Source organism: Vanellus vanellus, assembly GCF_965231255.1.
Source record: "Vanellus vanellus genome assembly, chromosome: 2".
Classification (NCBI taxonomy): Eukaryota; Metazoa; Chordata; class Aves; order Charadriiformes; family Charadriidae; genus Vanellus; species Vanellus vanellus.
In genome coordinates, this window is record NC_138906.1 from 163,189,530 (window position 1) to 163,261,618 (window position 72,089).

Sequence of the window (72,089 nt, forward strand, 5' to 3'; positions counted from 1 at the left end):
GTCCCATACTACAAGTTGATGTTACATTTCACCCCAAACTACACCAGAAGAATAAAATGAAAGTGCAAGTTGTCTCCAGACCACATCTTTTCTTCACAGCCTAAGGGACGACAAAAATTGAAAGAAAAAATATCTCTGCTGCTCAGGAAATGCAGATGATGCCTCTAATTTTCAATTGGTGGATAGGTGGAGTGGGTCAGTAGAAAAGCACCCAAGTGCTGCAGTCATAAAATAACCTTTATTTATGTCATTGTATAACTATGTTATACAGACAATATTCCCATCTTCAACTGGTACGACTTGGGAGTTCAATAGTGGTGTCAAGAAGGTTTGCATTGTGCCTTGTGCATCCTTTTGTTTTTCCTTGTTCTTTTCATTTGCTAAATGAAATTCAATTCCCTTTGTTATTCTTCTGGCCTGCTAGTTGTAAGGAGAAAATAAACCATGCGGCTGTATAGTCACAATTTGGTGAATAATGCAAGGAACAAGCAGCCAGTGATCAGTTTGAGAAGGTGTGTCTGAATCTGTCAGTCAGAAGGAAGAGCTAAACCTCACATGGAAAATGTGTCCCTATGTCAGCAGTTAACAGGAGGTTATACTGAATCATGCATTTTTGTTATGGACACTTCTTTCAGAAATCAAATTGATAGGTTTTTGCTGTATATGAGAAAGTGATTGCATACCGTCATGTTGTGATAGCTTTGAAGATCTGGGTTGCACTAATTCCTAAGCCTTTTTGGTAGACTGAGGAAAATCAAAGGGCAGGAACTGCACCTCCCTTCTTATGATGTATGATTGGCAATCTGTGATAACCTCATTATTCCAGGAGTGCATTGAATGAGTTATTGAACTACTACATAAAACCAGCACAGATAACGCATGTCCAGGCAGATTCCTTATTTAAGTTGACCTCATCTCCTTCACTTCCCTTGCTTCTCCCCAGCTGCTCCTTTCCCACTTCACCCCAGCTTCTGCTCCTGATCTCTGACTGCAACGGTGTCCCCATCAGATCACGGCAAAGCTCAGCAGATCTATGCCAAACCGGAGATTTGGGTTTACATGCTGGTTTCTGAAAGGGGAATCGCACAGTAGCACCATTCATTTCCAATAGCATCAGTGCTCCTTGGGCAGAAGACCAGCCTTGGAGGGCTCAAGATGAATGCTACTGCATGCAGCAGGGAGATGATGACAGTCTTTGGTAGTAGTCGCAGATGCACAGCAACAGGTTGCAGAGGCCCCTTGGGGAAGTGGAGGTGCATTCCCAAGTGAATGTCTCAGTTTTTCATTCCTCTCCAGTGTACATCACTCACTCCACAATTTCTGATTTCCTTGTTAATGATTTAGAGCCGCATCCATACGATGTGGTGGAAAAGCCATGAAATAAGACATCTCTGCTGAATAATTTGGTACAGGTTTTGAGTAAAAATGACATGAAGGGAGGAAACATCTTCCATTAGATGTGTTGGTAGTTTCCTCTGAAAGCACTAGCAGCTGTGTGTGCATTTGTGTGTTGTCCTGCAGGCAGGAGAGGCAAATTTAACTAATTCCATCAGCAATTTCTTAAAGTTCATTAAAAGGCAGAGCCCAGAACCTACAAGTCTCTTAAAGCACCAATGTCCTTCTGCAGAGTAAAATGCAATGATACATGCAAACAAAGCTGACCCTGCTGAGATTGAAGCTGTTGCATGTACAGTGTTAGATTTCTTTGCCTCTTTTTACTGCTTATGCAGTAACTTCTGTCTAAGGGATATTTAAAGGGAATGTAAAACTTTGATTCCCACCAGAGGGAAGAAAAGATATTCAAAGAAAAATTAGGAGTGTAGAGCGTTGTTAGGGAAATCATGGCAAATTTTAAACAGAAATTATTTCTTACAGACGGATTGAGACATGCAGTAATTTTATTTCAATGGCATGTTATGAGCACATGAAAACATCTTGCATACACATAACCGTTTCAGTGCTTGTGGGTAGATTAGGATGTTCTGGTCTTTTCAAAAAAACCTGCCTGTAAGTGTTATGACAAATATTATCATAACTCAGATTATGAAGAAGTCTTTCCCTATTCTGTTGTATTTCACCAGATTAAAGATTTTATTCCCAAAGAACGATAAATGTAGAACAATTTCTGTTTTAAATCAATAAATTCTCTATTGCTCAACAGAATGCCAGGTAGGCATTTTTTTTTACTTCAGAGGATAAACAGTCAAGGATAAATGTAATTAATTTCAACCTTTTTTTCCACTCGTTCTTGGTTCCTTTCCACCTGTCCATTCCTTCTCATGCTTTGCACTAGAGCAGAAAAAAACCCATCTGAATGTTAAGGCAGAATATAATTATGTGACAACAGTCGACAAAACAACTCTTTTTAAAATAATATATTTATCTTTATATCTCCAGAAATGACAGAAGAGCTTGTGATAGACTCCAGAACTCTTCCCTTTCCTAGTTTTCAGAAGATCATACTGGACAACTGGCTCTAGGTGATCCTCCTTGAGCAAGGAGGTTGGACCAGGTGACATCCTGAGGTGCCTTCCAACCTCAACCATTCTGTGATTCTATGAATAGATCTCCGTTAAGTGTTTTATTATCTGGGAAAAAGCATTTCAGTGAAAAAAATAAAAAAACCCAACAGAGTAATGTGTCCTAACTAGCCCAACTTTAGAGTGAGGCCCTAACATCAAAGATATTTTAATGCAAACTTGCCTTGTAAGTCTCATATGGATTTATTCCAGCTCCAGCAAAACCCTTTTGCAGCAATTCAGGATTTCTCAGTATTTTTAGAAGAAATTAATAATCTATGAAGCATTCATTTTTGGAATTACCTTGTCATTCCACCCCCGTCTTTTTCCCTCCTTCACCCCCAATTGTTTCTTCCCTGCAGAGAGCAACTATAATTAGTTCGAGTAATAATTTCTTGTAGGCATCAATGAAAATCAGGATAACATGAATTTTGCCTTGCATACTTGCACAGTAGTTGATATAACTGACAATTACATTGCAGAAAATGGCACTCCAGGGATTAAAACATCACCATTAAAGCATCACCTGTAAGTTCTGTTTGTTTGGTTTTGCTTGGGATTTTTGATTTGAGCGTTTTGTTTGGCCATTTAGAGAAAAATAAATGGTCCCTTTTAGCAACAGTCAACTACTTTCTTTCTTCCCTTCTAGAATTAGCAAATCAGGGAGAAAAATTCTCCATGGTCTTCCATTTCTGCTGACCTCCTATCTGACTGCAGAACTAGTTTTAGGGAAATTCTAAAAAGAAATACTCAAATATTCTGTCGTAATAAAGGCTGAATTAATTCTTCTATGTTGAGCTGACAGAGCGTTTATCAAAAGTATTTTAGGGGGTTTTGACAAAAGGACTTTTCTTCCTGTTACTGGTAAAATTATGAAGAAAAAAAAAATAGGATTTTAGTTCAGCGTGTTTCAGGGAGTGAGGGAGTCGTTTGTTTCATTTTGATTTCTTTTTCTGGTTAGGGTAAGATCAGATACAAAGATTCAGAAAAGTAAAATTCTGTCATTAGTCACTTACCGGGAGGTTTAAGAAGCATTTGAATAGTTAAACCTATTTTAAAATGCCCCAAACAATTGTTGAACAAATCCATTTTGGAGTGACCAGTTCCCAAAGTATCTGTGCTGTGGCTACTCAATGAAAATAATAGTTCCAGTAAATGTGTTTTAAGAAAACAAGATTGGAAAAAAATAGAAACCAATCATTTTTCTTAAAAGTTCTGGATGAATTCAAGACAATGCTTGTTGAAAATGCCGTTTAGTGGTTTTGTTCTTTTCAGAAACAACTTTCTAAGATGCACTTTCACTTCAGTTGTAGCTGTCAGCTCAATTGTGCACCTGAAAAAGAAATTGTGATCCTGCTTTGCCCTGCACCCAGATGACAGTCGAATGCAAGAATCAAAAAAAAATATAAGCATGTAATTTAATTTAGTTTGCTACCACCACGTATTTCACCTCTTCAGAAATCTGTGTCTCTCTTGGTAATTATCAAGTCATAGGCCTCAACACATCAATTGAATTGAGTTAGATAACAAATATTGCAAAACATGTTAAAGAAAGAGATATTGGAATCCAGGCCTTCACATTTGTAAAGAACTAGCTCCTTAACAAAGCCATAGCTAGACAAAGGCAAACCGAACAATTTGCTATAATTAAATTATAATAATTACTGTCTCCCAAAAGTAATGAGATTACCTCTAAAGTCTTCAATAAATGGGGAGAGGGAAAGCATAAATTTAGTCCTGATTCCTATCTATGATGTTGTTAGCTTTAATGGGCATTTAAGGTATTATAATCCTTAGGAAAAAAGTTATTTTAACAAAATACAAGAAAGAATTTAAAAAACAAGAAGAGTATTCCAATAAATTGTAATTGACTGTGGATTTAATATGACTTTTTTCTGGTGCTTCCACAATTTTCAAGCAATAGTTGGAAAATAATGTTATTAAAAGATATAGGATTTGAAGTTTATTTTAAAAAGCTAGAAGGAAGAAGCTTTCTCCCCTCCCTTATAAATAATTTGGTCCTGATTCTCTTTTACCTCACAAAATCTCTTTTTCATATTCCTACTTTGCATCCTTGCAAAACAAGTGATGCTGGTGTACAAGTAGTATTACTGACACTAATGTCTTTCATCTATCGATAATGTTTGACAAAGTCAAATACCAAATCGATTTTTTGTCAGAAATTCAGACCTGCACCACATAGCTAAACAAAAAATATTTTCATTTCTAAATATCACTATGGGACAGGGTGATAGGTGTATCATCAGCTTAGTCATCTACCGTGATGTGGCAGTCTTCTGCCTTCCACAGAATTTGTGCCCTTTTTCAGTTTCAGTCCATGATGTATGAAAAGAAATGGGATGGAAAGAAATAGGGTGAATTGGAAACAGAAAATTATTGAAGAACATCCATGAAAAGCTTTTTTGAGAGAAATATTTTGGTCTAGAATAGTTGATCAAAATCAATCTAATATACAATAAAATTATAAAATATAATTTCAGTAAGAAGAAAAAGACTTTTATAAAAATTCTTCGTGAAGTAGATTCAACGTAAAGTTTTCATCAAAGTTGATATGCTGTTCTGACAAGCACTGGTATATGATGATTACTGGGTTCAGTGCGTCCTTCTTGCTCTGGAGTGCTTCTCTCCAACACTTCCATGGGCTCACGGTTGTTCTAGTGTCTACTGGGCCACATCTGTGTTAAGCTCACTTGCTCATCAGTTCACGGCTTCATCTCACCAGCCTTAGGAGCTGCAGCTAGTAGAGTCAACATCAATGACTCCTGTTCACCATTGGCTTCTGCTAGTTGTATTCAAATTGCACGTTCCTAGGGCTGAAATTCAACCCAGCTGCTATCCTACACATCTCTATATTCATCTGTGACTGGCATTTGCAAGCCTCACACCTGACCTGAATCATCTGAAACACCAACTTCATGGCCTTTCAAAGTGCTGTATCCAAATCTGTCATGCCTTGGATCAACAGCATTCACAATCTGTAAGTGGCATGTCCATATACTTTTGCTGAGATGATAGGGGTCAGGATTGTGGCCCAGGCCCATTCCATCCCCCTCCAGGAGGCACAGCAGTCCTGGAGGAATCAGCCGTGTGTTATCTGGACTGAAACATCTGTTCAGTGCTGAAAAATAATACGAAACGCACAACTTGTGGAGTAGCAGTTTAGCAAAATATGCCAGACACTGGCTTTAACAATAATGTCAACACAATATTTGGAGTACCAAATGCCCCAGACAGCAGCTATTATTCTTCTGAATGTGTCTGCCTGACTCTCTTGCCAGTTAATGAAGAATTGGTGCAGAGACAACTCTATGTCAAGCAGCATCAAAATGGGGGTAAATGGTACCATCAGGCAGAGACTGTATCCATCATGATAACAATCAACAACATCACTAGGTAAATCTTTCCCAACCATCCAATGACTGAAACGGCATTTGTGTAATTATATATTGCCTGTGCAAAGGGATTTACAAGTATTTGAATTTTAAATTTTGCCACTCAATCACAGCCCTTGATGGACTATAATGGATATTATTGTAAGTTACGTTGAGTGTGTGGATGCTGGACAAGTCACTAGACATCCCTATCTGCCTTGAGCAATGTTGACACCCCCTTCCCTCTCTCAGACAGGAACATTCACAGTGTCAGGGACCAAAAGTTCATGGCTTTATCAGAAACCCCTTCTTGCTTTGAGTCACGTGTCCTACCTGGAAAACACTGGCTCATACTCTCCAGCTGGGCTCTTCATGAAAAAAAATTAAAATAATCACTCGCACAGCAGTGTCCCAAATGTCATATGCATTGTCACAGCCTGCTTTTTGTTACAGAACATTTGCTAGCCCAGCAGGACCCATGCCATCAAAACTGGTGAACAGGGCACTTTCGGCCAACTTTGTCCAATCCAATTCTGTTCCAGCTCCCATGAGGGAAGTGCAGGCTGTGATACGCTTATTCCTGCCTCATAAGGAGCCAATCTAAACTGTGAACATAAGTCAGAAGGACTGGGGTTACACAGTGTTTTCTCTCATGGTGCACCCTAAACCAAACCTCTTACCTTCTTCCCCACCTTCGCAGTTCCTGGGCTAATTAGAAACTCAGTGCGTGACCACAGAATTTTTTATATCAGGCTTACTCAGCAAGTTTTCCCTACAAAGCTCAAACACATTCTTCTGAAGAACAAGGATTCTCTAGTGATGATCCCCCCTTCCCTGGACCTCCTACCCACCAGGATGTCTCTTTACTCTTTATGTTACTCCCTTTACTCTTGCTTCTATTTACTGGTATAAGTACCTTGTTGTTGACCTCTGTTTATCTTCAAGGCAGCATTCCAGAAGAAATTTGCAAGCTTTCATTTGGTGCAATTTATCTTATTTGTGTTTGGAGATATTGGAGACATTCTATCTAGCTCTTGTTCTGTGCCAGTCTCCTCCAATCCTCTCTTCTGCAGCAAGGTTAGCCCTCATATCAGCACTAGAAGATGACTTCTGTAAGTGCCAGCAGAACTCCTGGCACCACCCAAGGTCTTGTGCCTACATATCCCCACCAGAGCTGTCTCTCATGGTCTTTTTCCTGTTCTGTCTGATCCAGAGCTGCTGGTAGCCCCTGGTGTTTTTCTACTTCTTGAGTCATCTCATATTTCTGGTAGGCAAGGGCTTTCCTTCTACTTAAAAAGTCTTTTGTGGCTTTTCATTGATCTCAGAAACACAGTCCACAAACCATCCAAACCAGAGAAGCAGGAATCTGGGTCTATCTGGGGGGACATATTGGTGCTTAACGGCTCACCCTCAGTATCATGCAGGGAGAGGGAAAAGAGTCAACACTGTGTCTGGACACAGTGCATGGCAGGATGCTGTGCTGTGCTGACTGCATTTGCCCAACCACTAGCTGTGCATCTCAAGCTACTGTCAATACCCAGTCTATGTCCCTGATTCATGGTCAAGAGGACAGAGTTGACTTGATCCCAACTCAGCATAGGATATGAGCAAACATCAGCAGTGTGGGTCACCACAGGGAGCCTGGGCTGGAGTGCAGGCTCGGCCTTGAGCATCATGATGGTGAGGACAGCCTTTGGGATATAATTTAGACCTGTCATAAACCAGATGACCCTTTAATGAGAATAGTGCCTGGGCCACCTGTGATGGATTAGCCACCTTCCTGGCTAGCTCTTACAGGCCAAGTCTCTGCTGATGGATCAGAGCTAGCAGGGATGGTCTCAGTGTGACAATGTTTATGATGGAGATTGGCTCAGATGAGTGGTGAGAAGGACAAGGAAAGACAAAAATCTGGACTGTGAGAGTGTGCTTCGGTTTGAACAAACAAAATGTCACATTGGAGGAGGGTCTGAGGACTGGTGGCTGTAGCACAGAGCTGTTGGTGAGCTGGAGAAATAGGACAGCACACCTCCAGCTGTGGTGGGTGTTTGGGGGACAAGTGCTGGCCTGAAAACATGCAGCTGCCAGGCGCAGCTGTATTCCTCCTGGTGCTGCGTTTCCTTCGGTCTGATGGTTTGGGCTGCAGGGCTTCCATTTATGGAATACTTTTATTCTTTCTCCTAGCCACGGGGGAGCTTATCAGATAAAAGAACTTGGTGGAGTGACAAAGACTTTTTAACAGTGAGGTGGAATGGGATTTTTGTTTCTGTCTCCGTAAACACCTGAGTGACAGTTAGCTGTGTGTGACTGTGGTCTTATCAATAACAGTTTATGTGAGATGGGCTTGAACTAAAACATTTTGTATTTAAACATCCAAATCTTTGGAGACTTGAATCATAGCAATATTAGGTAAAGGAACCAACTACTGTACTATTTCAACATCAGGGAACTGCTGAAATAAACAGACAATGTTGCAGAGAGGCATGACAAAAGCTGTGCAACAAGATTTGGGGATATTCCAAGGGATAATTCCCCAGAAATTAAGATCAATGTGTGAGATTTTGACTGAGATATTTAAGAAAATGGTAGAAGGCATATTTCAGATCTGATTGCTCTTTTTCTCATGCATCACTTTGTAATGGAGGATTAAAAGGTTTGTGATGAAATTACATCTGCTTTTAAAACTTGAAAAAGAAAATGCCTCTCTGGGGTTTTGGGGAGATCTCTGCCTTTTGCAACCAAGGCTCAATTTGTAAATGCAACAGATTATCTATATTATTGTCATAGAATAACAAGCTGAGCCATCATTGGGATACAAATCCTCGTTTTCAAAGGCTTAGGTAACAAGCAGGCTGCAGGTTTTGCAATTTGGGCTAAGTAAGACCTCTAGAAGGCAACAGTATCCTCTACCTTTTATTACTGTGGGCCATAGGTAGGGATGAAGGGAGCCACAAGAGACCATCTAGATGAGCGCCTGGTGTTTAATGGATTTTCTGGAGACCTTTGTAAGACTTTCAGCCACCACAACAAGGATGAAATTTGTTCGTGGAATTTCTCCTTCCACTTCTGCCAGCAGAGCCCCTTGTTCATGATGGTCCACGTTGCTCACAGACCTAGTTGAGAAGGAAGGGCCTATTTACAGTGAAATTGCCATCTCAGATCAGGCTGAAGGAACATTTCAAAAGTCTGCAACAGCAGGTAGGAATTGGTCCACATCTCCTCTGTGCTGAATAACAAGGGAAGGACAAAATATATGTGCATGTGCCCACGTGGGTACTTGCACCAGAAGGAAACATCCCCTCTCCGGGCAGTTTCCCATTTTGAAAACAAAAGCTTACCTTGACCCCCTTTTTAATGCTATAAGTAAATAAATAAATAAATGACAGCAGTTTTTCCTCTGAGCTCTGTGTTAAGGGCCCGTCCACTCTGAACTTTCGCTATGCAGTCTTCTGAATAAGAAACCCAATGTTTCTTATTTGTCTTTCTTTTTTAAATCATGCCTTCCAGAGATAACCTGTGGTTGCCATATAGAAGAAAAACAAAATCATTCAATATTTTTCCCCTTTCACATTTCTCAATTATTTTCCAATGGACAGTCAACCAAGTCCTTCAGCCGGTTTCATTTCTGACCACAAGGTTGCTCAGCGGGCCCTGACAGATATGACACTGCAATCCCCTTGTGTCAGTTTAGGATGCTGCAGCATCACAGCTGAGATGGCTCTTAACAGAAGCTGTGCTAGTGCTATCAGAACTTGGAATAAGCACCAATGTTACAGGCTAGAAGTGCTTAACGGTGTAAAAGACAGGCAAGATCTGGCGTGAATCTTCAGAAGGGTGTGAGAACTATAATGGAGAGGACGGACTAGTATGTGACGAAAACAAAAATTGGGTAGAAAAAGGGAGACAAAAGAAAAGTAAGGAGGAATTCTGGATCACAGTATAGGGAGACTGAAATATACGGGTGGAGAAAGACGAAGACATTATAGCAAGATTTTCTAGGCAGGCTATTAACATTGTCACAAACAGATCATCATTCAATAGTTTAGTTGATACAGCAACAGGGAAATGCGTGACCTGATCTAATTGAAGAAAAACGATTTTGGTATTACATAGATACTACTTTCTCTCTTGCAATGTTAATGTCTGTTCAGCACACAAGCACTTATTCTACAGATCTTTGCTTTACTGATTTAACCTCTTACTAATTTTCTTGATTTTCTTTGATTCTTACAATGGCTTTGTATTTAGTGAAAAGTGAAATAGTTTCATTTTGTGCTGGCATGGGTGACCATAGCAGTGGAGACAGTGGAGAATCTGGCTCTACTTCATCATCTAAGACATCAATAAAATAGGTATGTGTGGTTTGTTTACAGAATTGTGGAATCATAGAATACTTTGGGTTGGAAGGGACCTTTAAAGGCCATCTAGTCTAACCCCCCTGCAATGTGCAGGGACATCTTCAAATAGATCAGGTTGCTCAGAGCCTCATCCAACCTGACCTTGAATGTTTCCAGGGATGGGGCATGTACCACCTCCCTAGGGAACCTGTGCCAGTGTTTCATCACTCTCATTGTAAAAACATTCTTCCTTATATCCAGTCTAAATGTAGATATAAGTTTTAGTTTAAAACTGTTACTCCTTGTCCTACCACTACAGGCCCTATTAAATAGTTTTTCCCCATCTTTCTTATAAGCCCTCTCTAAGTACTGAAAGGCCACAATGAGGTCTCCCCGGAGCCTTGTCTTCTCCAGGCTGAAAAATCCCAACTTTCTCAGCCTGTCCTCATAATAGAGGTGCTCCAGCCCACTGATCATCTTTGTGGGCCTCCTTTGGACCCACTCCGACAGGTCCATGTCCTTTGTGCGCTGAGGGCTCCAGAGCTGGACGCAGTACTCCAGATGGGGTATTGTGAGAATGGAGTAGAGGGCAGAATCACCACCCTTGACCTGCTGGCCATGCTTCTTTTGATGTAGCCCAGGATGTGGTTGGCCTTCTGGGCTGTGAGCATACATTGCTGGCTCATGCCCAGCTTGTCATCCACCAGTAGCCCCAAGTACTTTTTGGTAGGGTTGCTCTCAATCCCTTCATCCCCCAGCCTATATTCATTCTGGGGTTTGCGCTGACCGAGGTGCAGGACCCTGTACTTGGCCTTGTTGAACTTCATGATGTTCAGATGGGCCCACTTCTCAAGCTTGTCCAGCTCCTTCTGGATGGCATCCCATCCCTCAGGCTTGTCAGCTGCACCACTCAGCTCGGTGTCATCTGGTAACTTGCTGAGGGTGCACTCAATCCTACTGTCCATGTCACTGATGAAGACATTAAACAGTACTGGTCCCAACAATATATATAAATATATATATTTCACCAGTTTTTAATGAAACAATTCTCAATTCTTGGCTCTGCTGTACTGTGACCTTGGGACAGTTCACGTTTTTTTTTCTTCACAAATTGGGAACAGTGCTTACTTCGTCATACTGGCTCTCTAGTATGTATGTTTACACATGATATTAATGATATTAAAACCTTTTACATTTGTTTCTATAGCACTGAGCCCTACGGAGTTCCCACTCTTAGCTGGGACCTGTTGGTGTCATCATAAAACAAATATTGCTAGTGTTGCACTACAACAAGACTGCAGAGCCTTTAGGAATGAAATTCAATTGGGGATCTAGGCTCTATCTTTCCTACATACCTATTCTTGTAAAAAAAGTGTAATAACCTATTTTCAGGTTCCAATTTGTATTTTTTTTTAAATACTAGCTGTTCTTTGGGCACTTTTCAAGAACTGCTTCAGTTCTTCAGCTGTCCAAGTGAAGTAATGAACGTCATGTAATTTCAGCAGCTTTGTTGTATTTCGTTTTTAATACAGATACAAAGAGAATATTATTTATCTATTTATTTATTTTTACTTCAGATGATGTGGACTCAAATACATTTTAGTGGGGCAACTTTGGGGTCACTTCAAGAAATATGAGGTTACTAATCTGAAGTTTGTATGTATTTGGCCAGACTAACTCACAATAATTGATAGATATTTTATTACCCCTCTTGGTGACTGAAATTTAGCTGTAGGCTAATAGATTTAAAAATCTTTGACATAAGAATTGCAAAAAATACATTATTTTTAGTTGTGCTGCATGCATTTAAATAACTTTTACTTATTTGTAGACCCTTGGCAACCTCAGTGAGTTTGAAATAGACTTTTCCAATGGATTTGATGGAAATGCTTAAACGTGTGAATAAAACTGTGAATGAACCATCGTCTCATAACTAAAAATGATTACTTGGAAATTAGTTGAGACACACTCAGGAGAAGGATTCTTGTATATATATTCATTCCATGAAATTTCTTTATGGAAACAAATTACAAGGAGCACTTCCATTCAAGTTTTAATATATAGTAGTTTCTACATATCTTGGCCACAAAAGCAAACTTAAATATTGCACTAGCAAAGATAACAGAAAAAAAAATGCTAGGAAGAATTGAATCAGCGCAGAAAAAGAATAGTTTATTAGTGTTTACTGAATACACGTCGAGACAGAAGAGTTCAAATTACCCAGCCAGTGAGAGAGATTAACACCGCACCGGAAAAAGGAAAATAAATCCTTCTGTGAGCTAACTGTGCAAAGGGTAGTGATTTCAATGAAAATAAGTAACATCTGGCCTTTAAGACAGTGTACAAATACAAATGCTAAAGCTTGCTGAAATCAATGGACTTTCCTAGGCAAAGGAAAGTAATGCAAATTTTTAACTCTCCTAACAGAAAGTAAATAAAGCTTGTTCTGTTTACACTGGCATGCTGGAGAAAAGCCTAAGGTGCGTTGGGGTTATTAATTAGTTTTTGCCCTTAGTAAACCTATTGTTATAGATGGAAAAATTAAGACAATTTTCTTAGATGCCTTAATTTTAAGCTCAAAGTCCCACAGGAAAATCAGAGATATTCAGAAATCTGTTCCTTGTTCTCATTGGCTTCCAGTCCTGTGTTTGTAACCATAAAACCATCTATAATAGTTATAATTCTGTATGTGGACTTTCTGCAATCAAAATTTTATCCAGTTGAACAGTACATCAGCGAGCATCTTGGGAAAAAAATATAAAATTCAAGGAAGGGCTGAAATCTTTCCCTTTGTGGTTCTAATAACACTTGGATGTTTTAAAATCACAAATTCCTTGTTGTTCTGCACAGGTAGAAATGGAAGATTTCATATTTGTGTTTGTTATTCTGAGTGTCCAAAGAACTTGCCTGGACAAAAAGAGTTATGCTACCTGTGAGCAATTTACGGGGAAAAAAAAAAAAGATAATGCAGGAAGATCTATATCCACATACCATATTAAGTGCAAGAGTCCTGCTGCATACCATTTAGTGGAAGCACTGCAGTTATACTAAATAACCAAAGCGTGCATATTCCTTATGCACTGATAAGAGGTGAAATGATTCACAGTAACTCATGAATCCACTATGAGTCTTTTCATTTTTAATGGACTTGGTGTGCTTGTTTCCTGTGGCATAGTAAAGCTGCAGTAATGGGAGCATCCTGCTGGCCTTTGCACACCTGATCATAAAGACTGAACTTTGTTTGTTTTATGACTTTAGCTTCAAATGTACCTTAGAGATTGTGACAGGAACTGATTGCAACCTCACATGAATAGGAGTATAATAGAGCAGTTGAAACCTGAAGAGTTCTGTTTTGTGACTCTCAAGTTCTTCTATTAACTGCAATTTTTGGATGTTCTGACTTTGGTTTTCTGGTTATACATACTATTATGTGGTGGACTTGTATGAAGAAATGTTACTTACTAAAATATTAATTTTACAATTCTTTATTCTGTAAAGACTGGCATATCTCCCTCATGTAATCCTGGGTACATCTGTATCTGTTAGACAGTCAACTGTAAAGTGTTTTGAGACAAACTCTGTGGAGAAAATGGATATGAAGTGATGAGTTTTCCCTGAGCCTAATCTTGACCCAAGGGCATTTTACCACTGTTAATAGTGAGGTAGAAGATGCATATAAATACAAAATATTTCAGCTTAGGATGGCCCAAACGCTAGGGTTGTGCTGTAATAATTTTTTTCTAGAAGGAATACTACTGACTTCTCAGATTCCAGTAAATATAAACAGTGAAGTTCCTGTTTAATCTTATGTGATGGATTCCAGCAGGCATACATGGAGCCTGGTAAAGCAATGAAACTACATATCAATACGAGTCGATTCAGAATGTTTGTTAGTACCACTTACTTTCATGTTTATGTTATTGATTTATTGGTAAAAGAGCAGACTCAGAACAAAGGTACTATTTATATAAAACTCAGGTAGAAAATAGTTGTGTTTAGTTTACTATATCTTTTTCAAAACACCTGTTTAAAAAAAAAAAAAAAAAAGTAATGTTATTTTGAATACTGAGAGCCAGAACTAGGCGGACACTTGCAGTAAATTTCTTGGACGTCAGGGTAGATTAGGGGACTTTTAAGCAGTTCAAGATGAATGGAATCACAAAAAGTGATGGAAAATAAAAAAAAAGTTATTTTCTGATGGAAAATTTTTCTTTGGAATGCAATTTGTTAATTTTAAAAAGTGACATGATTGTGTTTTTAAAAATAAAGTCTTGAATTCAGAGCGTGCTTAAAATGAAAGAAAGGTTAGTGCAATAAGGTAAACAAAAATACTTCTCCTTTATAAAGAAAAATATTTTTGAACAGGAGAGGTCAACTTGAACTTTCTTATTATTATACAAAAACACATTGAAAACTCCCCTGTTTGTGGGGCTCTGGCAATTACCTATCAAAGGAACAGAGAAAAAGGGTTGGGATTTAAGCACTTCATAAGAACCTAATTTTCTGGCCATCATGCTGAAGGTGGATGCCTGATGTTGAATTCTTTGGCTTTAAGTTAAGTGAACTGAATTATTTACTCTAAAAGAGCCCCTCCTCCATTCTTACTATTTTTTTTTTCTGCCATTATTTTCCATTAAATTTGCTTACCCAAGACTATACAGAAAGACAAGATTCAGATATTGTAGGTAAGGCTAGAGGAATTATTCCCGTCATTTAGCTAATCCGATTGATGGCGAAATTATCCATCAAATAAGATATTTGATGGATAAGTGTCTTCCCATTCACAACTGAAATCCAGCTGTGTGCCAAAGACCTCACAGAAGCTTTATGTGTCACTTCTATCTCAGTTAAAATACATTTTGAGGACTCATGTGGGACTAGCATGATGAATAGACCACGTTCTGGCCTGCTGCGCAGGGGTGAGTTTTATTCTTTCTGACTGGCTAAAAGGATACGAACCTTAAATAAAGCACATATTGACATTGTAAGACACTATTAAGGTCCACAGCGTACCATGGTGATGAACCATGACCAAAGTGCTCCCAGGGTTGTAATAACTCATTACTGAAATAGCTTCCTTCTAATGACTAAGGCTGACTGTGTCAAAGAGCTTGGACTCCTAACCCCAAGGTTGGTTATAGAGCATTAAATAAATCTCACTTTCTGTTCATTTACCTGCTGTATCAAAGATCATGAATCATAGCCGACATCCAGATTTGGATAGATAAGGATCTCCCTCTGATTATTGGATGAATTTACTGTGAGGCAAGCCTGGGCTTGCACTCCCAAGACGTGATAGTTACACATAAATAGTACTAAGAAATACCTTCCCATTTGAGTGAGCTGTTGAGCCAGTTGTCCTGTAACTGTTTTCTTCAAATTTCTACTTTTTATTTTTATTTTGGAGATAGATGAAGCCTGTTGTTCTTTCAGGTGTACATCCCAGCTACCAGGGAACACACTCATGCTTCCTCAGTGTATTTAAGGTCCATTGATCTTGAAGTTTTTCAAACTCTGCCAGGAAGCAGCATGATAAGAAATGTAGGGTCCATCCTCCCTCAGGCACCACCACTAGGTATTCCTGGGAGCTGAGGGAGGTGGGAACTAGTCCCATTTAACGAAGGAGAAAGTGGAAGGTCGATGTCTCCTACGCTGGGTCAGTGCTCTAACCACTGCATTACAAGAGAAAAGCACTTCATAGATCCCTCAAACTGCTCTTCTAAATGGAAAGTGACAGCTAGCACCTTATGAATATCTCAGTTTTTTCAGTATATATGTGAAACGCTCTGAAAATATGGTATTTTAGAAGCACTCCGAGTTTTCCCAGGACATCTGTCTTGAAAGAATCAGAACCATCCTCACCCGCTTCGGTCCCGGTCCCTTAACGGCTCTTTCCAGTCTGCAAATAACCCTTCTGACCTCATTACAGTCATTGGCAGAAGTGAACTGTGTGTAAACCATTATGTATGCAGCAAATGAACACCTGTCTGACTAAAGTACCACCATTTGCCTTCAAAACAAACAAGCAAATGACTAATCAAAGTTCTTAAACATTTACTTGAATTTCTCAGTATGGCATAATCTTCATGTGGGGAATCAGATGGCCCATGGAAATCCATGCATGAAAATACATAACTCTTTCTCCATCAGTATATAGCAATCATAAGGCCCAGTAACCACTAACTTTTGCGCATTTTCTTGAAACAGACCTTAAATTACACTTGAGTTGAGCAAAGGTATTCAGTCTTTTATACACTTCATTTCATGTGGCATAAGATTACTTCTTCTTAATTAATAAGTAATGAGAAATAATTAATATAGATTTACGGAATACTTTTTAGGAGTTTTGTTACATGATGTTTTAAAACAGATAAGAAGGTGTGACACCATGGTAAAGCAAAGAACTGGATAAAAGAGTGGGAAAAATAGAATTAAGTAGTAATTTTTCAAAATGGCAAGGAGTTAACAATGAACTTCCCTGGGTTTTGTACAGCTTAAGCTGTTTAGTAATTATCATCACAGGTGACGAGTGATGATGTAGAAAAGGGTGAAGGTTGTAGGAAGGTAGGAGAAGAAAAAGAAAAGTACAGGGGAATACTTGACAAGAACAGTTATTTTGCCAAAACTCTTTCTGATTTGTTTCAGATTTGCTGTGTCAAACATAGACTAGATCAGTCTGTAAAAAGTGTCTGAAGAACTAAACTGTCAAACAGTTGGCAACTTGTTCTTTCCAATAAACCAGTAGTTAGACCATGCCATAAGGAGATGAATTATTCTATTTACCTTACAGAAAGTGCAATAATGTGAATACTGTAACCATCAGATTTAAAGTGTATATCTTATCAAATAAGTGAATTGTGGGAAGCTGAAGGGTAACACCTCCATTGACACCCCCCATCTTGTGTCAGGAAGCACACTCTGATGTCTGCATTTCAGCTACCAGACTGCAACAGATTTAAATTCTTATCCTAGGAGCCTAAAAAGACAAGTAGAACAGCAGCCACAGGAGAATTAAAATCTGTGCACAAGGTTGTCTTGGCCTGCCTTGTACCCAAACGGATAGAGCCATTTCAGTCTGTAGGCTCAAAGGCCACTTCTCCACATCATAGTAGGGCAGGCAGTCTACTGGGCTATTGGAGAGCGATGAGGCTGTTACCTCTCCCAGCAGTCTTTAGAAGCTAACATTTTTATTGCTTTGACTCCTCAGACTATGTGAGCACCAGAGCATTACATTTGAGGTCCAGTGAGTGTCTTGTCAAGTACAGTAGCCTGCTCATCCTCGATTTTCATTTTGGGAAGAAACAATGAAACATTTATATACTTGTTTAAATGCTAATCAGCTTTTGTTTGGCAGCCAGACCAAAATATTAATTATTCTTACAGCCTTAGTCAAGGACAAAAAGCTTGCTGATGAGCTTCCGAGGGGCTTCATCTTACTTAAATTGGTTATTAATGGCAAATGAAATTCTGTGCCAAAAAAGATCAAATAATAAAGCACAAGGAACTCTTAAATAACTTGTCAAACCTTGCAGCATTCAAGACTTACAGCAGTAGATTAGGAAAGGGACAAAAGCATCTCTGAAGACCTCTGCTTAACGTTCAGCTGCCGTAAAAACGCAAGCATAATATTAGAATGCACAAAGAATGAGATTGAGATATTTCAGATCATATTATAGTGCCTGTCTGCATTCTGCATAGTGCCTAATCCTGTATGATCTCGTGTAATGTACTATGTGTCATTGGTGTAATATTTCTCCAGAAGGACAATTCAAAACAAGAAGGAATTTAAAAAATCATCAGGATTAAAAAAGGACATAGAAAGACCCCCCCAGTGAAAAACAAGAAAAACCTTATGAGAGTGTCAAGGAAAGAAATAGGAGTCAATACATTAAAATGACCAAGTATACTGAATTTGGATTAGGAACATTTGTTTTCCCTGATCCTTGTTACAAAGAATAAAAAACATTGTATGAGCCTACAAGGCACCTTTACACATTTTGTCAGAACTAGCAAAAAGAAACACATTTTTTCACCTAACAGTCAATCAAATTTGGGATTTTTTTTCCACAGAAAATTTATTTAAGATACACAATTTAACAATATTCTCAAAGGTATGTGGAATTTCAATGGCTGCTCAGACTATCCTGATACCATCTGCAATAGCTTATTTTTTGGAAAAGAAAGAGCGATAAATCTACTTGAAAGGACATATTTTTTCATAATTACCTACTGCAAGTTTTCAAGATTTTCTTATGTGCAAGTCCTAAAACTAGAAGTAAGACTGCAAAAAAGCACTCCTAGATCTCATTTTCCTGGTCTTGTTCAGACAGATTTTTCTCTCATAATCTATTTTCTGAACTGTGGCAGCTTCTACTTCTCTGAGAATATAATCTAATTACAGCTCTTGCAGAATATCTCAGTGATGTTTTGTGAAAGTAATTAACTACATTCTCAACTTTTCCATATTCATCCTTTAAGAAAACCAGTGATGGCTTATTATATTCCGTTTCCTCCCTTATCTTCTCTGGAAATCTGAGGGAACTATTATTTTCACTGATACACATTTAACTGTTGGTCACATTGCAAATGAGCAGTAGATAGCCACCGTCTATTAAATGAATAGTTAATTTTCACAAAGATCTTAGTATACATAATATTCATTAGAGCATTCATAAATTGCACATTTAACTACCCAGAAGAGATGAACTTCTTTAATAACAAAACAATGAACAGACCTGAAATATAAATAATGGCATAGAATGTGAACATCTGGAAGCATTTAATAGCCACTGAGCTATCTTTTCCTTCTATCATCAGAGATATAAGAATATTATAGCATCACCTTGCTCAACTTCTACCATAAAATTAATTACCTATGGATAGACACAATTTAACTGCTCATAAAATTGATCTGACTTTCCAGCTTTTATAGCAACCTGTATGTCATCAACAAAGGCGCTTAAAGTAAATAAGATTTTTTTTTCCATCTCTGTGATATAATCACAAAATTAAAACTAAATGGATGTTCCAATGCATCTTAGCACAAGCAGTAGGTATCTCCAGAATATACCAGAATAGTGTACATGCACAGGCTCTTTAACATTTTTCTGGTAGAAAGGACATATGAAGAGATAGTTGTTTAATATTCTGACACCGTTGAGTCTTGAAGATACCACTCCATAAAGGCCAGTGTTCTGAAATAAAGATATTGAGGAACTTGGTAAAATTTTATGGATTAACTGTTGTTACATAGAAATGGACATTCTTGGGAATTTTACAGAATCATTCATAGCAAAGGATGGAAGAAGAGAAGAGAAGAGAAAAGGGAAGGGAAGGGAAGGGAAGGGAAGGGAAGGGAAGGGAAGGGAAGGGAAGGGAAGGGAAGGGAAGGGAAGGGAAGGGAAGGGAAGGGAAGGGAAGGGAAGGGAAGGGAAGGGAAGGGAAGGGAAGGGAAGGGAAGGGAAGGGAAGGGAAGGGAAGGGAAGGGAAGGGAAGGGAAGGGAAGGGAAGGGAAGGGAAGGGAAGGGAAGGGAAGGGAAGGGAAGGGAAGGGAAGGGAAGGGAAGGGAAGGGAAGGGAAGGGAAGGGAAGGGAAGGGAAGGGAAAAACTCACAAGCGATGGAAGAAGCCATGACATTTTGGTGTAAATTCCTTATGCTGACCCCACAGGGGAACACCCGGAATGAGGTATTCCCTGGTATTAGATATACAGAATGACACCAAAGGAGTCAGACGGAAAGGGCCAAAGCTAGAAAAATCCATGAAGTATGACTGAAGTATAAATGATCATTCAACTCTAGTCACCGTAAATAAACCTTTCCGCAAGTTAGGGGAAGTCTAATAACCAGTATTTCATTCTTCTTATGCCTTTTCAGATGTTACAGCCTTTGAATTTTGTTCTGCATAGCAGTGAAGGAGATATTATATTTTCATGTTAAAGAAGTAAAAATGGTTGCCCTGAGTCTTATGACTCCATGGGAAAGAAGAAAAATTGTTCAAATAATAAAAGATGATTATCACCAACATTTCAGTCTTACTCTGCAGCCTTTGTTATGTATAGGAACAGAGTGAATGAACACATGCTCAGAGTAGTAATTGTCTACCTTGCTTCTCAGACTGTGGCTTCTCCATCTACTTTGGTGTGTCGGGAAAAGAGACAGCCAACCTGCCATCCCAAACCCATACTATATCATTTGCTATCAAGGTTGCAGATAGCCCCATTTAATGAAATACCTCTCCTTAACCCAATAAAAAAGTGTATTAGGTTTCACCAAAGGATTCTGTTTGCTTTTAATATAACTTATTTTAAGTCCTAAGGAAAAGCCATTTGTTTTTATATAAGGGCTTAAAGAAAAGTTTTATATGAAGGCTATAAGAAAAAAAAAAACACCCACACAGTAAGATTCCTCCAAAGATTGATAACATTTGCTTTTTCTAATCCCCATTATTTTAAAACACTCTTGTTGACCTCAAATTTGAACAAAGCATTTTCACTTCGGCAGCAGACTAAAGATAAATAATCTTTAAAGTATTTAAATAAAACTAACAAAAAAAATCCAGACTTTTCATATAATGGAAACTTCCAGTACTGTATCAGGGATTAACAACAGTACATGGTCGTGTGAGCTAGTCCAGGACTGTGATCAACTAGAGAAAAAGCAGCATGCAGAACTGGAACAAGTATTCCCCTGAAGCTTTGCGGTAACATGTACACAAAAATATCAGTGTCAACCCAAAACAAAACGTCCGGTATAAATTTTGCAGCTGGAAACTTTTAGTAGCGTCCATCTTCTTAGGTATTTTACATAGATAGAAGTGGATGGGAAAAAAAAAAAAATATTGTGTTTTGGCTAAGCTTGTAAGGAAACGGGAACGTTAGCTGCTCTCTGCTTTGAACAAACCCCAAGCTACCTGGTCGGAATCTGTTCCTGAGTGCACAGAGGTCACCCACAAAGTTGCACAGGAGCTGAGAAAGGCTCTGGCAGTGAATGTAAAACTACAGCTTTTCTTTTGCTCTCTTGCATGAGAATTCCCTGTGACCACAAGAAATCTAATTTGATAAGGATAAAATATTACTGTCATCATAGCATCGCCTGCCCGGCCACGGTCAGCTCCCAGATCACCTTCCCTGAGGAGCAGCCCGTTCCTGCTGCTCCCAGGCAGGGAGGCAAACCTGAACTGTGGGTCAGAGGGAGGTTTATTTACATTTAACAGTAGCATGTAAAGGTATTTAGGGGCTCTGGAGAGATGGCCTACTTGAGTAGTGCTGCCTCAACGCTCCATGTGTTGACAAATAATCAAGTTAAGACCAAAGGGCTTAGCAACCCAGAGGTGGATTTTCCCCATGGAATAGGGAGTATGTTTACATACAAGGGTGAACATTGTAGGACATGACATATAGTTTATTTAAAAAATAAGTAAATAAAATAAAATAAGATATCACGTCATTGAGAAATGGGTAACTGAAAAAACTGACAGCTACAAATATGGTGATCCAGAGGTCAGACCTATGAGTTGCTTGTTGGTAGATCTCATGAAACATCTACAAACTTCTGCCGAATGTTGTAGAGAAGGGATTCATTTTTTTTTTATCTTATGCATATGTGAGAAGGACTAAAGGGAAGAAAATCAGAAAAGCATGTTAAAGGAATAGGTTAAGGCCTGGAAGCAACTTGCCCTTAAAAGCCATTTATGAGCATATGTGTGTTAACATGAAGATTGATTTTTATTATTTTTTTATTTTTTATTTTTTAATAATTGGAAAGCTCTAAAACAAAGATGAATGTATGCTGGAAAAAGGAAAAAAAAAAAAAAAAAGTAAAAATGCAGGAGGAACCTTGATTTCCATAACTTCTGTGGTGGAACTATTCCCACTGTGGGCTAGTTATTTTCCAGCTCAGTAAGGATGTACAAACTCCTCAGGGCCATAAGACAGCCTTTAAAGAAACCACGAAAACATTTTTTCTGTTGATTGTCTTCACTAAATAAGGGTTTGAACTTGTGCTGAAAATCAAAGAATATAGAAAATTACTTCTCTAGTTATCTGCAGCTGTATCTTTAACATTCTTACTAACCACTATAAGAACCCAAATACTGATCTTATCCATTTAGGTAATTTTTATGCATCTCTTCAGCTCTGAATGGTGCAAAGCACAGACTGTCAGCGAAAGGAAAGGCATTCCCACAAGTCAGTGTTGAGAGCCATTCAAAACACTAAACCACCCTTTATTTGCACCATTTCATTGTGTCCTCCTGTCTTCTCCCCAGCTTCCTCTATGCAGAAATAAGAACCTAAGGAGAAGGTTTGCCCTCCTGCTAAAGTCCATGAAAACAGTAATAATATAAAAAAGATAATAAGAAAGAAAGATAGTAATATTTTGGTTCATGTCTGCAGATCAAAAAATAATGTCACCTCAAGACATATACAGAACAAAAATGTGAATTATACTCCGATTTCAAAGGAGACTTAACTTAAGAGCTATACTCAGGGAACTGCATGTATGTGTATAAAGCAGTGCTGCTGCCAGTCCTCCCTTTTTTCTACTGCTTAAAAACTGTTACTTGGAGGAAAGAAAGTTTGTTTGTCCTCTCTTTACTCTGAAGATTCAGTACAAAATAAGCCCAACAGTTATTGTATCTGTAATGACTGTTCCACAATTTGACTACATTGTTTCAGTAAAATAAAATAAAAAATCCTTTAATAAAAACTAAAAGCAGTCCTTCCTTTCCAAGAATATATGTTTATTGCATTGTATTTCTAGTCAGGCTAAGCTTTTACTTCAGTTACTGAGAGGGACATTCAAGAGTAAGAAAAAAGCCTCAATAATCCAGGCAGTACTAGGAAATAGTATTCAATTGTTTCATGGTCATTCAATTTACAAACCATAACTAGTGAGTACATGCCCTTTCCTTTAATAAAACATGCCCTTTCCTTTAATAAAAGGTGCCCAGTTTTCTGATTAACGTTTCTTCTTTTTGTTGCAGCTTTGCTTTTTAAAAATGTTTGAATTTCAAGGGGCATTTAAGGAAAGTAATTAAAACTGGAATTGCTTTTAAGTCACCACACCTTATCCCATTTCACTCCTTCTCCATACACTGAAATGAAGCCCATGATTTTAAATTAGAATTTGTCTACACTTGAAATATCTGTGTTTATCAGTTAAAAAGAAAGGGGGGGGAAGAAAAAAAGAAAAAAAAATAATTTCTGCATCTAGCTTCACAGGAATACAAAGCTGAAAAAAATCCTTCAATTTGCCACAGAAGTTATGGGTGTCATTGTTTTCCAGACTACCAATTGGCATAACTGTTCATCCAAACTTTTTTGTATTTTTAGGCACACCTTAGAAAGGTGGAACACAGAAAGGAGAATATTGGAGTGATTTGAATCAGCTCATCACAGTGCAAAAACTCTAATGGTGTAATAGGACCTTAACCTGGGACCTTCAGGACACGTAATCCAGGGAGGTAGATATAGGGAGTTCTGCTTGACTGCGAGGAAACAGAGATGTGCAAAATGAAATAATTTCCTGATACAAGAGGATATCATAACCAAGGGATTTATTCAGAGCATTAAGAGTGAGGTTTAGGAGTATGATTTCAATACTGGCTAGCAGGAATGCAAGGAAGACATTACTTATGCTTCTTTTTGCCCTAACGTGAATCTGTTTACTTAGTTGGATTTAGTCTATTTTCTAGTAAAAAAAAAAAAAAAAATAATTCTTTATCATGTTGCGAGGAGAGGCAAGGATTAGAGGAGAAGGTTATTTATATCACCTATTGAAAGAAGATAGGTTTATTCTCCACAGAATAGTACTAATTAAGGTTGTGTTGTGCTTGTTTTAAAATAAACTGGCATAAAAATTGGGGAAAAAAACTATTAGAATCATAGAATTGCCTAGGCTGGAAGGGACCTTTAAGACTAAGTTGTTCAGCCACATAGGATATCTCCCATTTTCTGCGAGGGCTGATGTTAAAAATTTATTCTTTTTATACCAACAGATACTTTGGGTAAGTAAAACTTCAGGCTATTTAGATGGAAGGAAGAACTAAAAAAAGAGTGACTTTAATCTGATATCAATTTACAGCTTAAGCAAAAAAGGATTTGTCCAGAAGAAAACAGGCAAAGCCATTTCCCCCCATATTTATAAATACAGCCAAAAAATTCCTTCCAGGAAGGGCAGGATGACATTTAGATTCTGGAGTGAATCCAGAGAAGGACAACGAAGCTGATGAGGGGTCTGGAGAACAAGTCTTATTGAGGAGTGGCTGAGGGAACTGAAGTTGTTTACCCTGGAGAAAAGGAGGCTGAGGGGAGACCTTATCGCTCTCTACAACTAAGGGGGTTGTTACCAGGTGGAGGTTATTTCTTCTCCCAAGTAACAAATGATAGGACAAGAGGAAATGGCCTCAAGTTACACCAGAGGAAGTTTAGGTTAGACATTAGGAAAAACTACACTGAAAGTGTTGTCAAGCATTGGAACAGGATGCCCAGGGAAGTGGTTGAATCACCATCCCTGGAGGCATTTAAAAGACATGTAGATGTGGCGCTTAGAGACATGGTTTACCTCTGGTTTCTGGCAGTGTTAGGTTGATGGTTGGACTCAATGATCTTAAAGGTCCCTTCCAACCTAGATGATTCTATTTTTCCAATGATATCAGTGTGTTGCTCTAAAACAAGAGAATCAGCAGCAGCCAGTTATGGTCAAAGAACTACTAGTAACCTGGAAGAGGCATACAGATCTTAAGGAAATAGGGAGATAACAAGTTATGATGGCAGAAACAAATTTCTGGCTGCTATTAAAAGAAAAAAGAAAGTTGGGTTATTATTTAATTTCTCATGATAAATAAATAAAAAATATAATGTAAAAACTGGTATATGCAAAGGTCACTATATACAGAAGTTCTCCCTATTAAAAATGTGCATCTTGTCTTGGAGCATGCTTTCCACAAGATGTCTAAGATAGTATTTCTCAGAGTAAAACACACTTCACAGTTTTCATACACATGGTGATCATCACAAATTACACTTACATGGGTCCAAAAAAACAAACCCCAAACGCACAAAACAACCAAATAAAAAAACCCTTTTGATATGTATAAATGTTACTCTTACAGTCTGCAAAGGCAATCACAGACTAATGGACTTAAGGCAAAGGTTCCTCTATGGTTGAGTTACTTCATCTTTGTTGACATTTCTTGTGCTTTCTGTACACAGATATTGGTACACAGAGGCTAGATATGACCTTAATGGACCTTGTCCAGGCTGCTTCAGCACAGAAAATCTCATGTTTACATGATCATTTGTCTTCTTCATATATACAGTGACATGACTGGTGAAAGACCTAATGTGCAATCCTGACTAAGGAGTGTTCATTTGATGAGGGGTGGAGGGGGAAGCAGAATGTAACATACATCTTATTATAGGAGAATAGATGTAAAGACAACATGAACACTAAGAGCAATCAAGATCTATCATCACTGACTTGAACGATCCCCAAATTCCTGAGGTTGAGACCATCTTCCTGAAAGATGATGCTGATCTGGCTTTGGATAAGTGATTGACTGCTTTTCCACTTCAGTTATTCTAAGTATAAACTACCCAGAGCACATATATTCTTCTTCTAGCAACAATCCAGCCACATGGTGAGATTGGATCTACTCTGGCTCCCTGTGTTTCCTCTCTTTTTTTTTTCCTCACCCACCCACTGCACCAGTTCACTGCACCAGTGTTGATTCTTCTACCTTTTTTCTGTCCACCACTGTTTCTTCCCATTTGTCATCTGCTGCCTAACTTCACCTTAAGGACTGCTAAGTAAGTGTTTTCCCCTTTTTCTAAGAAAAATCTGAAAAGGAGAATAAGAAAAAACTAGAGAGGGCACCAAGGTTATTGATCCTAGTCTCCTACACTGCAAGCAACAACTTGAGTCCCTTCCTAGGGCAGCAGAGACAAGCAGACTTTTCCTAGTTACTCGTAGCTGAAAGCCATCACTATAAACCCCACATTGCCTCAGCTTGGGCCACCTAACACAGGTATAATCTACAGGATGAACATGTGTTTCAGTAAATCCAGTGCTAAATCAGTATCAAACATGAGTTAATAAATCAAGCGGTTTCCCATCTTTCATAGGAGGAAGGTTGTGAACTAGCACTAGCTTTTCTTCCAACAGATTTAATCATTCAGGAAAAGTAATTTTGATAACAGTTTCAAGATTTCTTGGAATGACACCAGCCCAGTTTATAATTTCATGTTAAAGCTAGCTAGCTAGCTGGCTTCCCTACATTCAGGGTGTTTTCACTTAGCATCCCAGCTCTCAAAAGCATCTTACCTTTGTTCTTTTACCTTAATCGACCAGTGATTTCTAATCCACCTTCACCTAAGCAACAATGAAGCTTGTCTTTATTTAGGCTCTCTGTTTTCCTGTTATTTCTTTGAGTCCTCCAATTAAGGTATTTTTTACTTTTATTCTGGCTGCAGTGCACAGCTGAACACCCCCAGGTGTTTCCATTTCACTGACTGGCAAAGCAATCTCTGGCTGCATAGAGATCCTTAACGCAGAAGCTTTTGCTCTTTAGCTCTAAGGGCAGTAGCTGAAATAGGCGGAGATTATTTTAAAGTTCTTCTACAGAGCACTCCCAGAAATACCTGTACTTGCTCCATGACACTAAGTAGAGAAGGCTTAAAAGACCCACTGTCAACAACTTCTACAGAAGGCAGAGGCTGCATCTGTCCATTTAGAAATCTTCGTGTTCTCATAAGTGTAGCTGCAATTCAGGCTGCCGGAGAATGTGGAAGCCACTGACATTTGAGCTGCAATTGCACAAAAAATTCCTTACTACCCCTTCTTTGAAATTAGGGGTCACGTAGATGTTTTCAAGAGAGCTATCAGACGGTGTGTAAATTCTGGTTTGATTTACAGATCTTGCTGGCACAGTTCTGTCAGGGACATTACCTTCAGTTATTCCTGCACAATACTTAAGTGTAATAAAGCCTAAGCCAAAGGAAAAAAAAAAAAAAAAAAAAAAAAAAAAAGCCTTCCAGGGCTACAAAGCCTTTTCACTGCCACGATAAAATGCAATATCCAGCTTTTACTGACTCTAGATCATTACAACAAGTAACACAGGAAAAAAGCAAGAAAGACAAATACTTGGAGAGGAATAATGCCTTATTACAGAAGTGGAAAGAATTTCACTGCCTGTTCCTTTTTCCTTTCTAGAAATATATCTCCCAGTCCTGACATATGTTTATATTGAGAGTCACCTGAACACTGAGGTCATGGTTATAACGTATAGATACAGAGACGGGTAGTATGGGAAAGCTTGAAGTATTACCAGTGAACTCCCATGGAGTACTGTAGTAGCCCAAGACCTACTTTAATTCTTAGACCTCCTGCATAGGTTGTTGAGGTAGTTGAGGCCCCATCCCTGGAGGTGTTCAAGGCCAGGCTGGACGTGGCCTTGGGCAACCTGGTCTAGTGGGAGGTGTCCCTGCCCATGTCAGGAGGGTTGGAACTCGAAAATCTTCAAGGTACTTTCCAACCTAAACCATTCTATGATTCTATGATAGGTCTTTGGTTGGTTGTTTTTGTTTACTGTATTTCTATGAAAATTACACAATAATGTTTCTTTTCAACATCTTCAGTTGAACAGAGGATGTATAAATTATGCAAGTTGTTAAGCAATAGATGTTCATGCCTGATCCTTTCTCCGAGCCCCAGATCTAAAATATTTAACAAGAAACCCCCAAACATAAAGCCATAGTAGGAACGACTGGGAGAAGAAAACATAGCCCCTGGGAAAAACAGCCTGAAGTTAAGGAAATAGTAGGCCAGAATTTTATCTGTTGTGTTGCAAAATCTCTTCATTAATGGAAATGAATTATGTCTATTTCTTTCACCAAGTAGCCAACATCCAATGTGAGTCTCAAGAGCAGATGTTTTTCCCTCTATCTCAGTAGAGAAAATGAAGTCCTTTTCCTGTTCATGGGTAGATAATGTAAAGTTCTGCAATGGAAAAAAGTTTAATGGGTGAGAAAATTTAGACAAATGATGTGATAAAAACAAGCTGCTTCATTCTTCTTTTGGTGATAGCACCACTCTCTGAGAGCCATCCCATAGCTGCTGAGTGAGTGCTAGATCAGGAGTATCAAAATTTACCCTAAAGTTTTCTGTACAAGCCTGGGTGTAATTAAGCATAAATTCTTTCTTTTGTCAAAGTTAACACATGGTGGAAACTGAAAACATTCCAGCTTTTACAAATCTGGAGGTAAGCTGCATAGGGTCAAGGGTAGAAGATTGCTTTGACAAAGAGGAATGTTGGTGTTAGATAGAAGATCTAGTCCTAATTCTCTTTCCACAGACAATTCCAGCCAAGGTCATGTTCACAGTGACCATTTGCTAAGTGAATGGACTGAACAAAACCGATTTTTGGGCAGGTTAGCTTATCCCTTCACCAGCTTTTGATTCCTTCCACTGAAATTAATGCCATAATAAAATCAGAATCATCTCCCCTCATCTCTAATAACAGCGCATGAGTCCCAGGTGGTTTCATATGCTTTTGAGTTTCTTTTACATATCTTCCTGAAAGAAAACCACTTAATATCTGATTTTTATTTATTTATTTACTTACTTGTGCCTCAGGAGAGCGTACCTCATTTGCAATTCCTTTCTGGTCCACTCAGGCATGCTGGCAAATGGGTAGTCCGAATGCATAGAGCAAAGGTCAATGAAACATCTGCTTTCCTGGTCTTATTATTACCAGTATGCTCTTTTCCAGCCTCTGTTGTTCTGGAAATCTTTCAAGCATATAATGGGTAAAGTTCCCTCATATCTGAACCTTCAGCTCCAGCTGACACCTCAGTAATTTGTTTCCCATAGCAACTCATTCAGGATTCTTGACCTTGGTGGAATGGATAATGTGGCCACTCCTAACTCAGCTTCAACACCGCAGAGAGACTGCAAGTAAACCATGACAAGTGTATTTGTTTTACAGCCTTGTTTTGTGTTTGGTGCCTTTATTTTATTAACCCTGGTTTGCTCTGTTTCAGCAGTAGTGCCCCGTAGCAAGAGCTTAATCCCAGATTTCTTAGTTTTAAAAAAAGATATACTCAGTGGCCTGTTGTTAGTTGTATAAAGTAAGTTGATATAAAATCATACATAGCACTCAGAGCATCTGCATTTTCAGAAAGAAAATGGTATGGCATCAGAGTGTTTCTAGTTTAATTCAATCATCTCTGGTGAGATCTCTGTAAGCAGCATTGCTTACTTTTTAGACACAAGACAAGAGCTGAGCAATTCCACCAGAGACACTTGAGTGTGAGTATTTCTGAAGATGGGTGAAGTGGTAAGTCAGTAGGATGAAGTTCACATTCCCTGTTATTACTCATTAACAAAGTGTAGCAACTATGTAATTGAGTGACCAGTTTCTTAGCACCTTAAGGATCAATGAAAATTTGCCATTGACTTAAATAAGCCATATTTTTAATAATGCATTAAGTTAACAGTTTCCCCTCTTTTTTTAAGTAGATAATGTTTTTAGGGTGTGTAAAAAAATATACATTTCAGAGTAAAACTTCCATTTCTTCCTGACAAACTGAAGCAACTGAAAATTGAAAGAGAAGATATTTTGCCAGAAAATCAGAATTTTTCCATTTAGAAAGGCTCTAAACCAACTCATGAGACAATCAGTCCATTAGACGCCAAGTCCTGATGTCAATGGAATGGATTTCCTGTTTGAGTAAAGTACCTATAATATAGAGATGATAAAGTGATAGATGATGACAGCTTAGATGAAAGGAAGCATCAGAATACAGAATATCATGGGCAAAATGATTTGTCATGGATTTGGTCCACAGAGAAGAGGATATATAAGGTATCAGATGTTTAACTTCCCTAAAACATAGAGGAAACATTACTAGATTTAATGATTAAAAAAATCCCAAAAAACAACAAAACAACCACCCACAGATTTTCCTTACCAAGGCAATGTTGAAAAAGAGGGAAGAAATATAACTGAAAATATTTCCAACATTACTTGTTCAGTTACTTCATTTGCAAAAAAACTGTATATTAAGCCGATTATAAAGAAAAAGGTCTTTCTGTTTTAAAAGCAGGGAGAATGGATGTTTGCATGTATGTGTGTGACCGGGAACATAATTCTTCAGAGCTGCACCAGGAGTTGGTCAGTCTTCTCTTCACCAAGCTAAACAGATGCAGGTTTCTCAGACTTTCCTCATAAGAGAGGTGCTCCATTCCTCTGATCATCTTTGTAGCCCTTCACTGAACTCTCTTCAATGGTTCTCTGTCCTTCTTGAACTGGGGAGCCCAGAACTGGACACAATACTCCAGATGTGGCCTCACCAGGGCAGAACAGAGAGGGAGGATGACCTCCCTCGACCTGCTGGCCACACTCTTCCTGATGCACCCCAGAAGACTATTTGCCTTCTTGGCCACAAGGTCACATTTCTGGTTCATGGTCAACTTGTCCACCAGGACTCACAGGTCCCTCTCTGCAGAGCTGCTTTCCAGCAGGTCAGCCCTTAACCTTTTACTGGTGCATGGGGTTATTCCTCCCCAAGTGCAGCACCTTACACTTGCCCTTGTTGAACTTCATTAGGTTCCTCTCTGCCCAACTCTCCAGCCTGTCCAGGTCTCGCTGAATGGCAGCACAGCCTTCTGGTGTGTCAGCCACCCCTCCCAGCTTTGTGTCATCAGCAAACTTGCTGCGGGAACACTCTGTCCCCTCATCCAGTTGCATGATTCATGCAACTGTTTCACTTTGCAATCCTTAAAATTTCTTTTGATTCAAAAGTGCTTGTGGAAACAAAACCACACAAAAATAGAAAAAAAATATGAACAAAACTCAAGCCATCAGGGAGTATCCATACCCATAGGAAAAAAACAGTGAGCAGGCAGTGAACAGTAATCACACTATAAACTACAAGCAGAACAGCTGGAATGAGAAAACAATAATTTAGCCAGAAAAGACAATGTGCAATAATTAAATTATGAGTAATTAATATATGATAGTTTACATCTTATGAGCCTACACTTTGAGAAATGCTGTGACTCTGCAAACAAAGCAGCAGCAGGGTTTCCTGGGTCTTCCCTGTGCCATTGTTTAGCAAACAAAAGACCCCCTGAGAGAGCAGAGCTTTCTGCCTAGGCAGCTAAGATGCCTATCCAGCCACATTTTTAAAGCTGACTTGCAAGTGGAATGACAAAATTCCATCATCTCTACACAGTACTAATAATACTTATTTAGTACCTTTCAATCCAGAGGAATTCATGTTCTTTATATAAAATCACATCAGAAATGAGTCTGATCTTACACCACAGTAAAGCCGTAGTAACATTAAAATCTAAACAACCAAGAGCAGAATCAGCTGTTGCATTTCCATATTGACAGATCTTGATGAAACAAAAGAATGAATGTTTTTCTCCTGTACAATGTAAACTATGAACTCTTCAACCAAGAAAGAAAAATAAAGCTAATTTTAAAATTCTATTTTTTTCCCAACATCCCAGACTTCAGATGAAGTTAGCAAATTCAAGAACATAGATGAAATTTTTTTGGTGTAACTTCTGCTTTTTACAAATGTATGCAGTGAGGCTCCAGGTATTGTGATCTTTTCCTTAAAAAAGATAAAAAAAAGACTCAAGAAGAGTCAAAAACATGTCCAAAATCTCAGGGGAGATACTAGAAATGAGACCAAGGTCATGAGTCCTATCCTTGCCTCTTGGCCAATGGGTTTATCAAGACTGGATTCAGCAGAAGACACAGGGTGTAATTCCCCATACCTCCAGCCGTGCAAAATGGAAAGTGAATGCAGCTGCTTCACTTGCATCTGTCTCTGTCTCGAGTTGTGACTCCATCTCATCTTTCTTTCAAACCAGTGAGGCAGATATTTGTACAGATTTTCTGAATCTACAAATACTGTCTGGAAGCCTCTACACTGGGAGTGGAACATTATGCAAAAAAGAAGGTAGAAAGATAATTATGAAGTTTAGGCTTGTCTGACATGTTGGAGTGAAGGTTGACAAGATCTGATAGTCATCGGCACATGCAGCAGGGGACTATGTACATGAGGAAAGAGAAAAGCCGTTTCAGCAAAAAGGTAAAGCTGTAGCAAGAACAAATAAATATAGATGGGCTGTGAATAAGAGTAAGCTTTGGGGTTTTTTTGTAACCAGCAGGATAGCAAAAGTCTGGATCAGCCTTTCAGTAGGTGAAAACAAAATGCACTTTAGGATGGAGCTCAGAAAATTCAGGAGGAGTGTAGTATACTGTCCCCATAACAGAGTTTTTATGTTATTGTATGGAAGTCCCTGTATCCCTAAATTATCATATTAGTGGTGTATTATGACCATAGTAATTGATCTGGTTTGACACTGTTAGTAAAACAGACACTGATCGACATTATCAACTAATAATATCAGACAAAGGAGTGAATGTATTGTAGATGTTTTACAATAGTCTAGCTAATATCAGGATATATAGTGTCAGGTAAGCAAAAATTTGCTAAATAACCCATCACATTATTATTATGGTAGTGGCTGTATGTACTCAGGTGCAATCGAGTAACAATCTTGATAAGATGCTGTAAGGGAGGACCAGACGCACACCAAAAGATGCTGTCCATGTATAAGAGCATATTCTAAAGAAGCTCAGCTCCCATCTACAGTCTTGCTTACAGGCCTTGAGTTTCCAGTACTCGGTGTCCTCAGGACTTTCAGAAACTGTCTTTTAATGTTCCTTTTGGAGCAGTCAGGGACATTGCTGGAAACCTGTCTCTGCCTGCAAGGAATTGGTAGTGTATAAATTGTGTCTAATGTCCTAGAGGCAAGGGGGAAAGAGAAAGGGATAAATGGTTGACTCAAGGACACAGAGAAAATCAGTAGCAGCAGAAAAAATCCTTTCTCCTAACTCTTGTTCGAGTGTCTTGACAACCTGACTGTACTGTTCCTCCATCACTCTCTTTCTTCCAAAATAGTGCATGTGATGTACTGATTGATCAAGAGTATTAATTATCCTGGGTCTTAACTGAGCCAATGCTTGAGTTTCGTAACGGAAATCCTATTCTGGCAAAGGAGGCCACTTTTGCTTTGGGTCACCATTATGATTGATTCTAAAAATTAAAAAAAAAAAAAAAAAAACAACCCAAAAACCCCAATCAACCCCAAAAACCAAAACCCAACTTTTTTCCTCATTCTTTTCTGGAGCCACAAGGCTACTCAGAGTGAGGGAGGGATGTTGCCTTTTATTCTCCTAACAAATCTTATAGCACTGACAGATTAACTGAGCACAAGCTCTTTCACAAAACGATGCCACACGGAAACATATGCATATGTTCTGAAAAGCACCATGTCATTTACACAGTTCAAGTGGGTGCAGGTGAGAATTAAACAAACATCAGCTCTAAGCAGCTTCTCAGCTTTTCATACAGTTAGCAGATTGTCCTGTGGTGTACAGAAAAGGCTATTGTTGCTTTTTAATCTCCTTTCAGTGTAGGGAGCTACTGTTCTCTCTACTGCGCTGATAACACACAAATTGCTTATCCTCCAAAGCAGCCTTCACCTGACCACCGACTGCACTCTCCTCTTGCCAGGCTCCTGATAATCTCTTCTCACTTCTTTTTCAGTCTGTGTTGTGTTTAGCTTGAGGGATTTCTGTGGCCCCATACAGAAGCAGAATTAAAAAGGTCCTTTTTCCTTTTTCTCCCCCACCTCAGCCCCCTCCTCTGCTTTCCTGTCTGTCTGTGAGATGAAAATCCATTGGGGGGAAAAAGGAAGGAAGATGCGGTGACGGTGCTAGCGTGCCAAGTAAAACTCCAATTCCAAATCGCGTTGTGAGGTTTCACATGTGCTGTGAAATAATTACAGGTCACAAAGAGGGGGCCAGATTCTCAGTAGTGTAACATGGCGATTTCTCAAAATCCGCCCCACGGCTCCTCGTTTGAGCAGCTGAAGTCATTTGGCAACAGCTAATATTTAACTTCCTGAAAATAAAGCAAGTCTTCTTTTACTCTCTCTCTTTTCTTTCTTTTTTTTTTTTTTTGCTTCCCCCCCCCCCTGGAGTTAGATCACAGTAAGGTGTAGATACAAACATTGTCTGGTGACCACAGAAGTCAATGAGGTATCCTCACCTTAAATGCTGTGTAGCCATTTCATCCTCCAAACAAATGATGTGCAAAGATGTATGGAAGGCACTCAAAAAAAATCAATGAGAAATTAAATATGGCAAGATTATTTATGAATAACAAAGAGAGTAAAACGGTGATACATAAAGTAGCAGGAAAGCAAGCCAAACACTTCCATTTTTTTTTCCTTTACTATGTAAGAAGAAACTGGAAAAAATATTCTAAGTATAAATTGAATAATAAAAAAAAAATATTTGGAACTCATTTTTTCCCCATGTGATTAAAGAGAAGGAAGTAATTGGAGTGTGAAAAAGTTATAAAGTTTTTACTTACAGAAACTAAATCACAGGTAAAATCTTCCCAGGCACATTTGATTTACTGATACTGATGAAACTCGTGTGGGTTCCTTAATATTGAGTATTCCTTAATAGTAAGTATTCCATCTATGCCTTGTGATGAACACTCAGTGAAAGTCATCAAGAACTCTGCTGAATAAAACAGAAGTTTCTCTTTGGAAACTCTGACACTTGCGCAGAAGGGACCTCACTTCAGATTCTCAAGACTTACTCCCTGCTCCGATGTCAAAGATTTTTATCTGGCAGTCAGGATCAGTGAGGCACAGGCAGGAGCTTCTCTCCCTCTTCAGCACGGCAGGGCAGAGAACAAGGAGTCTAAGGACAAGTCTAAGGAAAAATTGAAGGACTGGTCCTAGGAATGGTTTAGGTCTCTCCCTGAGATGAAAAGCGAAGATGAAGAGGGACCTCAGTGGGGTGGTTGTCAGTATTCTCACAGGTCTGTTTTCTCCGCTTTCCACCCCTGCAATTAGTGTGAGCATGTGCTGAGGTGCTAACTCGGAGTGAAAGAGAAGGGTCGTGGCTCATCACCCGAGCAGTGGTGTGGGTTGTACAAAGTCTTCTGTAGGAGATGATTCATCCTGACACCTATGTTAGCACGATGATATGTTTTTCCAGAGATGTCCCGAGCACTTTACCGAGTGCTAATCTTGTTGCTTGGGAAGACTTCAAATAAACTAAATCAGACAAAAGTCAGTCTGCTTTCTAGAGAAATATGACAAGGTCTGGGCAGTGATATTCTGTCACCAAGACGTGGATAGGGCATGACTGGAGCAAGTTTACATGTGTATGCCTCTGTCTCGGAAGGCAGGTGGGAGGGAGTAGGAAACACTGTTGTCTCTGTCCCTTATGGGTCAGACTGAGCCATCCCTGGACAAACCACCCTTCTCCAGACTGCATCTTTGACACATGCTAAGTTCTCTGTGGGTTACCTCGGGGTCTTGTGCTTGCAAAGTGCCAGTAGGCACTATCAGGCTGGGGAACTGGAAGGAGCAGGCTGGGGGTGAGATAGACAGGACACATCAGTGGGGTCCTTACACCCTGTATGTAAATAAAAAGAAAGCCTCTGCTTTCCTTGTATCTGTGTGTAGTAGTTAGCATCTGCTTCAAAATGATGTGGCTTGCTACTGTTTGGAAGGAGAGAAGCGTGGACCTCAGCTGGCACCAGCAGTGGCCACGTTCACTAGCTCCCAGGGCTCACAAAGGCTGCAGGCTGTGCACAACCATAATGCTGATTTCCAGGGAATTATCTCACTGTTGTTCCTCATGAAACAGCTTGGCTGGTCTCCAGGCACACTTACATCATTCAACAACTCAGGTCTAATTCCTTGGTGGGCAATGTCAGAGCTGGTGCCACCTACAAGTGAAACCTGGTCTTTCAAAGCCAAAGCAACATGTGTGTGAGAGGTGTTCTGTTGTGTCCGTGAATGTGAGTAAGATTCTCCGTGTTCGCACATCTTACAAAAACTAGAGCTGTGCCTAGGAGTGCTGTAGATTTGAGGTGACCTGACTATCCTAGTAAATGACCAGATGGGGTGACCTGCCTGCACCTGAGTTTTCAAACACCAAGGCAGCAGGATGAAATAGAAGAATTTGGTTGTATTCTGACATGTAGCTAACTTGACTAGTTAGTTCTAGGTTATCTGAAAAGTTCTCCATCTTCCTTCAGGAATGAACTGAAGAGCATGGTCAGGGCTGGGCTTGACTTGCCCTTTGGCAAAACATCCTAGTTAGGATGTTTTTTTTCGCACTGACGATGTTCCAAATGTTGCAAAAGTGTGGATAGCCAAAGGGTACTACTGCAAACAGTGCTTGTACAGAACAGTGTCAGTCTAGCCTCAAGTCCAAAATTTGTTGCAATTCCCCACTTTTTGTTTGTTCGTTCATTTGTTTTCAGTTACCAGGCACCATTAACCCCTTGCAATGAATACAAACAATTTTTATCCCATGAAGTTTGATTGTAATGTCTCTCTTTATTATCCATTTTGATTAATGACTTTTACAGAGTAGGAGCATTTGGGGAAAATATTCTCTTGCCTTTTCCTCAATTAATGTTTGTTGCTTGTTACAAAACACACGTCAGATATATTTGCCAACCACTCTTTACCTGAAGTAAAGCTGTCGCAGGTACTGCCCTAAATAATGCATTTGGCAGCATCCAGTTGTACAACTCCATGTTGATATGACAATTTACAGGGTACTAAAGTAACTGAATCAAAAGCATCAGAATGATGCATTTAAACATAGGCAATTTTAGCCAAAATACTTATATTGCATTTCCTAACAAGGCGGTCTCAAGTACTTTAAAACCAGGGTAATAAACCAGAGGCATGGTCTATGTAAATATGTAGGTCAAAGAATAATCCTACTTATATAATCTCGTGAAAGAACATGAGATGAATAGGAAAAGTCAATGGACAGTTTTAAGACTCACAATAGTTTCCATTAGTTCTTTCAGACAAATCAAACAATCCACAAAAAATTCTAAACAACTTATTTGACATTTTTACCTACATTAAATAAAATAGTTTGAAGTTATTATGACTTTATTTTAAAATATCCGAAAGTTTTGAGAGCTAAAATAAGATCTAATGTTTTACGCTGGGATTAACCAAAGCAATTTAGCGTGTCTCAGAGAAAATTTTTTGAATGTTTGATTTTTCAAAATTTTGGGGGGACAAAATATTTATCCAGAGCAATTTTATAAATACTTTTGGGGAGTCTGCTCAGAGTGAACATTTATTTGGTGAATACATTATTATACATAGCTGGTGAAAGGGCTGGAAGGCATGCCCTATGAGGACATTGGGCTTGTCCTAAGGACTTTGGGCTTGTCTAAATTGGAGAAAAGGAGGCTGAGGGGTGACCTTTTTGCTCTCTGCAGCTTCCTGAGGAGAGGAAGTGGAGAGAGAGGTGCTGAGCAATTCTCACTGGTATCTAGTGACAGGACACGTGGGGATGGTTCAAAGCTGCACCAGGGGATGTTTAAACTGGACATTAGGAAACATTTCTGTACTAAAAGGGTGGTCAAATGCTGGAACAGGCTTCCCAGAGAGGTGTTCGATGCCCCAAGCCTGTCAGCATTTAAGAAACATTTGGACAATGTACTTAATAACATGTTTTAACTTTTGGTGGGCAGTCAGACTAGATCATTGTAGGTCCCTTCCAACTGAAATCTCATCCCTTCCCTTCCCTTCCCTTCCCTTCCCTTCCCTTCCCTTCCCTTCCCTTCCCTTCCCTTCCCTTCCCTTCCCTTCCCTTCCCTTCCCTTCCCTTCCCTTCCCTTCCCTTCCCTTCCCTTCCCTTCCCTTCCCTTCCCTTCCCTTCCCTTCCCTTCCCTTCCCTTCCCTTCCCTTCCCTTCCCTTCCCTTCCCTTCCCTTCCCTTCCCTTCCCTTCCCTTCCCTTCCCTTCCCTTCCCTTCCCTTCCCTTCCCTTCCCTTCCCTTCCCTTCCCTTCCCTTCCCTTCCCTTCCCTTCCCTTCCCTTCCCTTCCCTTCCCTTCCCTTCCCTTCCCTTCCCTTCCCTTCCCTTCCCTTCCCTTCCCTTCCCTTCCCTTCCCTTCCCTTCCCTTCCCTTCCCTTCCCTTCCCTTCCCTTCCCTTCCCTTCCCTTCCCTTCCCTTCCCTTCCCTTCCCTTCCCTTCCCTTCCCTTCCCTTCCCTTCCCTTCATCTCTTCCAACATTTATACCTAACATCTTGTAGAAGTGGAAGCAACATTGGACTTTATTGTCATTAAATCATGGAGAATGACTTTTCTCCATCATCACAAACAAAATACCCTTCCCTTCAGAAAGTCTTATACAGAATACTATTAAATGTGTTGCTATTGAACCGATTGATAGCTCTCAGTGAAGTGCATCCTTTTCAGTCCCTGGTGGCTTGCATACCAAATGATGCTTTAGAAAGCACCAGAAAGTTCCAGGTCTAAGTGGAAAGCGAAAACCTAGAACAGCTCATAGTCTATTTATTTCCTTAGCTTTAAATATCACACTGTCTCTTGATAAATCACAGAATCACAGAGTTTCAGAGTTGGAAGGGACCTCTAGAGATCATCTAGTCCAACTCCCCTGCCAAAGCAGGATTGCCTAGAGCACATTACTCAGGACTGCATCCAGGCGCGTCTTAAAAATCTCCAGAGAAGGGGACTCCACAACCTCCCTGGGCAGCCTGTGCCAGTGCTCTGTCACCCTCACCGTAAAGAAGTTTTTCCGTGTATTTGAACGGAATTCCCTATGTTCTAACTTGTGCCCGTTAGCCCTCATCCTGTCACTGGGAACCATTGAAAAGAGCCTGGCTCCATCCTCCTTCAACCCACCCTTTAGATACTTGTAAGCATTAATAAGGTCTCCCCTCAGCCTTCTCTTCTCCAGGCTAAAGAGTCCCAGCTCTCTCAGCCTTTCCTCATAAGGCAGATGCTCCAAGCCCTTAATCATCTTAGTTGCCCTTCGCTGGACTCGCTCCAGCAGTTCCCTGTCCCTCTTGAACTGAGGAGCCCAAAACTGGACACACTATTCCAGTTGTGGCCTCACCAGTGCAGAGTAGAGGGAGAGAATGACCTCCTTCGACCTACTGGCCACACTCTTCCCTATGCAGCCCAGGATTCCATTGGCCTTTTTGGCGACAAGGGCACATTGCTGGGCCATGGATAATTTACTGTCTACTTACTGTCTACTCTTCCTATTTTTTCATACTTGAGAAAAATTGAAGCTACTTTGGTTTGTTGGGTAGTTTTGGGTTTTTTTGTGAAAGTGTCTAAATCACATACTCAATGAGGACTCAAACAGAACGGTCTTTATGACCCAACGCAACATCCAGGATAAAGAAAGATGTCAGTGATGTTTTACTACTTGCTCATAAGTTTTCATGGTCTTTCACAGTGTGTTCTCGAAGTTTCTAAAACAAGGGCCTAAAACCACTGCTAACATCTCCAGTCAATTCACTCTGATCTTGTAATCAAACAAGCCTGCAGAGAATCTGCCAGGCAATTTTTCTCTAAAGTGTTTGTACCTTGCAGGCATATTTCCAGTGCCAAAAATCATTACAGAACTGAAAACCTCTTAGTCAGGTACAATCAAGTGTGAATCTTGGTCTCTGGGTATATAAATTTTTAGATTTAGGGCATGTTAGTGTTAACAACTTGACAGCTTGTCTGAAACAATTAATTTTTGAACCCACAGGATCTCTCCTGTCATAACTTTTTACCATTATCATAGAAGTCTTTGAATCCAGTCTGGCAGCAAGCCATCCATTTCTACTTTAAATTAAATGTCATCATCATCATTATTATTATTGTTGTTGTTATTATTATTGTTATTCTTGTTGCTGCTGTTGTTAGTTTTGTTATTATTGTGACTATTATTATTATTCACCTTGTGAAACAGGCATCAAAAATTGACTAAATTCTGTCTGATTTACACTTTATTTTAGTCGCAATCTGTTTAAAAAATTCTGTTCTTGATTTCGGTTCTTTCGTGTTGGAAAAAATCCTGATGATACTTTATATGTGTGTAGTCAAAGTACGTTTGCTTATTCCAAAATTTTAACAGATAATCAACATTTTTCCAGCATGAAATCGTGCCATCTTGCTACAAACTCTTCCCATCACTCCCTGGTTAAACATCCATGATAATAAATAAACCTAAGAGCTATTGTCAGGTTGCCGTTTGCAACCTTCTCTCTTTTCTCAAAGAAATAAGAGTGACGCTTTGAGCCCCTATCAACTGGCTTAACATCTGTTTGAATCTTAAAATGAACTGATGGAAATAAATATCTATAAAATCAATTTTCATATATTAAGACATGGGGGGTTTTGCTTTATTTTAGTAATTTTTTTTTTTTTTCTGTAGGGATATTTAAATAATATGATCTGAAATCAGCAGATTTCATTGTTTGTATTTACTTCAGATCCATGTCATGTAAGTTCACAGAAACTCAGGCTTTTAAAGGGTGAGATTTTTCTGAATTTATCCAGTCCTTTGCAGGTACACCACTGCCTCCTTTAGCCTGGGATGTTGTTATCTTTGAATTTTGACATGGTGCATCTTTTGCCTGAATAATTTATTAAGAAATGAGGCTGGGCCCATCAAATCACTTCTGATAAAAAACCTTGCTTCAGCTGAAAACAAGTTTAATTTCAACAAACACTGATTTAATTTTTCAATTTTAACATTTGAAGAGATTTTTCTTTCCAAATGTTGAAGATTAAATACCTAAAAGAAAACATTCTAGTTAAATTAACTAAACCTAGACAGCGTTTATTTTCTTCAGCTTTCTGAGAAAGCTGTTTCTCATTCTCTTTTACTCATGTCATCTTATTTGTAAAGCAGATTTACCAAACAAGGGTGTTGTAAGCCTAAATTTGGAGCTCATTGGACATTGTAGAAGCCTACATACCACTAAAACTGGACAATAATGACGTAATAGATCTAAAGCGGATGGAGAATAGAGATGTCAATGCTGTGCATTCCTTTACCATTGCCCCAATCTATAGCTGTTTTCTGTAAACTTCTTTGTACTCCTTACTGTAAAGTCCCTACAGTTCCTTTATCCCTGTGTCAATACATTCAGTGTTGCACTCCTTAAGACTCTTTTCTGACTGTTCACATTCTCCAGTCTTCCTTTCACATGTATATTGACAGTCTTTTTGGCCCTTCTTACCTCCTTCAAACTCTGGTTCAAAAGGAGGGAGCAGCTTGACTTGCTGAAGTGCTCACATTCACATTTTTGACCGGACAGACTTTCAGTCGTATTAACTTCATTGAGATCTGTGAACTCCTGGTGCCTCTAACACACAAAACTCTTGTTAGGGTGCCCGATGTGCAGAGTGAGGAACACAACTGTAGGTATTACGGTCAGTATTTTCTTTTAAGACTGACTTAACTGAAAGTCACGGAGGGCTTTGGTGGCAAATTCAAGCTAAGAACCGCTCTCCGGGTATTGTCTCCTCTATCACACTGTGTCTCTCGCTGATGGCTGTAACTTGGTTCAGGATGATTTCAGTGGCCTTGACATCAGCAATATTTATCTCTGACAGCACTGAGCTGTGAATTATTATTGATGCTGAGGGAGACAGTGTGCATTTGTGGAGGGGGGTTGTTTCAGAGTTACACCGCCGTTACAATTAGAGAGTTGTCAGACAATATGATTTCTGCTGCATCCTAAGTTCTCTAATTGTTTATCATATTAACCTTGGGTGATCTTGCAATCTCCTGTCTGCAACATTAATCAGCTGACATCATCCTGTACTCTGAAAGGACATTATCAAATCCAAAGACCAGAATACATTTCCAATGAGAAGGGCAGTGGGGCTTGGTCACCCGAGAAAAGGGGATTGAAGAGACCTTTACTTTTTATCTTTGCCATATAACCTCAGATGAGTCACTTCCCTCTTTGCATCTTCCTGTCCTTTGGCTGATCAAGATTCGTCTGAACTAGACTGCAAGCTGCTTGGCACACAAGCTGTGGCTGCTCTGATACTTAATACTGGTAAAACAAGAAGGTCGCTCAGGTTTGGTGAATTCCAGGTCCAAATCATCTTCAGAAGGTACTCTGCTATTCTGCAGACAGGCTGAGCCCAGCACTCAAATTAAAGTACAGATGTAGACTACATCCCAGTCATCTCAGTGTGTTTTAAGAATTATTATTAATCAACAACTATTCCTAAATGACCTTCAGTGGGAAGCATTTGTAAAAAAAGGGTTGCTCAAAGGTTTTGGGGTTTTTTGTTTGCTTGTTTTTGGGGTTGTTTTTATTGGTTTTGTGGGTGGTTTTGGTAGTTTTTGTTGTTTGGGTTTTTTTTTGGTTTTTGTTTTGTTTTTTTGGGCTGAAAATTGTCATATTTCTAATGTGAGCTCATCCTTGATGGGAAGAAAGGTTGAAGCTCAGTGAAGTCTGGCTAATGAAACATGTTTGCCAGGAAAGTAGACTGCAGCATAATAAATATATAACAAGTAACACTGCACTGGAAGGACAAAAGCATTATACTTATGAAATGCAAATTATTTATTTAATATTTAAAGGAATACTTCAATAATCCTCACTTGGTTAATGAACTTGTTTTACTGTGGGATGAACTTCATGCAAAGTGAAGCAGATGCAACCTACACAGAGATCAATTATTTGATTTCAGCTGCAAATACAATATCTTTCATAAATGGTTTGAGTTCACCAGATCCCTGGGATAAACTGATGGATGTTTACTTTGTGTATCAGTAACACAATCCTTTCCAGACAATGATGGATAAGATTAAATGACCTAGGGCTCTATTGGAACCAGACACAAAATAATCCTCCAAATTCTCATTACAAAATGTAGCACTGTGGCTCAAAATATTTGTCACGGCCACTGACTGTTATTCTGCACTCTGCTCTGTCAGGTAAACACGAGTCTTTCTGCTACCAAAACCAAGCCTGACCCTTTAGGTACATCAAGAATGGTCAATTTCTGCCAAAAATCAGTGTCGTGAGCCATGTTGGGGAGCTTTCTGGGGAGGGTCAGCCCAGGTAAATTGCACGACTGCACATGGCTCAGGCTTTGTTTAGGGGGTTTGGTGAGTCTGACCTGAATCGTGGGGTCTTTGGCACCATCTGCAGCAGGTCTGCAGGGTGTTTGGGACCATCTCAGAGCTTGGAGCCCAGCTATGCTTGAGCTATTCTACAGCCAGCAGCATGGACAGAAAGAAATATTTCTTAGGACATTTTTATAACAAAAGAATTAAAAAATCCTAAAATCTCCCTAAAATCATACCACACGTGCTGAGATAAACTCCTTATGTTGGCTTAGAAATTAGTAATTGATCTGACACTTAGTTTAATTTGGGGTGCCTCGACTATGTGGCAGATGCTAATTTATACTCTGGGCCTGAGATCAGCACTCTGCGCGGCGAGGAGGCTTACAGTTCAGATTTTGTGCAGCAGTAAGCTACTCTGTGTGGAGTTCAACGGGACTCATGCCGTCAGCACCTACTAAGCAGGCTGCTTTTCAAAGCGAGCTGTTTGCTAGGAAGGACCTTCAGTCCTTCAAAAATACGAACACCTGCCCCTTGGCCAGAGGAAAAAAGACAAAAAATGAATAAAACCAGAAAAAAGGAAGTCGAGAAGGAAAGTAGACAAAGGAATATGCACATCTTGATGGGAATCTTTTCTTTTTTCTTTTTTCTTTTTTTTTCCAATTACTAAATCCTTAACTACTGCTAGTAGTCTGTAGCTTTATTCAGGCTGAGTGAGGATGTAAAGATATTCATAAGATAACAGTTATTGAGAAAAAATCTATTAGAAAACTATTCAGCTATGTTGAAGTGGTGAATGGAACAGTTTCGTTCCATTAGCATGCATTCAACAAAGAGAAGTTAATTAGTTTCAAGAACTTCTGATATTTCAGTAAAACTTTAGACTAATTTCCAGTTGGATTTTTGCCTTCTGGGGATCCTGTCAGTATTTTCAATTAACAGATTTCCCTGCACAAGTTCTTCAAAGAAGTGGTGTTAAAAATAGAGGAGGGCAAGAGCTGCATTTTTAATTTCATGGGAAATACACAATTCCTTTCTTGTTATAAAAAGCAGCAAAAAAGAAAGCAATCAAGTTTTATGTATGGGTTAAGTTTACTAATTCTGATTCGTTACACAAATAAATTCACTGTAATATTTTATTAGAACTGAACTGAAAAATCACTGCCACTGCCTCATTCTACTCTATTAGTAAACTACATTCAAAGTCATCTCACTTGTTCCTCTACCCAGCAAGAAGTTCCTTCTAAATCTTAAAATACTACAAGAATTATCAGTGTTTCTGGAGAAATCCTGCATCCTTTACTGATTTTTAACTACTTGTAAGAGTGTATGCTATCTTCAGGGTTTGCTCTAGTATTAAAAAGTTTTTTTTGAAAGCCTGAAGGCTTTACAGTAGTATGTGTAAGCACTACCTACAGTCCATAGTGAAAAAAATGCAGTTTGTCTGTCTTTGCAGGAGAAATTTGGTGCCCTTTTTAAAATGGTATGTAAGTAACAGATGTTATGTTCCACTTCAACATTATACATTTATGCACAGTAAACATGAACTTTGGTCTATTATATTAAATTATAACAGACAAATGCATCAAAGAAATGGTTCTTTTGTCAGCCAAGAGCCTAGTGACAAGTAATGTGTAAGGAGTTGCTGAATGATCCCTGGATCTGATACATAGGACTTCTCTGTGTAGACAAGAGATACAGGTGTTCAGATTGCATTTCTTCATGTTTACAGTTAGCTAACAGCACTCAAATGCTGCAGCTTTTCTGGCCTATTTCTGTCTTGGTTCATCTCATGAGAACACACTGCTGTTCTTCAGATTTGCCTTTCACTGAATTCTGATCATTCCACTATAGAAGTCTTGATTTGTTCAACAGAAACACATTCTTTTTTTCGTCTTCCTCAATGACCATAAGCTTTCCTCAGCTCTAAGAACTGCCAGTCCCATCCTCTTTTTTCTTCCCTCTTTGATTCTCTTTTCTCCAGACATTTATCTCAACCTTCTTTCTTCTTTCATTCATGGCTTAAATTCACTAAAAGCTTCCTCCCTTTCAACTGAGTGTTTGTAACAATGATCAAACCAATCATAACTCCCAGCTTTCTGTACTCTAAAATTTGTATGTTGGGGCTCATAGATTTTTTACTTCCTTGGTGTTTCTAAACAGTCAGAAATGCTCTGCTTATAATCCTGGCCAGTTCTACATTTCCTCCTTCACGTACATTCTAAATTACAAGTACGTCATTGTTGCATGCTCGTTTCTTCCTGGATTATGCTTTTGATGGAAAGGTTCTGAAATGTGCATTTGTAAAATTTTTACCTAAGATGTCTGATTTCAAGTTATGCAAACTGAAGAACAGACAAGGAAGGGCTTCAGCTTGCACGTGAGTTCTGAGCCTCCTGGCTTTCAATAAGACAACTAATTACTGGGCATCTGGAAGAGCCTTTGAGTGCTCTTGGAATCTTCTCAACCGTCTGTTTCATCCTCCTTCTAGAGGTGAACAGCTCTTAGTTCTTTAGCAAAGCTGATGCAGCCAAGCACTAGCTTGAAAGAAAATATATGGGTTTTCTTCAGATGAAGACACAGACAGGTTTGAGCATGAGTCCAAGGTTTCAAAAAAATTAACCTTTTTGCATCAATATTTTGTTTTTAGATAATTTTATAAACACCACATGCTAATATCATCTCAACCAGTGGAACTAACAGGCTTATTTATTACTTGTTGACTAATTTATTGGAGTTTTAGGGGGGGGGAGGTGAGGTTTTTTTCATAATTAATATCAAATTCTCAATTAAATGTTATGGTAAACAGCTGTGAATGAAGCCTATTTGTTTATATTTTATATTCTCTCTTATCATTTTGAAGAAAAATGCTGCTGTTGACAGCAACTACAATAAAAGAAGATTGGAATCATACTGCACATAACAGATTTTTTTACTTTGATCTGTAGGTTTGTACTATGTGTGGTGGAAGACAGCAATGGGGGAAGACAGTAAGGCTAAAAGGAAAAATATTTATAGGAGCGTTAGCAAAAAATAAATTCCAATATCAGATCAAACAAAATAATGCAAAATCAGTTTGGAGGATTAACATGTGAAATGTCAAACCTGAGTTTTCAATAATAGAAATTTTTTGATTAAAGTAGATCAAAATGTCTCCAACAAAACTTGTCTGACAAAACTTCAAACAGACCTTTAATGACAATTGCTTCATACAGAACATTTTAATTTTCTAGGGCAAATCCCACATATAGAATCTGGTGCCACAGAATCATGCAGCAGTTTTACTTTAGTTATCTCATACTTACTATGGTCTGGCTCCCTACAAATATCCCTTTCCCATGACACTGTCAGGGGGTGAACCATGCATGATACAATATCTCCCTTCACCCATAGCAGAGACATTGATGCATTATATGAGACAAATTCACGCTGAAAAGAAAACAGAAGTATAAGGCACCCACTACAGTTAATATGATGAACCTTTAATTCAATTTCAAATCAAGTAGGTAATAATTTAAAAATAAGTTTAAAATTATCTGTATTTTCACAAAAATATTTCCAATTAGAATTACTCTTTAAAAACCTTTTACATCCTATACCAGATCTTGTTTTAAAACAAACAAACAAAATAATCCACAAGAGTTTTTGCACTAATTCTGAATGGCTTTTGGTTGGTTCCATCAAGAACATGATTTAGAAGAAGGGAGAGTAATTTCTATTTCTATAAGGTGATTGGTCAAAACCAGATTCTTTTTTAACAGAAAATATTTTTAAGAAACTGGCTACTACCATAAATAAACTAAAGTAATTATTTAATTCAATTTCATTGTCAATGCAATGGTAGTATGTATTTCTTTTGAGAATATTATCTGTATATCTGCCTACCTAGAGGATAGGTTTAGAACTGTGAGTTAATATGGTCAGCTTCTAGTCCAGTTTTTTCTTTAAATTTCTGCCCATCTTTAACAATGAGAAAGATTTACTTGACTGTAAGTATATTTTATTAATGTTTCAAAGCTTACATTTCTAAAGTTAGAAACTTATATTCATATGTAGAAACTTAAGATTTAGTCTTCCAAGTTTGAATTTTTTTGGCATAATGATTTCACAGTCACATATGAAGATGGCAGCAGTTCGAAATACAGACCAGCCCTGGGATGTTAGATACGTACATACAGCTTGTTTCTCCCGTACAGGATTTTCACCTGGATTATAAGAGAAAGTCAGGTGTGGCTCCTGTTGACCACTTAATATTGTTGCAAGCACTTATGTGATACATAACAACACACATTCATCAAACATTAACAAATGTGCTGACGCCTGTCTGCACTGAAGGTATGAGCATATTGGGACCAATATGAGAGACAGATAAGCCTCAAACTTTTTCATTGCTTTGCTTCAGGCTTTATTCTAAGCATGATGTCATAACAGTTTCAGCATTACAAGCAACCAAGATGTCTGACTGCTATTGGATTTGATTCCCACAGAAATACCTTAATAGAATAAAAGAAAAACATTGGCTGGTTATTTCTTTACAGTGAAACAGAACACTTTGGATATCAAGAGAAACATAGTAAGGGTTAAAATACACCCACTGTACAAATGGCTAGGGCAGGGAACACAGAGCAATAATGTTTTTTGGGGAAGACGACTTCAGAAATCTCAACCACCAAAATTTAGGGGGAAAAAAAAGTTATTACGTGGTTTAGTCCTGTGAGAAACCTCTCAGGCACTATAGATGATCTTTTTGTCCATGAGTACAGGGAAACTCGAGGTGGTCGTATGGGAACAAGTCCAGTTCCAAAAGAATTATTACAATGATCACGCGGTGGTACGCTTCCACAACTGCCATAATAAGAGGGTCCGCATACAAGCTGGTACTGACGTACTGCAGTGAGCTGTGCTCTGCTATTAGAGATGTAATAAGTTGGTATCTATTCCTACAGGCAACTCTGTGCCCCTCCTTACTGCGTGTTGCAGTCTTGGTCCTTTATCCTCTGATAATTGGGAAGGGTGTGAAATTTTTCAGACCCACCTCTGCTTTCTCTGTGTGTATGATGAAGAGAGAGAAAGTGAAATTGGATTAAGCCCAAAACATCAGGTATTTTTATTCAGGTTTCTCCCAGGCCATGCTAAGTCACATATCTCTACTAGTAATATTTTTAGACACTGTAGGGACTGCAGCCAGTTAAATATCTCCTGTAAACTGGAAAAACAGGTTTTGTGAAATGAGATAATTCTCCTGTGTTACTAAAGCTTTTTTCATGTTTTTCTTTTACTCTAAAACTTTGGGTGCATGAGGCTAGGAGAACTTTTCTGTGTTGTAGTGGAGGAACGACTACTTTTATATGACTTGTCTGCAATATGGTGGCACAGAACTGTCAAATGTGGTTTTGGATTATTGGAATCACTGTATGCAAAGGGGTTTCCAGATTTTCAAAAGTTTTCTCTGAAATATTGCCAACATAAGTCAAAATAGTGAATATTGATCAAGAACAGTAAGTACATATTTTCTCTGACAACTTCCCAGCTAGTCAGAGACCTTCTTTCCAGCTCCTGTTAAGAAGTTTCTGTTTAGTAGCTATTATTTCACTTATTCTGGGCTGCTTTCTGTTCTTGCTGCTCAAGCTTCATGGCACCCCTCTGGGTTGACTAAATCACTAGCTTAGTGCTGACAAATAAAGATCTCAATGTATGGAAACAGAAGAAGTATAATTTATTTTACTTTTTCTTCCCACCCTAGAATAAATAACTGTGAAAAGTACATTTGGAACATAAGTTCACCGGTGGAAATAACCCTAAATTGGCAGCTGTTGTTATTTTACTTTATCTTTGTTTATGCCTCTCTACTGAGGGATAGACTATATTACTGATGCTATGAGCAAAGTAGATAAAAATTCCAAAACAAAGCACAGAATAACTGCAATATCAGTTATTATTTCTCATGTGACAAAATTTAGGATTTCCAGGCATGAGTCCATTGTTCATTATATTAGGTGCTCTACAAACACAGACCTAAGTGCTGATCCCCATTTTCAAATTTTCCAGCTCATACAAATGCATTTGTCTTTATTTTCATCTTTCTTAATGGAAAGATAACATAACAAGAGGCTTTGTCAATACCAAGGACTCAAGTTAAATTAGGAACACATAACTCATTTTGTTCAATTGGTGGAGACAGGAGCCATGTGATAGGTTGTTATGCTCCGAGTTTTCTCTCTTGCTCTCAGGACCCTGATTACAACCAGTGGGTGGTAGGGCATCATGCTTTAGGGATACACCAATCTCCCCAAAAATAGTTGAGGGATCCCTATATTACACTTTATTGTATTCTGCAGATACCTTTATGCCACTGTAGACTTCATAAATGCCTTTAGCACTAGTGTAATGGGCCCCCACAGTAATTAGTAAAAGCACTATACGCTCCTGTAGCATATTAAGAAATTTGTTAATTGACACCTGTTCTGATAAAGCAAATAACATGCATAATACGTCTCAAAATATCACTGCTGAATAGAAGAGTGTCAATAATCTGAGGTGTCTTATACAGTGGCTCAGGAAACGTAAGGTGTTTGTTTCGTGGTTTGTGAGGCAGTAATTTTCAGCAGTGCTGGTTGCTAGGTAGTTCTTATTGTCTCCTTAAATGCTTCTTCCTCTGCCCATGCTGTATCTCTGTGCATTCAGCACAGCAGATGCTTCATTACAGTCCCGTGCCACCAAAGGGACCCTCTGTGTTCAGAAATTTTGTCCCATGTTTGCCAGGGATTTGTTTCGATGGTGTGATGAACTGCATTAAGGCAAAGCTGGATTTGTTGTTACTGAATCTCCGTCGTTTTGTCCTGCTGTCAGGGGCTTTGTCTGTCTGTCTTCCCTCGCCTTCCTTCTTTGTGAGTCTGTGAGTCTGCCACACTTAGAAACCTCACTCCACAGCACACCCCTCCCCAGGATAAGGGGACTGAAGTGAGAGTGATGCCAGAAAATAAAGACAACAGCACATTCTTAAGCACAGATGTATCTGTGTGTTTAGAGCAAAATAATAAAGAATGGTTGTGGTAGGAAGGACTTCTGGACCTCATCTTGTCTAACCCCTCTGCTTAAACAGATTAAAAAAAAACATGTCTTTTACTTTTATATAAACTTTTCCAAATAATACGTATTCAAAGGAAAAACATACTGACATGTACATAACAGTTATAGATGACCTGCTAGAAAACAGTGCAGTGCTGCATGTAAGTAGGGTCAAGTCCTCAAGTGCTAAGGTAATGCTTCTGGGGATATAAAGATGAAAATAGTCACTTATGTTTCCAAGATAAGAAATCTTCCAGCCAGTATATTCAAGAAGTTTTCACAGGCGCATAAGCATTACTGTCCTGAATTTTTAGGTAGGACTCTACAATGGTGAATGTTTATGACAAACATGTTATGGGTGCCTTAAGTCACAGGTGTCTAAAGACAGAGTGCCTGGAGGCATGTCTGGGCTTCAAGCAAAGAGAAGGAAGGAAAATGGAATAAGAAAAATGCAATAGCTTAGCCATCGACCTTTCTTTAATCTATCACTCTTTAAAAAGTACGTATATGTCTTTTCCCCTAAAGCAAGAGGCCCCACAGATTTCTGTATAGCTGAGCCTCACTTGAGCCTAACTATGATGTTTCTCACTCAGTGGGTTTGCTTTCGCATCCTTTCTCTTTTCGTTTTGGCTCTGTACTGTGGCTGATGTTTCATTAACATTTTAATAACTGAGCCTAAATTAATAACATGAGCTTCTTGTCTCAGACTGCTCTCAGATCTTCCTAGTATAGTCCAACCAAATGGTTTGGGCTGGCTGCCCTTGAGTGCCAGCAGCTGAGAATAGGATGTGGAAGTTGACTCTTTTTCTAAGAGCAGCAGTGTAAGTTCCATGTCATTAAACCTCAATTAAAATCTCAGTCTTATTAGTAACAAAGCTGAGCTGCTTGTGACCTCAGCTTGTCTTTGGAGACAGAATATCACTGCTTCATTCTTTTGAGGTACATATAACTATTTTTTTAAAAATACATGCATTTTTCAATAGATGTATTTTCTTGTATTTTTATTGCTGCTCCTCTTGTTCAGAATATGAATCCCTTCACAGGGAATGCAAACCGGTTAGTCTCACCTCTGTCCCTGGGAAGGTATTGGAGCGACTCATTCTGGATGTCATCTCCAAACACGTTGAGGAACAGGAAGTTATTGGAAGTGGTCAACATGGATTTACCAAGGGTAAATCGTGCTTGACCAATCTGATAGCTTTCTATGATGTTATAACTGGTTGGCTGGATGAGGGGAAAGTCGTGGATGTCATCTACCTTGACTTTAGCAAGGCTTTTGACACTGTCTCCCATGACATCCTCATTAGGAAGCTGAGGAAGTATGGGCTAGATGAGGTGACAGTGAGGTGGATTGAGAGTTGGCTGCGGGACAGGACTCAGAGGGTTGTGATCAGCGGCACAGAGTCTAGTTGGAGGCCTGTAACCAGTGGTGTCCCCCAGGGGTCAATACTTGGTCCTATTTTGTTTAATATATTCATTAATGACCTGGATGAGGGGACAGAGTGTATCCTCAGCAAGATTGCTGATGATAGCAAACTGGGTGGGGTGGCTGACACCCCAGAGGGCTGTGCTGCCATCCAGCGTGACCTGGACAGGCTGGAGAGCTGGGCAGAGAAGAACCTAATGAGGTTCAACAAAAGCAAGTGCAAGGTCCTGCACCTGGGGAGGAAGAATGCTAGGCACCAGTACAGGTTAGGGGCTGACCTGCTGGGAGATAGCTTGGAGGAGAAGGATCTGGGGGTTGTGGTAGACAGTAAATTATCCATGGCCCAGCAATGTGCCCTTGTCGCCAAAAAGGCCAATGGAATCCTGGGCTGCATAGGGAAGAGTGTGGCCAGTAGGTCGAGGGAGGTCATTCTCCCCCTCTACTCGGCACTGGTGAGGCCACAACTGGAATACTGTGTCCAGTTTTGGGCTCCCCAGTTCAAGAGGGACAGGGAACTGCTGGAGCGAGTCCAGCGAAGGGCAACTAAGATGATTAAGGGCTTGGAGCACCTCCCTTATGAGGAAAGGCTGAGAGAGCTGGGACTCTTTAGCCTGGAGAAGAGAAGGCTGAGGGGAGACCTTATTATGGCATACAAGTATCTAAAGGGTGGGTTGAAGGAGGATGGAGCCAGGCTCTTTTCATTGGTTCCAAGTGACAGGACGAGGGGCAATGGGCACAAGTTAGAACACAGGAAGTTCCGTTCAAATACACAGAAACAGTTCTTTACGGTTCGGGTGACAGAGCACTGGAACAGGCTGCCCAGGGAGGTTGTGGAGTCCCCTTCCCTGGAGATTTTCAAGACCCGCCTGGATGCAGTCCTGAGTAATGTGCTCTAGGCAATCCTGCTTTAGCAGGAGAGTTGGACTAGATGATCTCTAGAGGTCCCTTCCAACTCTGATAATTCTGTGATTCTGTGATTCTGTGATCTGGTCCAACCTTTCTTGGCAAAAGCACACTGTCCAGCTGAATCTTAAAAGTGTCCAATGGTGGGGAATACACCACTTCCTTGAAGACATTATTCCAATGGCTCGTTGTTCTCATTGTGAAAAAATTTCCTCTTGTGTCCAACCTGAATGTCTGCAGAATTAACTTGTACCCATTATCACTAGTCCTTTCCATGTAAAGGACTTAATATAACATGGTTTAGTATAGTGGTTTAGTATAACATGCGAGATTCTACTAGCTGATTATTATATTAGACTTTATAGAGAAATGATTCAAATGAAAAGTAAAATAATATCCCAAAGAGGTGTCAATCATGCCAACTAAGAACACAAGTGAATAAAAACATTAGTAGGAAGGGATGAAGGAGTAGGATGATTTAGGAGAATGAGGGGCAGTCCTTGTAAATAAGGACTCTCCTTCTTCTCTGTAGCCACCCTTTAAATACTGGAATGTGGTGATAGGGTCTCCCCTAAGCCTTCTTTTCCCAAGGCTGAACAAACCCAGTTCTCTCAGCCTTTCCTCATGTGGCAGGCTTCCCAGTCCTTTGATCATCTTTGTGGCCCATCTCTGGACCCTCTCCAGCCTGCCCACATCTTTTTTTGTATAGCGACGACCAAAACTGATCACAATATTCCAAGTGTGGCCTGATAATCACTGAGTAGAGTGGGATAATGACTTCTTTGTGTCTGCTGGTGACGCCCTTGTTGATGCAACCCAGCATCCTGTGGGCTTTCTTGGCCACTGCAGCACACTGTTCACTCATATTGAACTTGCTTCTTACTTTTAAATGGCTTCTCATTGCACCTTTTTTGGTTATCTTTTGGATCTGTAGGCTATATCAGGAATATTAAGTTGAACAGTATCAGGAAATGTTCCTGTTCAATCATTGAATCGTTAGAATGGTCCTTGATATGGTTTTGGCTTTGGATGACTAGCATTGTCTCAATAAGATTTTTGAGCACAGTTTAATAGCTTTCATGGATCTGAAAACACTCCTAAACATGTTTGGATTTAGCTTTGCAGTTTTAGAGTCTAATCGTGTGGACACATACAATTCTGTGACAGATGGTCTCAGTATCAGAGATCATCTTGGAAATGTTTGATTTACTAATACCAGTACTGCTTTCGAGATTTATTGGTGTGGTCTCACCCAGTTCCCTCTCCAGAGGTGAATGGTTGTGGTTTTGTTATAATTTTCATGTGGTTTTGTATAACATGCAAAATTCTACTAGCTGATTATTGTATTAGACTTTATAGAGAAATGATTCAAATGAAAAGTAAAATAATATCCCAAAGAGGTGTCAATCATGCCAACTAAGAACACAAGTGAATAAAAACATTAGTAGGAAGGGATGAAGGAGTAGGATGATTTGGGAGAATGAGGGGCAGGAATATGAAAAGAGTACAGTCTAATTTCTTAAGCCTCAGTCCTGCAGATGTTTAAATGCATGCTTAATACAAGACGTGAGTAGTTTCTTTTAAATCACAATAAAGTTTATGTTGCAGGATTGACCCTTATTTGGCACTCTTAGAATACAAGTCTTAGAAAATCAATGGTAGAATAATCCCTTCTTTGATTGTAGAAGGAAGGTGCTAAAACTCTCACAGTACAGTGTTTTGGGGTTTATTTTGCCTTTTTTTTTTTTTTTTTTCCAAGAGCAGAAGTATAGGATTATAAATTGGGGTTTGAGATACTTGGATTCCATTTCTTGCTTCACTGTAGATTTTCTTTTCAACCATGAGCCCAACAGGAACCGTAGGTACTTGTCCAAATGTCTTCTCCAAAACAGATAAAGCAGTCTAAAGGAGATGTTAAGGTGTATTAATTTCTCCAAATAACCAATGAAAGAAGGACCAAAGAAAGCTGTCTCTGGCAGAGGATGATCCAGACTGGTGCAGGGGAAAAAAAAAGAAAGAAGAGTATACTTCGTTTTGTGGAGCTTAGATATCCAAATTGGGTTTGCATAATGAGGGTTTCTGCCGAGCTGGGATTCAGGCAAATCATGTCCTGAAAATAGATGGGTGGTTGGATAGAAGTTTTTCTGTTTAAAAGGTGATCAGAGAAAATAGCAGTGGAAATATCTGCTCATCTTAATTTTGAAACTCAGGAGCAAGGATGCTCCAGAGTTCCAAAGAAGAAAAAGTTCCAAGGAGAAAAGTTGCTTCATCATCTGACCAGAGAGCACATTGAGGAACATACACAAGACATCACCAAGCCGGGGAAGCACTTGGAGAACAGAGTAATACAGAAAACCATAACATGATTCTCTGTCTAAACTCTCCTCAAGTCCCAGTTTAGATAGACTTTGAGGTATCAGGAACTCCTGCCTTGAGTTCCCCATTTAAATGGGGATAAGTGCTTTTCTTGGGCACATTGTGTGATATCCACCTCTCACGAGGTTTTCCAAAGAAATACAGGCCACGTATAAACCTGAGTTGAATATACTTCTAGGAGATCACGCTAAGAACAAGTTTGTCCTCTGCCAGCCTTACTAATTTTCGTATCTGACAATTACGTCCATCTTGCTTTCTGGATTCACTGTCGCTGCTCCATTCATTGATCCCTGATGTGTTACATTTGCTTTCTTCAGTTTTACACCAAACTTTTTGCTTGGCTTTCTGGTTGACTCCAATTATATTTTTTTTTTCGCAGTAATCCAACTTGCCTATCACAAAATGTAGTCCTCAGTCACTGAGGCAAAGAAGCAGCAATGGATGAAACATCAGGACCTATCCTGGGTATCTGACTTCTCTAAGGGAGCATGTCATCTGCTTTGGCCAGAGTTGTCATTCTCTTTATCCTTGAACTCCTTTTCGAGATTTGGTCTTTGTGCCCTGATGCAGTACATAGAAAGTAAAAAGGGATGTCAATCTATTGCAGATCACTGCAATGCTAGAAATGTTTTTGGCTCCCACAGACACTGGTTTGAGCCCCTACTATGAATCAATCATGAAGTGATGAAAATAAAAAAAAAAAAAACCTGTGCCTGTTAGAAGAATCTGATAATCACCTCTTTAGAAGCATTTCTTGGCCAAGAGAATTGTGAGAAGATTTCATTTTGAAGATATTTGTTTTCCTTCAGGTAAATAGTTCTCAATAATCCTGGATCACACTGTGTCAAGATTTGGCTAGAAATCCTGCTCTGTCGAATTGGAGACAATGAAATGCCATATTTTGCATTAAATGCAAAGCCAAACCAAGATCCAAGTCTGCAGTTGTCCCTACAGAACTTTGCACTCCCAGCAAAAAATACAGCCAGGACTTCAACATTAGGGTCAGAATCCAAGTTTTGCTAATACATTGTGGCAATGCAAATTATTCTTCAGATTTCATTGCCTACAGGATTTTTATGTAGCATTACTGAAAGTTATTAGGTGGAGGAGAATGAAATTACTCATGTTTTGGTAACCTCAAATGGATTATAAGTATATAATATGCACAAAATGTGATTTTAATCATTGTATGAACTTAACCTTGAAGTTTTTGTATGGAATAAAGACAAAAAAAAAGAAAACATAGAAGGAAAATAGAGCTCCTCTCAGTGTAACACAAAGATGTGTTATTTAAGATATGCTGAAGACCAAAAGTACCCCTGTAAAGTTGCAAAGAAACCCACTTCTTTGATCTGTGCCTGCACAGCCTTTATTTGAATTTGGTGAGCATGGTATTAGTCACTTCTTTGGTAATTTGTGCTCAAATTTAACTCTGGATTGCCTGTGGAGACCAGGAGTAGCACTGATTAAATATAGAAAGAAGATTATGTGGAAGAACAAGTACTAGGAGGAGTCCTGTTTCCACTGCACTGTATTTTCTGTCAGAGACCATAAGGTTGAATACTTCAGGTAGCAAATGAAGAGGTAAAATAGTGCTATCCTGGAAAAAAAATAATAGAAGTATCTAAGGTTGCATGACTGATGCAATAAAGAAATGGCATCAGGATGCAACTCCTGGTGCAATACAAGGAAGAGCCTCCTACTTTCTCTGTCTTTTCAGTTTTTTCCATCGGTGGTGGGATCAAAGGCACCATCAAAGCCTTAAGATTTAATGGAGACAAAGATGAAAGGGTAATTTACCACCCTTATAAATACTAAGCCAGTGAGAGCACAGAGAATTAGTTACACAGTCTTCTTATCACTGTCAAGGTTGCCTCTATGGGAAAGTTGTTTGGTCTACTCTTTTATATTTTTTCTATTTTGAATGTAAAATCATTTGCATGGTACAGTTCTATGGTACAATTGCATGGTACTGATTCATCTCTAAGAAACAAATATGTTAGTTTCATATCTAACAGAAAATTCTCTTAAAAAGTCATCAACTACTTGGATGTTCACTTGATGACATTTGGTCACGAAGACCATTCTATCTGCATAGTACCCTCAGCTTGAATATCATCAAAACCTCAAGTTAAGCTCAAAGGCAAATGCCTCTGTTAGAAAGCTGTATAAACTTTGGCATAAACCCAAGAAAATAAAAACAAAATATTTCATCCCACATTGCAATGCAGAGGGGAGAAAAAAGAAGAAAAAAAAAAAAAGCAATTACCAGAAATGATTGTGTGTTCAGGACCGCTTACTTCATTGGAAAGTAAAATGGGCCGTATCCAGCTCACCAAGCGTGTGGAATATATATCAAACATTACAGGCTGACATCTTCTATTGTCCTGGTTGATGAGAGCATGTGTTTGAACAGAAAGGTCATGCCCAGTCATGTGAGCTAAATGTTTAGCTGGTAATGCAAAGTCAACACTTTTTTTTTCTCTTCCTTCTCTCTTTGTTTAGGTAGTAGAACACTGATGCAATACTGAGGATCAGGACATTGCCTTGATTTAAAATCCTCAGCTGTAGAATCTTAAATTTTGTTTAGTTTCTGCTTCATAGCAAAACTTTTCCTAGCCGTGTGTAATCTTACAGTATTCCTTTACCAGGAGAGTCAGTTTGTCAGTAATAGTTTTGCTGATGTAATTTCAGACCCAATAAAAATCTATGATAAGGGGCAGCAAGGTATTTTTGTACTTCATCTATATCTATAGATCTGTTTTTGAAGTATCCATATCTACATCCATTTGTGTTACTTACGCAAACAGAGAAGTTGAAAAGCAAGGGTGGTGGAGGTGAATAATGCTTCCTTCAAATGATGTTAGGTAAGAAGTTAGAGAAACAGTCATTTTTCCACTCCACATTAAATATTCCCATTCCTTTTCAAAATATATGAAAACTGAGCAGTACTAGTAACATAACCCTTGCGGCAGTATAGCTTTCCTTCCCAGAAGTGGGGAAAATGATGAGATTTGACATTTGAGACACTATGATCAAATTGAGAGACCATTTGATTTCTGATGGACCAGAAATTCCATTTTCTCCAATAACAAGTGCTAGATCCAATTAATTATTATGACCTTAACCGATTCCAGTTCTGTGACTTATGCTTGAATAATTCTATGTCCTTGTTTCCCCTCCTGTGCTTTGATCATCTCATCTACTGAAAAGGTGCATCTGGACTGCTCTGTATTATGTATTTGTACAATGCTTAGGATAATGAAGATCTTACGAGTCCTAGAATCTCAATTCCACCTAAAATTTGAATGGTAACAACTCTGATTTCATTTCTAGATGTTGGAGCTCATGGTACAGCGATGCAGATTGGAGGAAGAGCTTTGACCTTGACGATCAGAGTTTAAATTTGAATTCATATCTTCATAGAAAACGTTCATTTTATCCACTTATTAAGATGTCTTTCCATGGGAAAGTCATAAGGAAACCTATATCACTCTCAGACCTATTCAGGTAATAAACTCTTCTATTTATCTCCTAGTGATTACCATCTGTCATCTGATTTTTTTTTGCTAGAAAAACAGGAAAATGAAATTTATTATTTGCAGTGTCAGATAGCAGAGTGCTGTGTTCTATTCTGTGCATTCAATTACTACAGTTTTCCAAATACTTGAAATCTCACGGAAAAAACATAATCCTGTCCAAGGCTTCAGTAAAAACAAACAAACAAAAAAAGTCAAAAAGTCTATATTGTTGAACACTGCTGATTGAGTGTCAGTTTGTTTTCAATTTTCAGAAAGAAGAGGTATAATGTAGATGTGCTCTGGGTAGGAAAAAAAAAAAAGAGTAAAATGACTTAGGTGTAATTCTGACACATAAAATATTAATTAGTAGTCATTTCAAGACACTTCCAAGAAAGGATTAGATATTTTGTTAAGGTATTTGAATGGCATGCCTAGTTATTTGAGTTAAGTTTTTTAAGGCTTGACCACTCTTAGGTATTATAGAACAGTGAGTCAACAAGCACTTATTTTGGCAGAAACTGCTCATGTTTCTTTTGCCTGCCCATTTCATAGAATCACAGAATGGTTTAGGTTGAACCTTAAAGATCATCGAATTCCAAGCCCACTGCTGTGGGCAGGGACACATCCCACTAGAGCAGGTTGCTCAAAGCCCTATCCAGCCTGGCCTTGAACACTTCCAGGGACAGGGCCTCCACAACTTTTCTGGGCAACCTGTTCCCATGCCTCACCACCCTCACAGTGAAAAATTTCTTCCTAATGTTTAATCTAAACCTGTCCTTTTCCAGTTCAAAGCCATTCCCCCTCATCCTATCACTACAACCCCTTGTAAAAAGTCCCTCTCCAGCTTTCTTGTAGGCCCCCTTCAGATAGTCGAAGGCCGCTATAAAGTCTTCCTGGAGTCTTCCCTTCTCCATGCTGAAAAACCCCAACTCTCTCAGCCTGTCCTCATAGGAGAGGTGCTCCAGCCCTCGATCATCCTTGTGGCCCTCCTCTGGACCCACTCCAACAGGTCCATGTCCTTCGTATGTTGAGGGCTCCAGAGCTGGACAGAATATTCCAGGTGCATTCTCATGAGAGTGGAGTAGAAGGGCATAATCACCTCCCTCCACCTGCTGGCCGTGCTTCTTTTGATGCAGCCCAGGATGCGGTTCACTTTCTGGGCTGCGAGTGCATGTTGCTGTCTCATGTTGAGTTTCTCATCAACCAACACTCCCAAATTCTTCTCCTCAGGGCTGCTCTCAATTCATTCTCCACCCATCCTGTATTTGTTCATGGGATTGCCCTGGCCAACGTGCAGGACCTTGAATTTGCTTTGTTGAACTTCATGAGGTTTGCACGAGCCCACCTCTTAAGCCTGTCTGGGTCCCTCTGGATGGCATCCCTTCCCTGCAGCGTGTTATTCACTCCACACATCATAATTTAGTAAATTTTTTCCTACTGTGAAGAAGCAAGTGACGCCCCTTCTCTTCCACTGCTGTACCACTTGTGGTCCTGTATGCAATTTCTTTCTCAATATGATGCTACTGGGCTGTGTGCAGAATGCTATAACAGAGAGTCATATTTGGAAGCCTCTGACCAGTGCTGTGCCATAGTTATTCTCCTCGTGAAGGCATACAGTCCAAAACTTTTCCTTAAAGAGGAAAAGTTGGAAGATGTTCTCGGCACACTTTATGTCAACACAGAATCTCTCATAATCCCAAGCAACTGTGTAATAAGTGTGCTCAGATTAAAATATCTGCATGTTATCTTAAAGTTTGTATACTTACTAAATAAACAAGAAACAAGCTCCAATAATAATAATAATAATAACAATAATAATAATGAGATGTATATATATATATACTGCAACATTCAATGTATTTTAAAATTCTGTTACTATAAATTCTTTTTGGAAGCAAAAGGGACCATCTGCTCAGTAGATCAATACAGGATGGATTTATTAGGCATGAATTGATCCAAAATGGCTTCTCCAATTGAGACAAAAAGAACTTTCATAAAGTTTTCATCAATAAATGCCTCTAAGCCCCTGTCAGCTCTCGTGCAGGATTTATATCCAAAGGAAGTATTTAATCTCACAGATTTGTTTATAAAAGTAAAACATAATAATTAAAAAATGGACATATGTTTTCATTATGATAAAAGCATGGAAAAAATGGTGAAGATGCCATAAGAAGCTAACTTACTCGTTCTGATATCTTTTCTGTGGTTCCTTTGGTATGTTCATACTCTTGTTGGCAAAGCTCAGTATTAAAGCAAATCCAATTTGCAGTATAATATTCATGTATCAGGAAAGGCCATCTAACAAGCCCACGCTTGTCAACAGAAAGGTGAATGTCCATGAAAATGGATTTTTCAAAGAAAAATAATAACTTCAGTCTGCAGTTACTGGATTTACACTGTCTTTGATCAAGTCAAAGGCTAGGAAAGGGGACTCATCAATGACAGTATATGGTGGGTTTTCAATCTCATCACTGGAAACCATAGCCCTCATTAAAATCTCTGCCAGGCAAATATAAGATTTTCTGAGTTTTTAATTCAGATATACATACAACTCATTTAAAATAAAAGAAGAAAAAGGAAGAATTTAAATCCTTAGTTTCTATCCAGGACAATTATGGGCCAGATTCTGTTACTCGTTTGACTGTTATCAATATTTTCTTATTCAACTCAGTCATTATATTCAGTGAGACTATATAGCAAGGCACTTCTCTGCCTGAGTAAGGGTGATGTATTTTTTCCAGTGGACTAATTTGCAGAATAGCATACTGATCTTCTAAAAGGGTAGCACAATTTACCATATGGATTAATGAAGGGCTGAGGTCAAAAACCTCAGTACCAGCAGAGCTATCAGCTAAATCTTGATACACTGACATGCACACAACTCAGGAGGGGCTTTGGAAACACTCAGTAGTTCGTAAAACAGGGAACAGCTTTATGTGTACTTTCAGACTAGAGCCTAAGACAGTAGCTGAATCAAATCACGTACTGAAATAAATTTTCACTTGATTAATTGTTCTCATCTAGAGTCCTTAAAGAGTTTCTGGTGATGAACAAATCTCAGCATGCACATAGTCTGCGTGAGTGCAGAAAGTTGCCTAGATTGAATTCTTGACATAAGCCTCAGAACCAAGACGATTCACAAATTAGACAAGGAATTCAAATAGGAATTTGAGCTTTGCAGGAACACTTCTTCATGTCTGTGAGTCAAACTGTTCTTCACATGAGCGTTGCTAGAGGGTATGTCTGTCATATCTAGTGAGGCACGCCTCCTCCTTTAAGGTGAACTGTGGTCATTTTAGCATGTATTTCATATCTTTTGCTGCAGACATAACTAAATGCTTCAGACTGTTGATCTTATAATTACAGAATCATTTGCTTATTGATGTCAGGTGTGAAAGGAGTTACTCTTTCAGCATAGTGGCCTGCCACCCATTCACACGTGGAAGAATTTCCACTGTCTTTGGTCAATGCTGAGTAAATGCAGTGCCCAGAAATATTGGTGTTCTTAGACACAGAGAGTTCAAGCTGTCATTCTTCATATAATGACATAAGACCGTGGAAGGCAGATCAGAAAAAAATTGTTCACGCTATGCTTTATGAATATTCAGATGATGTGAAGTTACAGATAAAAGAATGTCAGCTCATGTTATAGTGAAGACCCAGAAATATGTTCCTTCAGATGACTATTTTCTAAAAGTGTCTGTTTCTCTTTAATAAGGTGACCAGATTTGTAGCTTAACAGTTCAAGTCACTGAAGTGTATCCTACATTAGCGCTGAAGGTGCTGTTCACCATCCAGGGCTAGCTAGGGAGAGTCAGGCAGATGTGCTAACTTATTCAAGGATATAAATTGACTTTAACATGCATTAAAATAACAAAACATTTAACAAAGAAAGGTGTACAGAGCACATTTGAAAACCAGGAAGTTCAACAAAGTGCTGTACCTACTGATGACTGTGGTAACTGAAGCTTCCCAGTATTTCAACATCTCTAGGAGTGATTGCAAAGGGAAGGAGCAAGGGTCAGATGGTTTGATTCCTCCAACTTTATAAAAAAGAAATGGGAGGGCATCAGATTCATATTTTTATTTGGTCGAGAAGTAATCTGATTTCCCTAAGAACTGGTATGTCCATTATTGATTAATTTACTGGGTAATCTTATATAGCAATTTCACACAGCATAACATGTTCTTTGGTGGCCTAAACTCCATTTTTGAACAATATAAACCACAAAACTGATAGTATAAATAAAGGAAGGGACCTACCATCTGTACCCTTGCTTTAAATAACCCCTTGTGTGCATGGCAGTGTTTTATAATAGAGCCAAAGGTTTCTGTGAGGAAAAAGGAAGGGGAATAAAAAAAAAAAAAAAGAGGAGAGAAAAGAAGCCTTCAAGCAAGCAACCTCCCTTGACAGATAAAGAACATTCTGACACAGAGAAAGAAAGAAAGAAAAAAAAAAAAAGACCTGACACTATATTTTTCTTAATCAGGCTCCTTATTTATATTGGGTTTTTAAAAGATTATTTTAATTACCTACCTCAGTTAATATAAGATATATTAACACAGGAATATTCATTCATCCCACATATTATCCATTCATCTAGCCTAATTTTTCCCCTCCCTATAATATCTTCCAAGGGATGCAGAGTAAATGGGTTCCTGGTAATAGGATAAAATGAAATAATGTATACAAGAATATTGTGAACAGATTATTTTTCAATTAAATTATCTTTCCATTAGAAGTATATCTGTTGAATATTTTTCACCTTGGCTTTAATGTGCTCCATTTATTTATTTAATGAAGATATGGATGACAGTGCATTCATTCTAAATTTTAGTTTTCATAATGGAGTGGCCTTTTCAGACCCCAGCAGAACCCATAATTTCCTGTGCTGAGGGCTGTACAAACATACAAAAAGGAGATTGCTCTTGCTCTGATTAATTTATTATCTAACAGATAAGCCAGACGTAGGATACACCTACATGGGTTCTTGCCCTCTGAGCAGACATGAGCTCATTCGATTTGCATCCAAAGCAGATGGAAATTTTCTCTGCCTGTGCTCCACATTAACTAGAAGCCTTGTGAATACAAATAACATGGTGTTTAGTCCAAGCTACCGAGTGCTGATGAAAGATGTTATATCTTAACTTGTGCTTAGGGCTTCCTACGGCATCTGCTCAGGATTACAGATAAAGTGAGCTCTGGTCTTTCCGAAAAATATTGTATAGATATCTCCAAATAATGGAAGGTGGCAATATGGAAGAAGGCAACACAATTTTTGGAGATGTCTGCATGAGCAACATAAAGGACAAGAGTGACAATTTCTTGGGGAAAAACTGAGTAACTGCAAACTGAAGTACAATGCGCAGTCTAAGGCAGAATCTGCGTGCCTGAACCTACTAGAGCTAATCATGACTGAGAGTTATTTGACTCTTTGAGTGAGCATTTAACTGTCTAATAATTAGCTTTATAAACTCAGCTACTCATTTGTGTTCCCTCTAGAGTGAACAGAGAATAACAGACACTCACAGTCAAGTTACTTGTCCAATCACCTCAGACAAATTCTGATGGACTGAACCATCTGAGTGCAATGCTTTTCCCTCCCCAATGACTACTGAAAAAACAGACCGCATATCTCCTTTTTAGGTTACAGAACCATTTCCCCTTGATTTTGAAATGTTTGATGTTTTCTTGCATTTGCAAAGTCTCTGTTCTGATGTGCGGCTCATCACTCAACTACTACAGGATGTTATTTTTATTCTCCTTCAATAACCTTATTTTCTGGATTTTCCCCACTATTTTCTGCTGCTCTGCTCTTTAAATTCTCAGTCACCAATCCCATCCCTAAGAAAAAAAAAAAAAAAAAAAAAGAAAAAATAAAGAAAGAAAAAAATCAAACAAGAATGGTGAGAAAAATAAAAGTGATTACAAATCTATTTTACACTCGCCCTCACTCCAAGCTGAAATTATCCTGTTCACTGAGGCACAGGTGGTGATTTTCCTAACTTGATTTGGTCATTAAAAATCCTCTAGCTGCTTCAATACTTTCTCCCGGAGGCCCCTATCAGCACTCTCTTCTCCAGTGATTAGAATAGAGCCGATTGGCCTTCTGAACTTATTACAACCCTTTTTCTAATGATCTCATAATGACTGCAAACCTGAGCCCAGCAACCTGACAGATAATGATGTCAATTATGCAAAACAGAAATGATGGCTTTGAATCTAATATACTGTATTTGGAACTTGGTGGGGGGTGGTGGGCAGAGAGGTTGTCTTATTTATAGTTTCACTGGCTAACTCTGTCATGTTTCAAAATGTCAGTAAAAGTTAATAAAGGGGAGGTTGGGGAACACACAAAAAGATGCTGGTTACCCTTGACAAATTTTAAAAAGAGGGTTAGTGCTTCTTCCTTCCCTTCTTCCCTAAAAAGCTTCTGGGGGTTTTTGACTCTTGTGCTACTTCAGTGAGATTTTACAACTTTAGTCCCTTCTTCTTGTTTTCCTATGGAATTCCTATGGGAAATCCTAAGGTTTGTAGGCACCTCAACAATCAGTATCAGTGAATTTGCTTTTAATGACTAACGATTTTTTAATGACTAATTTTTTTTTAATGACTAATTTTAATGAATAATAGAAAAAAACACTCAGGTAATTTTTTTTTTTTTTTGCTTTAAATTATCAATAATTATGGGTTAAAAGATGAGCAAGCATTTAAGGCAAAACTAAGACACATTAGCATTCAACCTTGAATAAATCAAAATTTGTTCTGCTTTCTTGGAAAGCACCTGTAACTTCACATGAGAGGGGTGCTTATATCAGGTGGGCCATGACAAACTCAGATTGAGTTAGGACATCACATCACACAGCCCATGACAAAAGGGGAATCCATGTCCCAGTCTAGTTTTTGCTTTACTAATCCGTATTGTCCTAGTCCCAGTTATTCCCGCCTTCCCGTGATTGCCAGGCAACGGTAACCTCCTAGCTCTTAATGCTCATGGTAGTTTGACAACCCCCAATGAGCTGTTCTTTTTAGACCTCTAAAGTTATATTTCACAGTTCTAAAATTTAATATTTTTTTATCACAATAGGAATCTGTCCCAGAGTAGCTAAAGAAGTTGTAGGTTCAGGACATTTTGTGTGATTGCTTAGTGTGAGAAAACGAAGCCTGAGCCCTGCAAAGAAGATGCAAAGAAGTCAATGACATGGACAGGGACAATTGTATGATGGGAATAATGGCATTACAGAAGGGGGAATGAGGTTTGGAGTAGCATTTCAGTATAAGGCTGGGCCTGGGAAATGTGGAAATTACATCTGTTTATTCCTAACTGAGTATGACCAGAAGGCAACAATCTTTCAAACTGACATGCTACATTGCCCTTTCTAAACAGCAGTGATAGTACTGCAGCCAGTTCCAGGAGTGGGAATAAAAAATGCCTGTAATCAATGCAAATAGATGTATAATATTCTGCAGGTCTGATCCAGTACATAATGCAATTGACAGAAGAGCTCCTATTGATTTCCATAACGTTAGACAAAACCTCAGGTGGCAGAGACGAATCCCAAAAGATGATTCAAACTTTATTATTTTTCTCACATTATGAAAAAATAAATGCACGGGTTTTTCAAAATCAGATGCTTTTCACAGGGTTTTAGGATCCAATAATTTGTAGTGAATCATAAGTACTCTTTATATAATTTATTAGAATACATGTTTGCAGATGAATATTTAAATGGTTTTATTTATAGTAGCATAGGAAATGTACTTGTAATGATCTCAGTATTTTCCGGTAGAGAGAGATGGTGAGAAATCCTACGCAGGGGTAAACTCAGAAATCAAAAATGAAGAAAAAAGTTATTGAACCACCAACTGTAATATCATCTCACCATAAATGTCAGATTTTTCTTTACAGTGGTGATACTATGTCATCCAGGTTTTAGCAGGAAGGGTGACAGTTTCCATCACTGATACACAGTGATGTGTACTCTCCTAAGATACTACCTGCCCTGGAGAGAAGCATCTATTTACTGTGGCTGATCACATTTCTCCTCCATGCCAGCTCCACCTTGTGATGCTGACAGAATGTCCAAGTTGGGTGACATTTTAGGGAGATTAGCGCAATATATAAAAACCCAAAAGCCGGGTTTGGAAAACCTAGGGGAAAAAAAAAAACACAGGAGGGGATTAAAGAAGCAAACACTGAGCTTTCAAGTGGTGTTTACTCTCTTGCTTTGGTGGGTGGCTGCAGCCAGACCACCAGTCACGGCTATGTCTCTATTGCATTGTCAATAAAACAGAGACTTAACATTTTTCTCAATATATATTGTTCCTAGATATTAATGGATGTTGTAAATCTTTAGATAATTTCACTCAGCTCATGGATTTTTACATATGCTGCCCACAAGTGGTCCATTAATAAAACAAACAATCAAACAAGCAAAATATAATTCTTCTGCTACACAGGTTGTATACAAAGGAAGATAATAACAAGGTATTTTTATTTTAAAATATTTCCTTACTATTATATCTCTCTAAAATTACTCTTATTCCTTAATATATCTCTGTATTTACCCAGTGCTCCATTCAGCGGTGCCTCCACCAAGACCTGGATATTTGCAGAATGTCCTTGGATCGAGAAAGAGAATTTATAACTTATTTGTGGCAGAAGAAGGACAGATGACAATTATTGAAGAACTTATTTTCAAGTAGGAGTAGTTCTGGTGGAATTAACTGAATGTGAGGTTGTATAGTTTTTGTGTAGTTTCTTTTGTTAGCCACTTTTTCCAAATCCAAAACCATTTGATCTTTTATGTGAATTTACTTTATTTTGGTTTGGGGTTTTTTTTTGGGTGCTTGTAATTGGAGATAAAATTTTAGTCATAGTCTGAGTCAGAAACAACCAACTTACTATTCATATTTTTGTTCCTGCAGCCCAGAGTGCTACTGAATGCTCTGTGCTCTTGTAGCGCATGGTCATGTCTAATTTGCTCTTCTCTACTGCTTTTCAGTGTTTCAGTACAATAAGCTCACTGACTCAGGAGGTGCTTGCTTGGGTTGTAGTGCTGTGGATTTTAGAATGTCTTTAATCTCTGTGAAACAAACTACCATTTTGTGCAGTGGTCCCACTTTAAAATACTTTATTTCTCCAGTGCAAAGACAAGGTATGGTACCTGCCATAAGTGTTGTAGCAGTCCAAAAGCGAATATATTTAATTTCCTTCTTACATTTAATTGATTGCTTAATATAGCACTTGTTGCTGAGGGGTATGGTGAAATTAGAATCGACATTGAAGGAAATAAGTGCAAACAAAGATACATCTGTAATACCAATGCTTTTATTTTCTCTACACGCAGTTACATTTCATGTGATGGACAGGAGAATTACTCTTTCTATCCAGAGAAAAAGCTATATAGCAATAGTTATTAAAGAGCAACAGGGGAAATAGATATCACATATTGAATGTGTCCAACACTCTTATATTGTTGGGAAAGAAAAGCAAAATCTTAGGTACCAGGTGTAACTAATACTTCAGTTCAGCTGCTGTGCCCACTTCTCTTAATATTTTATTTCCAGCTGTAATAGCTTTTTGTCTTTTGAAAATTACAAAAAAGTTATTAGTTCTCCTATAAGCCATAAATTCTATCAGGTTTAGGAACAGGCTTATGCGTCTCTGAGAATATCACTAACCCAGATATTGTTTTTCTCACTGCTTAAAAAAAATAATTGATTATTATTTATTATTCTCTCTATATAAAATAGTACAGGTCCAGAACTTTTAAAGTAAAAGCCTACTGTGTTTGGCACTTCAGAAATACATGTCAGAAGAGATCCAACCCTGAAGAGTTTACAATGCAAGGATAAAACATAACAGAGCAGGCAAATACAACAGACAGATGGTGTGAATACAAGGTACTAAAAGGACAATCATTACCAGTGTCACAAGCAGCAGTCATGACCCACCAGCTGCCTACCTGCTGCGGGAGTTTCAGATACCCTGACAGAGATCAGAAGAGGAAAAGGAGTGAGGTGACCACTGGCTAGATGTATGAGAAAAAAACTTCAGTGGCAATTTTGGGTTGTTACCATATGTCATGGCTTGGCAAAGTCCTTGGGGATGGGGGTAAGAAGTATGATTGTGCATTCACCTTTCCTGAGACCATCCTTGGACTGACTGATGTTTCACGGTGTTGTTTTTCTTGTCTCCCAATAACATGACAGCATTACTTATAAGGGACATGGGCATTACAAACTTACCTCGCTGAAATTTCTTATGTGGCAGTCATAAAGAAGAATTCTGGGACATGAGAAATTGTGAGACCTGTAACCAACAGCAGACTCAACCGTGAAACTTGATGAGGCAAAGCATGCTACATTCACTGCTGTTCAATCACCTCATTGTCTTTGTTGGTTCCCTCCCAACAAATCCAGGCCTGCCCTGTGTAAAAAAATCATCTGAGAGTTCATAGATGTAAATATACTTTATGGCACATGTGTTTGTACAGCTGCTGAGGCAGCGTCGCACTGATCCTGGCTGGGCTACCTCAGCGACGCTCCAGCACTTGGTTCATCATGCACTCCTCCAGGCTGACCTTTGAGACTTGGAGAATGTGTGTGACTTAAAATAATTTGTGGCTGAGAGTGTCTCCTCCTATTTGTCAGTGATGACAATGAATTTCCTTCCCACGTGCTTGCCAGCAGCTAATTATTTCCTCCCTCCTGAAGTCCACAGTGAGCAATGATATCTTAAGCCACAAATAACAGCAGTTTATTAATACAAAAGGGAAGCTGGTGAGCACAAGTTCTTGTGTGGCTTTGCCTAGTGGGATGATAGCTTTTTGAGACAAGCTGCCCTCTAAGGGCTGGTCTTCATGACAGTTAATTATTTATTGTTCAATGGAAGTGAAAAAATGAATCAGAGCATGCACAGAAAAACTCCCGAAGTCTGGTCATGCAGCTCCCTCACACAGCCTGAGGTTATCAAGGAAACTGTCACTTGCAAAACCTTCCGGTTGGGAAATGTGCTTGCAGTATAGAACAAATATTTGGGAAACATATTTTCAGAAGCATGAAAAAAAAAGAAAAACTGCCTGGAGAATCCTACCCTGCCCCCACCCATTTCTAAGTTCAAAGGTCAGTGTGTCTCATAGTAGATTTACCATGGAAAGCATCTGGTTGTGTTCTGAAGGATAAGTGCCCTATTATTATTTCTCATGTAAAATGCTAGGAAAAAAAGGTTCACTATTTAAAGACTGCTAAATAAAAACTGTCTTTGGCTCAAGATTCCCCTGATTCAAAATAAATCAGTGAAGGGAAGAAGAAGATACTGGGGAAAGTATCATTATAATGAATAAAAAAATCAGTTGGGAGGGATCTCTGGAGGTCCTTTAAGCCAACCTCCTACTTTGGGTGGGACTACTGTCTCACTGGGTTGGGAAAGTCTTGCCTAGCCAAATCTGGAAGACTTCCAAGGAGGGCTGTTATGTTCTTAATTTTATCAGCATGGTGACCTGTTATATGAAACAGAATATGGGAATATGTGGACCTTCAGTATGACCTTATATGACTATTCACACATTCTCACATTGTCTTATTTAATTTTTGTTTTCCATCGATAACAATTATTTTTTATATTACTGAAGATACTCATATCCTTTGTCTTCCTAATCAAAAGCTCTCTTTTTTTAGCTTAAAAGTACTAAACTTCAACTGTTCCTTTAATAGAGTCTGTGTTTGGTTTATGTGGTAAGGTTTCGGCAGTGGAAGGGCTGCAGCGGTGGCTTCTGTGAGATGATGATGGAAGCTGCACCCATGTCTGACAGAGCCAGATCCAAGACGGACTCACCACTGGCCAAAGCTGAGCCAGTCAGTGACATTGGTAGCACGTCTGCAATAATATATTTAAGAAAGTGTAAAAAATGCTGTGTAACAGCAGCTGGGAGAGAGGAGCGAGAAAATGTGAGAGAAAACAAGTCTGCAGACACCAAGAAGAAGACAGAGAGGGAGGAGGTGCTCCACTTGCCCGAGCAGAGATTCCCCTGCAGCTCATGGTGAAGACCATGATGAGACAGGTTGTCCCCTTGCAGGCCATTCAGCTCCACAGTGGAGCAGATATCCACTGGAGGACTCCATGCCAGAGCAGGTGGATATGCACTGAAGGAAGCTGCAGCCCACATAAATCCAGGCTGGAGCAGGGTCCTGGCAGGAGCTGTGGCCCATGGGGAGGACCCCATGCTGGAGGAGGTATTCTGGCAGGACCTATGACACCGCAGGGGACCCACACTGAAGCAGTCTGTTCCTGAAGGACTGTACCCTATGAAAAGGAACCATGCTGGAGTAGTTCATGAAGAATTGCAGCCAATGGGAAGGACTCATGTTAGAGCAGTTTGTGAAGGACTGTATCCTAGGGGAAAGACTCCATGCTGGAGCAGGGCAAGAGTGTGAAGAAGAAGGAGAAGCAGACATGAAGCATTATGAACTGACCACAACCCCATTCCCAATCCCCCTGCATCACTCAGGCGGAGGAGGTAGAAGAGTTGGGAGTAAAGTTGAGCTGGGGAAGAAGGGAGAGGAGGAGGAAAGGTATTCTTAAATTTGTTCTTATTTCTCATTATCCTACTTTAATTTTGCTTTACAATAAATTAAATTAATCTTCCCCAATTTGATCCTGTTTTGCCCGTGATGATAACTGGTGAAAAATCTCCCTGCCCTTATCTCAACCCACGAGCTTTTCATCTTATTTTCTCCCCCTGTCCTGTTGATGGGAGGGGAGTGATAGAGTGGCTTGGTGGACACCTGATGGCCAACCAAGGTTAACTCATCACAGAACTTAATTGCAGATAACTACTCCAAGTGCTGTTGAGAAATAGCCAGTAATCTGAATTCTTTATTTATTTTTTTCATTGCTGTATCCTTCACTTTTGCAAAAGACTAAGTTCTTCAAATAAAAACCTAAAGGATTCCAATAATAATAGTTAAAAAAGAAAACAAACAAAACCACCCCTAGTAATAATAAATCAATATTTCCTATGCTGGCATATTTGGCGGTGGGACTGGGATAAATGGATACTTCAGTCAAATGAAATAACACATGGTTTGCTGCATCTGTGAATTAGCTGCCTAAAGATAACTGAGGCAGGTAAATGCTGAATAAAACTGGATGATGTGCAGTAGAGAACCAATTGCATCTGTTAGCAAATAGTCTTTATATTAAGGTGCCCACTAAGCACTGATGCCAAGCTAGCACTTGAAATGAATGGCTGCAGATCCTAATTTGATAACTGGTATAGATATGCTGGAAGCAATGGAAATGTGTTGATTTGGGCTACTTAGGAAAGAATAACCGATGCCTTAAAACAGAACATTATTCTGTAAATGCTGAACATCTGTGTTCTCCCTGTGATTGCCACAACTGAGATGAGATTTTCTTAATCTAATTTGCAGGATGCATTTAAATTGGAAAATTAGACCTTCTATTCACTCCACATGTACCTAAATCTCAAACTTTGGAATCTACAGCCTTTTAGATAGTTACAGCCATGATACACTCTGGGTCAGGATCCAA